The following is a 72,089-nucleotide window of genomic DNA, read 5'->3' on the forward strand; positions in this document are numbered from 1 at the left end:
ATCAGCACACCAGGCTTCCCTGTCCATCACCAACTCCTGGAGTTCACTTAAACTCATGTCCACTGAGTTGGTGATGCCATCCAACCATCTCATCCTCTGTCATCCCCTTCTCCTCTTGCCTTCAATCTTTCCCAGCATCTGGGTATTTTCAGATGAGTCAGTTATTCTAATAAGGTGGCCAAAGCATTGGAGTTTCAGCATCAACATCAGTCCTTCCAATGAATATTCAGGACTGATTTCCCTGAAGATGGACTGGTTGGATCTTCTTGCAGGCCAAGGGACTCTCTAGAGTCTTCTCCAACACCATAGTTCAAAAGCATCAATTCTTCGGTGCTCAGCTTTCTTTATAGTCCAGCTCTCACATCCATACAAGACTACTGGAAAAACCATAGCTTTGACTAGACAGACCTTTGTTGGCAAAGTAATGTCTCTGCTTTTTAATATGCTGTCTAGGTTGGTCATAACTTTTCTTCTAAGGAGCAAGCGTCTTTTAATTTAATGCCTGCTGTCACCATCTGCAGTGATTTTGGAGCCCCCAAAAGTAAAGTCTCTCACTGTTTTCACTTTTTCCCCATCTGTTTGCTATCAAGTGATGGGACCAGATCCATGATTTTAGTTTTCTGAATGTTGAGTTTTAAGCCAGGTTTTTCACTCTCCTTTTTGACTACATCAACAGGCTCTTTAATTCTTCACTTTCTGCCATAAGGGTGGTGTCATCTGCATATCTGAGGTTATTGGTATTTCTCCTGGCAATCTTGATTCCAGCTTGTGCTTCCTCCAGCCCAGCTTTTCTCATGATGTACTCTGCATAGAAGTTAAATAAGCAGGGTGACAATATACAGCCTTGATGTACTCCTTTCCCTATTTGGAACCAGTCTGTTCTTCCGTGTCCAGTTCTAACTGTTCCTTCCTGACCTGCATACAGGTTTCTGAAGAGGCAGGTCAGGTGGTCTGGTATTCCCATCTCTTTCAGAATTTTCCACACTTTATTGTGATCCAAGAGTCAAAGGCTTTGGTGTAGTCAATAAAGCAGAAATAGATGTTTTTCTGGAACTCTCTTGCTTTTTCCATGATCCAGCGGATGCTGGCAATTTGATCTCTGGTTCCTCTGCCTTTTCTAAAACCAGCTTGAACATCTGGAAGTTCATGGTTCATGTATTGTTGAAGTTAGCTATGGTGTTGTTTAAAACTTGCCCAGAAATGTGACCAAAAAAACGCTTATTTTGCTTTCTACCTAATATCCATCTGTATAACAGACAGGAAGATATGGGAATTGTGTTAGTAGTAGTGACTTATTGTACAGAGTACACATTAAATATATTTTTACTTTCTAGAATGTTCCTGTGACCGTTGTTCAACTCACTGGATTGGATTTGGAAGTAGTTATTATCATCTTTCGAGTAAAACCAAAACCTGGATGGAGAGCCATGCTGCCTGTGAAGAGCTAGATACCCACCTTCTAAAGATTGATATCAAGGGAGAGCTGGTAGGGGAAACACTTCTGCTTTTGTTTATTTGTTTGTTTTTGTTGTTGTTGCTGTTATACTGTAACTGTATTTCATTTGAAAACATTAGTGATTGATGCTATAATTTGGGAAAGCTGAAGTTCTCCAAAGTCTATGATATTTTGTTTCTTTGACTCAGTTTTATTAGGGAGAAATTAGGAAAACTCCATTTTTTGAACATTTAATTCTAGGCAAAAAGCACATTAATAAATGAGATATCTTGAGAAAAACTCTTATTAATACTAAGTGGATGTGTGCAAGCCCTTGGGAGAAATTTAATCAATAATCTTTGAGTCAGAAAGGAGTGAATTATAATATGTACACATTTATGGTTTATGATTTTTTCCAAATAGGAAATTTTATCAATGCTTGAAGTAAAAGGATGGATAGGTCTCAAAATCAATGAAACAAGTGAATCCTTGTTATGGGAAGATGGCACCACAGTAATTGAAAACCTGTATGTACAGTGGTTTGATAATTGAACTTTCCTGAGATTATATCTGGGTTTTTCTTTGTGTGTGTGTATTATGTGTGTAGGGAACAGAAAGAGCAACCAAGATAAAGGAAATCATTATGCTTTTTGAGGATCAATCTGTGGGATTTAATTGGGGAAAAAGTGCCAGTTCTTTCTAAATAATCTGAGCTTTAGACCTTTACATTATTAACTTTACTGGACTCTTAGGAGAAATTTGGGCATAGTTTTAGGCAAGCTTATAAATCTATACATTTCTATCATAGTTTTATCATTTGTAAGCGTCTGTCTACAATGTGAGAGACCTGGGTTTGATCCCTGGGTTGGGAATATTCCCTGGAGAAGGAAATGGCAACCCACTCCAGTACTCTTGCCTTGAAAATCCCATGGACGGAGGAGCTTGGTGCAGGCTACTATCCATGGGGTCGCAAAAAGTCGGGCACGACTGAGTGACTTCACTTCACTTCACTTTTTATCATTTGTGGTTTGCTTTTGTTGTTGTCCAGTCACTAAGTCATTTCCGATTCTGTGACTCCATGGACTGTCTTCCCTATCCTTTACTAACTCTCTGGGTTTGCTCAAAGTCATGTCCATTGGGTCAGGGCTGCCATCCAACCATCTCATCCTCTATCGCCCTCTTCTCCTCTTGCCCTTAATCTCTCCTCATGTCAGGGTCTTTTCCAATGGGTCAGCTCTTCACATCAGGTGGCCAAAGTATTGGAGCGTCAGCTTCAGCATCAGTTCTTCCAGTGAATATTCAGGATTGATTTCCTTTGGCTTTTAAATTGTCATTTGGCTTATAATTCTATTTAAACAAACAGGATTAGATACTGTTTAGTATCAACTGCTAAACTTAGTTTAAAGACTGTCAATCTTCAGGGGTTTGTTCTTATTTTATTTGTTTAATTTGTTCTTTTATTCTTTCTCATTTTGTTTGCTTTGTTAATTTTAAGCTTAAAATAAAACTGGCATTTGAAGATTTTATTGCTTTACTTTTTTTACAGGCTTGAATTCCTGAAAATGGAGAAAGATGGTTGTGCATATATTGATGGAAAGTATGTTTATGCTGCTAACTGTTCATCTGGGAAAAGTTACGTGTGTGAGTTTAGTGTATAGCAGCTCAATTTTGCTAATACAAGTTGTTCTGTTCAGTTCAGTCACTCAATGGAGTCCGACTCTTTGCAACCCCATGAATCTCAGCACGCCAGGCCTCCCTGTCCATCACCAACTCCCAGAGTTCACTCAGATTAACGTCCATCAAGTCAGTGATGCCATCCAGCCATCTCATCCTCTGTCATCCTCTTCTCCTCCTGTCCCCAATCCCTCCCAGCATTAGTCTTTTCCAATGAGTCAACTATTCGCATGAGGTGGCCAAAGTACTGGAGTTTCAGCTTTAGCATCATTCCTTCCAAAGAAATCCCAGGGTTGATCTCCTTCAGAATGGACTGGTTGGATCTCTTTGCAGTCCAAGGGACTCTACAGAGTCTTCTCCAACACCACAGTTCAAAAGCATCAATTCTTCGGTGCTCAGCCTTCTTCACAGTCCAGCTCTCACATCCATACATGACCACAGGAAAAACCATAGCCTTGACTAGATGGACCTTTGTTGGCAAAGTAATGTCTCTGCTTTTGAATATGCTATCTAAGTTGGTCATAACTTTCCTTCCAAGGAGCAAGCATCTTTTAATTTCATGGCTGCTGTCACAATCTGCAGTGATTTTGAAGCCTAAAAAAATACAGTCTGACACTGTTTCCACTGTTTCCCCATCTATTTCCCATGAAGTGATGGGACCGGATGCCATGATCCTAGTTTTCTGAATGTTGAGTTTTAAGCCAACTTTTTCACTCTCCTCTTTCACTTTCACCAAGAGTCTTGTTAGTGAATCCTAATTAATTAAAGAGCATAAAATATGTTGCTGCTTTTATAAAATTGTATTAGTTATTACTTAAACTTTTTTTTAATGCATGCACAATAAATACTTCAGTTACACTTCCAAATTTTAAATGTACTCAAAGTGAGGAAACTTTACCACCCATAAATTCCTTGGGAGTGAGTAATCTCTTTATGAGAGCTCATATTAGTAATTATTTATGTAAGAAAGTTAGCAAACATCCTTTATGAACTAAAAAAATTGTAAAAATTAAGGATATAAAACTAAAAAGGGCTTCTACTTATATCAGTTAGGGTTCTTGCATGAAATAGACATTTAAGATTGTTCAAGAGGTTTACAGTGGTAAACCACATTGGTGAGGTTTAATGGAAAAACAAGAAGTAGCAAGATTTATAAACCTTTGTCTGTCCAGTCTTGGAGTCAAACCAGAATGCCTATGTTCATGCATACTCCTTAAGAATAAAGCCCAGGCTTCCCACAGCCCTTCCATCTGGTTTAGTAGCCTTACAATCAGTCCCAGGTACTTGTCTCCCCCACATAGGACTCCAGACTGTGACACCCAATCCATGGCTTGACCCATTCAATCCCAAGAGTGGGTCTCCATCCGTATAATCTCCCTTTTCCTCTGAGTCCACTCCAGTCTTGACCCAAGCACTTCTCTTCCCTTCCTACTTGATTATTTGTGCATCTTTCTTACAGTCTTGGTTAAACAAGAGTCCTTTTGCCAGTTTCCAGTTAAGTTTCAGTGAGAATTGTTCCACATGTGGATGTGTTTTTGACATGTTGTGAAGGAGTAGGTGAGCTTTATGTTCTTTTACTCCATCATGTTGATCTGAACTTCCCTTATTCAATTTGCATCTAGCATTCCTATCTTTTGACCTGCAAAGTTTCTGTTGAAAAGCCAAATGATAGTCTTGTGGGAGTTCCCTTGTACATTGTACTTTGCTGTGCTGTCACTCAGTCTTGCCTAACTCTTTGCGATCCCATGGACCATAGCTTGCCAGGCTCCTCTGTCCATGGGGATTCTCCAGACCAAGAATACTGGAGTGGGTAGCCTTTCCCTTCTCCAGGGGATCTTCCCAACCCAGGGACCGAACCCAGGTCTCCTGTATGCGGGCAGGTTCTTTACCAACTGAGCTACCAGGGAAGCCTCTCCTTTGTACAATACCAGTTGCTTTTCCCTTGATGATTTTATTAATAATATTCTTTTTGTTTTTAATTTTTGCCACTATCTTATAATGTGTTTCTTTGAGGACCCCTTCAGGTTCATATGTTTTTGTACCATCTGTCCTCCCAGACAGGGATATTTGTTTCTCGGGTTAGGGAAGTTTTCTGCTCCTATTCCTTCATGTGAGTTTTGTGCTCCATCTCTTACTGGGGATCTGTATGATGCAATTGTTCATGCACTTGACATTGCATAATGTGTGTCTTAAACTGTCCTCGATTTTTAAAAGTCTTTTCTCCTTTTTTCCTTTTCTGTTCAACTTAAGTGCTTTTCTCTACTCTCTCTTCCAGACAACTGAACTGTTCATCTGTGGCATCTAATTTGTTGTTGATTCCTTGAATTCTACAGCTTTGTGTGTTTATTCTGTTATTTTCTAACTCTTTTTTAAAAATACTGTGCTCATCCTTTCTTCTCCTGAGATCACTGAGTGTCTCTATAATCATTTTCCTGAACTCTGTTGGATAGATTGATCATATCCACTTTCCTTCTTTTTCTCTGATTTTACCTTGCTCTTTCATTTAGGACATTTTGTCTCTACAATTGTCTGTAATTCTCTGATTACTTCCCTGTATTAGGTAGCTTGGTCATGTGTCTTACTCTTGGAGAGGTGGTCTTATGTCAGAGACATCCTGTGGGGCCAGCAGCAGACTCTTCTGGTCAGCGGAGCCATATGTTCCAGGGGTGACTCTGTGGACAGCATAGGATGACTACTAGGGGACACTGATAGGTAGGTCTGTCCCCATATTGTTGGTTACATTTGCAGCAAACATTTTTCCATGTTGTCACTTTTCCCCACTTTTTAAGTAGTATCTCTTTGATGGACACAAAGACTTTATTCCACAGTTTTACTGAGATGCAATCAACATGCAACACTGAGTAAGTCAAGCATGTTGATCTGACTCTTTTCTATTATCATCGGTGCATCACCTAGCACGTCTGTCCTGTCACAGACACACATTTCTTTTTTGTGATAAAAACTTTCAAGATCTAGTTTATTAGCAACTTCCATGTATATACTGCAATATTATTATCTTATTCATCATACTGTACATTAGATCCCAAGAACCTGTTAATCTTATAACTGGAAATTTATGTCCTTTGAATAGTATTTCCACAGTCCACTCCCAGTTGCTGGTGACAATCACTTCTCTCTCTGTTCTCTGAATTTGATTTTTCAGATTCCATATGTATGTGATATCATGTAATATTTATTCGTCTTTGTCTGACTTATTTCATTAAATTCCATATGTATGTGATATCATGTAGTATTTATTTGTCTCTGTCTGACTTATTTCATTATCAAGTATCTAAATTAAGGTTGCTTTTGTAATATGTAGCTTTGTATTTACCATGCCGAATTCTCTCTTACCATTCTTCATTTTTAGGAATAATATATCTATTCTAGGCTCTTTGCCCTACTATAAATTTTTAGAAATAATCGATTAAGGTCTAGAATAAATGATGATAGAGTGTTTGTTTTAGTTACACTAAGTGTTTAGATTACTTTGGGCAGAATTTGCATATTTATAATGTAAGTAAATATTTCAATAAATTGGCAAGAGATATCACTAGTAATTTACATCTTCTTTAATAATTTTCAGTAAACTTCATAATTTTCTACATAGAAATAGTGAATATATTCTTGTATTTACTCCAGATACTCCTAGGTATTTAAATTTTTTCCTAACGTAAATAGAATCATCTATTATATTAAACAAATTCATAGTGTAAATAAAACACGCAGAAAGCTGCACAGACTATTAATGTAGAGCTTGTTTAATTTTCACAAAATAAATATACTTATTGCATATTTATATGTTGAGATCCTAACATGTGTATGTATGTGTTAAGGTCCTAATGCCCCAGGACCTGAGAATATGAACTTATTTGAAATAGGTCTTGGTGGATATGATCAAGTTAAAGCCACTTCTCTCTTTAGAGAGAAGCCTAATCGAATATGCTCATATGTAAGACCTGCTGACACCTTTATTTTGAACTATCTTTATAGAGCTGTGGAAAAAAAATATTCTGTTCTTTTAGGAAGCTCAAGTTGTGATACTTTGTTACAGAAGCCCTAGGAAACAAATACAACACCCAAGTAACTAGGACCAGATAATTAACAAGGTTTTGACCAGAAACATATTGCTATATCTTTTGTTACTGAAACTTTAGTGACTGAAGATGTTTCAATATTCACTGATGTAACAAATCACCATCCACAAGCATTGCTGCTGCTGCTGCTGCTAAGTCGCTTCAGTCGTGTCCGACTCTGTGCTACCCCATAGATGGCAGCCCACCAGGCTCCTCTATCCATGGAATTCTTCAGGCAAGAGTACTGGAGTGGGTTGCCATAGTGTCTGCAAAAATCCCCTGGTCAATAAATGTGTTAAACAATATTACAAGCACTTGAGAAATGCCTCTTGGACATTGTCTCTAAGAATGACTTCTCACCATGGTAACTATTGTTCATTCCCATTATTATAACTTCTAGGTATAATCCTAGGTATAATCCTCTCTAAAATAAATTCTGCCCTAATTTATAACAGCAGAGATTAGAGGTACTGTATAAATTTATAGAATTTTATAGAATAAACTATTTTGTATCTTATTTTCTGCTCAAAATTATGTTCATGTTATTAACCCACAATGACATGAACAGATAGTTTAAATAAAAGAAATACCAAAAAGAGATACATGGTGTCACAAATAATAGGAAACTGTAAATTTAAATGACTCAAGACAACTCTTTCCATTGGTAAAGGCTTTATTGGCAAAATCAAACAGATTCATAAAACACTTTGTTGGTAAAGATGTAGGGAAGCAGGTACTTTTGAATGATGCTATTTGGGGATAGTAAGTGCACAAGTTCTATTAAACACTAAATATCTATCAGAACTTAATTTACATATTTTTGACACAGAAATAGCACTGCAGGAGATTTATATTATAGATATGCTCTATGGCAAATGATACAGTATATCATACTATTTATTGGAGAATTTTTCTATAATTACCAAATTCTGGGACAAAACTGAATATCCATTGAAATAAGCAGTTAAAGTTTTAAAAAGTTATTTATTTTAAATGAAACAAAGGTAAATATTTTTAATAATAAAAGGTACAATTCACAAAGGAGATAGACATCATAAACCATTAGCTACCTTAACAGCAAAGAAATGAAGATGCATAAAGCAAAAATCAGAAAGAATAAAAGGGAAAAGAAAAAAATATAATCCCAATGAGACAGGTTAACATTTCTCTGAGAATATTTTATCAAGTAAGCAGTTAAATTTTATTGGAATACTTGCAATTGTTTACAAAAAGTGAGATAGCTCTTCATATGCTGACATGGAACAATCTGCAAGAAGGTTATTTAAATAAAAAAATAAAGAAGCAAAACTTTGTTTATAATTCAGTTCAGTTTAGTCACTCAGTCATGTCTGACTCTGCGACCCCATGAACTGCAGCCCACCAGGCCTCCCTGTCCATCACCAACTCCCGGAGTCCACCCAAACCCCTGTCCATCGAGTCTGTGATGCCATCCAACCATCTCATCCTCCGTCATCCCCATCTCCTCCTGCCCTCAATCTTTCCCAGCATCAGAGTCTTTTCCAATGAGTCAGCTCTTTGCATCAGGTGGTCAAAGTACTGGAGTTTCAACTTCAACATCAGTCCTTCCAATGAACACCCAGGACTGATCCCCTTTACGATGGACTGGTTGGATCTCCTTGCAGCCCAAGGGACTCTCAAGAGTCTTTTCCAACACCGCAGTTCAAAAGCATCAATTCTTTGGTGATCAGCTTTCTTTATAGTCCAACTCTCACATCCATACAAGATCACTGGAAAAACCGTAGCCTTAACTAGACAGACCTTTGTTGACAAAGTAATGTGTCTGCTTTTTAATATGCTGTCTAGGTTGGTCATAACTTTCCTTCCAAGGAGTAAGCGTCTTTTAATTTCCTGGCTGCAGTCACCATCTGCAGTGATTTTGGAGCCCCCCAAAATAAAGTCTGACACTGTTTCCCCATCTATTTCCCATGAAATGATGGGACCAGATGCCATCATCTTAGTTTTCTGAATGTTGAGCTTTAAGCCAACTTTTTCACTCTCCTCTTTCACTTTCATCAAGAGGCTTTTTAGTTCCTCTCCACTTTCTGCCATGAGGGTGGTGTCATCTGCATATGCGAGGTTATTGATATTTCTCCCAGCAATCTTGATTCCAGCTTGTGCTTCTTCCAGCCCAGCATTTCTCATGATGTATTCTACATATAAGTTAAATTAGCAGAGTGACAATATACAGCCTGCACATGAAATAGGTTTAAACAGTTAAATACCTCACTGGGAATATAACATAAGTTAGTCACTCATTTGTGTCTGACTCTTGTGACCTCATGGACTGTAGCCCGCCAGGCTCCTCTGTCCAAAGATTTTCCCAGCAAATATATTGGAATACATAGCCATTCCCTTCTCCAGAGTATCTTTCTGACCCAGGGATCAAACCTGGATCTCCCCATTGCAGGCAGATTCTTTACCATCTGAGTCACCAGGGACATGACATACAAGGTAACATATTCACAGGTTCAGAAATGAGGATGTGAACATCTTTGAGGGCTGTTTATACACTATCTCCCACAGTCTTCCATTCCTGGGAGGAGGAATTTGGAATTCTGCATTATGGCCTGTCACTCTTCCTGGGCAAATTCTCTGACCACAGCTCTGATGCTGGCAGTGAATGCATGACATGTTCCTCTTATGTGACAGTCTCGCTCTAGGAGCTGACTGTTTGGCAGATGGGAATAAGTTTAAGTCGCTCAGTCACGTCTGACTCTTTGCAATCCTGTGAACTATACAGTCCATGGAATTCTCTAGGTCAGAATATTGGAGCAGGTAGCCTTTCCCTTTTCCAGGGGATCTTCCCAACCCAGGGATTGAACCCAGGTCTCCAGCATTGCAGGTGGATCCTTTATCAGCTGAGCCATAAGGGAAGCCCAAGAATACTGGAGTGGGTAGCTTGCCCCTTTTCCAGGGCATCTACCCCACTCAGGAATCGAACTGGAGTCTCCTGTATTGCAGGCAGATTCTGTACCAACTCAGCTATCAGGGTAACCCAGATGGAAGAAGGCAGCATTGGCTGTGGGTGTTAGTAACTGTTGTTTAGCTGCTAAGTCATGCCCAACTCTCTATGGCCCCATAGACTGTAGCTTACCAGGCTCCTCTATCCATGAGATTTTCCAAGCAAGAGCACAGGAGTTGATCACCATTTCCTTTTCCTGGGGATCTTCCCAACCTAAGGATCAAACCCACATCTCCTGCATTGTCAAGTGGATTCTTTACCACTGAACCATCAGGGAAGCCTTGTATTAGGAACTATTTCTCTACATTTTCCTAATTTCTCTACAGCCATTTTAATGAAGTATTAATAGGAGCTGTACTAGAGATACTACACAGGTGCAAATGTCCAAACAGACGGCACTTAGTGTACTCTTTCTTGCAGTCTTAACCAAATTTAAGATATAGCTAAGCCTGAAGATTATAGGTTTTATTCATTGATTTACAACAGTCTGTGGGGTTGCGAAGAGTCGGACATGACTGAAGCAACTTAGCACAGCACAGCAACAAATATTTATTGAGCGTCTCCTTTATGTCCATCACTCTTCGAGGGTCTGAGGCTACATAAATGGACAAAACAAAGAAAAGTCACTGTCCACATGGACTGACATTAAAATGGAAAAATGACAAAGACAGTGAAGAAGTAAATTCTGTATAATAAGTGATCATAAATGCTAATAAGCAAAATAAAGCAGTGAGGGGTATTTTGTAGTGTCAAAGAATTGGATATTTAAATAAAGAAGTCAAGAAAGGCCTTGGGTCATCCAGATATCATTATATTTTTGCTTTGAGAATCAACTTAACGATCTAAATGTTCTCTTTCTCTTGGTTAAAGGTGTTTCTCCAATCTTACTATTATAAAATGCCTTTTCCACAGTATAATTACTCTTTATCAATAAAATGCATAGCAGATTGACAGGACTGTAATTTCTGTATAAAAATTGCTTACAGATGTTATCAAGGGATAGAAAAAAAAACATTACAAGACAGGGTAGAAAGAAGGGTAAGGGGTACCTGGGGCACGTTAAGAGTATATAAAATAGCCCTGACAAAAATGTAGTATGTGTGGAAATTTTGTGTGTGTGTGTGTGTGTGTGTGTAATACTTAATATTAAACAAATGGAAGATGATTAAGTATATTTCAGATAAGACAGGACAATTTCAAAGATACACTATTTTCTATATGCTCTATCAAGTAACACCACACCAAAAAAAGATATTGGTTGGCTCTATGATGCTATAAAAAATTGAAATGAAAGGTGGTGTAACTCCTACACTCAGGAAGCAAGTACAAGTGAGATATGACCAATAGAATTAAATGCACATAAAAACTGGTAACAGAACACAGAAAGATGACTGCGTGTGAGTGGGTGAAGTGTGCAGCTGGCGACTCTGCTCACACCTGTAGCTGCGCAGGAAGCTCTAGCTCAGCCGAGGCTGTGGTGGACACTGTGGCTTCCAGGGGAGATGGCACTCAGCCTGTGAGGTCAACATGGGTGGAGGTGCTGTTCTTTATGTGGCTGAAACAATGGCTTTTTCCTTGTAAACATATTAATGTATCTTAACAAAGGAAATACTACAAAGTGGGTGAAATGAGGACATTTTCAGGGGAATAAAGTGAAGAAGACATTAGTAAAGAAAGTGAGACTAGTCTTAAGATATTCACAGATACTCTAGAAAAGGGTAAGACTTTGCTTTCATACTTAAAAGTAAACACAACCTGTCCATTCATACACATGTAAAGGCAAGTCTAAGGCATAGGAATTATATTAATATGGATTGTATAAAAATTCAGTTACCTTTTTATTAATACTAGAAATTATATTAATACCCCTGAATTAATGGATCACATTCACATGTACAAATGTAAAATTTGGTATTATGAGTTATCAAATGTAAACTTTGGTATTACAATTAAATATGCCAGTGAGAATTTTGAAACGAATTGCAAGTTAATGACTAAAAGTGACTTTACGAATCTTGCAAATATTGAAAATCTTATTCCACCAAGGGATGGCTTCTTTAAGAGTGTAATTGTTTTACTAAACATTGTAAACAGTGTGTGTATATTAAGGTCTGTTAGTCCATACAGAGCGGATTACCTCTCTCCTTTTTTTCTGGTTGAAAATGATGTATTTTAAAAGTATTTGGGTTTTTAAATAGTATAGACCAAAGAATTATATTTTATAAACTTGAAATTTATGCGCAAGGATAAGATTTCTAGAATATTAGTATATAAAAAAGCTGCTTACTTACTTTACTGAATATTTAAATTTTTTTCTGAGTCTAATGTTTAGATCTTTGTTTTGATTCCAGTTTTTTGAAAACAGATTTGTCAAAATTCCTGTTGCCTTAGGTAAGTGAAGGTCTTTGAAGCACAAAATCAACTACAGATTCACTGAGAAAGAAATAGGAAATACAAGACGACATTCCTGAAAGCTTGGGCTAGCAAAGTTTTAAAAATATGTGGCTTAAAATCTAGCTATATTCTAGAAAAAAACCTCTGACCCACTATTGTAGACGCTGGCATTTCAGTTCGTAGGAGTGTGTGAACTTGGGAAGTTTGGGAAAAGTTTAGAATTTTCAAAGATTAATAATAAAGTCCAAAAATGTAAAAGAATAGTATATGCCAGTATAAGTTCAGAATAAAATTGCAAAGTGTTCTATTCTCTCATAAATGTAGAGCAAATTTTTGCATGCCTTTTATTTACTATGTTCAGTTCAGTTTCAGTTCAGTTCAGTCGCTCAGTCGTGTCCGACTCTTTGCGACCCCATGAATCGCAGCACGCCAGGCCTGCCTGTCCATCACCAACTCCCGGAGTTCACTCAGACTCACGTCCATCGAGTCAGTGATGCCATCCAGCCATCTCATCCTCTATCGTCCCCTTCTTCTCCTGCCCCCAATCCCTCCCAGCATCAAAGTCTTTTCCAATGAGTCAACTCTTCGCATGAGGTGGCCAAAGTACTGGAGTTTCAGCTTTAGCATCATTCCTTCCTTAGAACCCAGTAAAATTGGAGATTTTATTAACAAAAATCAGCTGTATTGATATACCAGTTGGAGAAAATCTTATTACTGGAAATTTATTTACTTAGAGATGCTTATTAAAAAAGAAAATATTCATTATTAAGATACATTTTGTTACAGGGCTAAGAATTTTTAGACCTGAAAATAAATATTGTGTTGCTGTTTAGTCACTAAGTTGTGTCCGACTGTTTTTGGGACCCCATGGACTGTGGCCTGCCAGGCTCCTCTATCCATGAGATTCTCCAGACAAGAATAATGGAGTGGGTTGCCGTTTCCTTTTCCAGAGAATATACCCAACCCAGGGATGGAACCCTAGAATCCTACATTGGCAGGAAGATTATTTACCACTGAGTCACTAGTGAAGCCCATTAAAAATAAATATTACATTAATCTAAATGCTCAGATTGTGAGCAGCTTTTGTTAGGAATTTTCTGTTTGCTATTTTTCCTCAAGAAATATTCCAGTGATTTTAGCAGGTTTAAATTGGGGCATACAATTGTCTCTCAGCATCCCTGGGGGATTGGTTCCAGGAACCCTATGGATACCAAATTCTGCAGATGCCCAAGCCCTTTATGTCAAATTGTGCAGCATTTGCATATAATCTCAGCACATCCTACATATACTTTAAATCATTTCTGTATTACTTATGATATCTGATTCAATGCACATGCTGTGTGAATAGTTTAAGTACAAGGTGGAAAGTAAAAGCGTTAGTCACTCAGTCATGTCCCACTCTTTGCAACTCCATGGACTGAAGCTTACCAGGCTTCTCTGTCCATGGGATTCTTCAGGCAAGAGTACTGGAATGGGTAGCTATTACTTTCTCCAGGGAATCTTCCCAACCCAGGGATTGAACCTGGGTCTCTTGCATTGCAGGCAGATTCTTTACCATCTGAGCCACAAGGGAAGTTCAAGTACAATGTACTCACTTTATAAATAGTTGCCAGTTTTCTGTACATTCAAGTTTTGCTTTTTCGAAACTTTCTGAAATTTTGTTTTTCAAATATTTTCCATCAGTGGTTGGTTGAAATTATGAATGTGGAACTCATAGATACAGAGAGCCACTTATATATGCAAAGAATGTGAAAATTGATCTATTTAATTAATTTGGTTTATACTGATGTATTTCACAAAGATTCTAACATACTCTGTTTTGAGGTAGACATAAGAAATAAGAAACACAGGTGTATCTTTTATGCTTAACAGCAGATCTTCTGAACAAAAAAGATGCCAGGCTGCAGTCAAAAAGATTTTCACATCTTTATCTGAAGACTGTCCCTAGGTTGGGAAGATCCCCTGGAGGAGGGCACAGCAACCCTCTCCAGTATTTTTGCCTGGAAAATCCAATGGATAGAGGAGCCTGGCAGGCTACAGTCCATGGGGTCACAAAAAGTCAGACATGACCAAAGCAACTGAGCACGTGTGCATGCATAAGAACTAAATCAAAGTTTTCATCAGAAAATAGCAAATATTGTTTCAAAACGGAATTGATGCTGTCTGTGGTATTGTCTGTGGTAGGAGAAACTTCTGATTAGCCATTTTAAGAAGATATTGTATTTTTATCAAACTTCATCATGTTATATTTAAATATATGTATATATATATGTTATATAATATGGATTTCCCAGGTAACTCAGAGGTAAAGAATAGGCCTGCAATGTAGGAAACATGAGTTTGACCCCTGAGTTGGGAAAATCCCATGTGGAAGGAAATGGCAGCCCACTCTGGAATGCTTCCCTGGGAAATCCCATGGACAGAGGAGCCATTAGGCTAAAGTCCATGGGGTGGCAAAGAGTCAGACATGACTTAGTAACACAACAACATTATGTAATATATATAGGTTATATATTTTTCATATTTAATAAAGAGTTTTATATGTTAAAATATTTCTTTTTTTCCTTTTTTCTGGACAAGCATGTCATTTAAAAAATTTTATCTTTATTTTATTTCTTTTTACCTTTCTCAAAGATTAAAAATACATTTTCTGTATTTCATTCCCTTATGTGTGTACATGCTAAGTCACTTCAGTTGTGTCTAACTCTTTGAGACCCTATGGACTGTAGAAAAATCCATGGGATTTTCCAGGCAAGAATACTGGACTGGGTTGCCATTCCCTCCTCCAGGGGATCTGCCTGACCCAGAGATCAAACCTACATCTCTTAGGTCTCCTGCCTAGGCAGGCAGGTTCTTTACTGCTAGCGCAATCTGGGAAGCCCTTTATCCCCTTATATATATACTTATGTTTAGCATTTCATTTGCCTGATATAGGGAGCTAAGTTTAATATTCCAAGATGTATATCTAGTTGTTTAAGCACAATTTATGGAGTGTTGTATTATTTATTTTCTGATTCACCCATTTAAGTAACTTGTCTGGTTGTCTACTATGTCAGAACCTAAAATAATACATAGTAATGGACATATCCTTGTGGAAATTAAAATTGTTCGAGAAAATATATATCAGTAAAATAACTAAAGAAATTATTTTTAGCTTTTGGTATTTATTATTGCCTCAAAAAAGGTAAATTATCAACCTGGTACTATGAGAAATAATATACATGTAACTGACCTAATGTCAGAGTTCTCCAAAGAGCTCTAAGGGAGTATAGATTGGAACAGGTATTTTACAAACTGAATTATTTCAGTTAGGTAAAGAAAAGGACAAAGAACAATTTAGGCAAGAATATTAGGATGTGTGAAGACCCAGTGATGTTAGGAAAAATTGTTCATTTAATGAGGAATGATGCGGCAAGAGCAAAAAGATAGAAGAAAGGGTATAATGCTTTCAAAGACAAGGCCAGAGCAGAGGCAGGCAATTGAGAATAATTTCTAATTTAAAACAGGTCAAATCTTGTAATTGACATAGATATACAAACAATAAATTGGGAGAATTCCAGATTCCTTACTCTTTCAACAAGTTGAAAAATGGTGACCTTCACTAACATAAGAACATATGTGGGATGATGATATTGTTTACTTTGTTTCATTTTTGAGGTGTGGAGTTTTAGTTGTTAATATTTGGGACATTTGAGGAGATGCTAACTGACAAAGAATAAGTGAGCTGAAACCTAAAGAAGAAATCTTCTCAGCATGTGCACATGTGTAAACACGTGATAAGTAGTAATTGAGACAAGGATGGTGGATGAAAAAGACCAAGAAAATATAAAGAAGAAATGGTTAAGAAAAAAGAAGTGGTGAATGGTATTGAATTCTATTAGATATGGGATGCTTGGGGCTGGTGAAAAAAAAAAGTTCAACTAAAAGAGAAATAAAGGATCCATTTAGCGAAGGAGAGATCACTTATGATCTAACAGTGTGCTGATGCCAAGGAGTCATTAGGTAGGACTTAGGATGCAATGGCTTGAGTAGTGAGAATAAAATATAGTAAATAGTGATGAAATTCAATGGCACTTTGAGAATTTTTCTAAGAGTGATAGAGAGCAAAGACAGTATTTTTTATTGGGATTGAGGTCTAATGATGATGAAAATTGTATAATTTAAAATATTGTAATTTAAAACTGATGTGAAGGATAGCACTAAGATATTGAATATTCAAAAAGAAAGCAGAGTGATAAATAGTGTGTGATTCTTGGGCAGTGGAGTGAATAGATTCAAATATAGTTGAAACTGGCTTTATTGAAGAGGAAGGAAGTCATCTCTGTTGAACAGGAGAGAAGATAAGATGCATGCATATACACGGAGAAAGATGAGGTAATCTGTTAGTTTTTCTTTTTCTGTGATATAGGTCATCTTCTGAGAACAAAGAGAGGGTGTGGAAGAGAGATTTGTTAAGAATGGAGAATGGGTGATAAAATTAGTTTCAGAGAATGTGAAAGAATGAGGACTTGAAGGAAGCAACAGGATTCCTAGCAGCATTAAAGCGATTTCATGTTGGTGATTGTGAATTAATACTGCAGTATATCTGATCTGTTCTAAAAAGCACTTGGCGTCTCAGGTGTTGGCAGAGAGGAACAGATAATTTACCTCATACATAGGGTGGTTTTACTGAACAAGTGGGACCAGAATATGTTCCAGGAAGCTAATGATTGGCAGAAGAGAATCAAGGTTGCTAAGAAAGAGGTGAAGAAAGAAGTATACTGATGGAGCGGAATGAGGTCAAATGGGCGGCAGACATCAACGAGATCAGAGAATTTTCATGTCGGAGAGAGATAAATGAGCAATCTTGAAAGGTAAGAGTGTTTGTGAAGGTTGCTAAGTTTATATAAGACACATTTTAAGATGAAATACTTAAAGATATTCAAAGACCAAGGTGTTCCCAAAGGGGGCTTGGCTGTGGCAGAATGAGGAAGTTACTATAGACGAGGAGACAGAGAAATTGTGTAATCAGGATATAAGAGGATGGTTCATATGGACATTAATGGATCAGAATACTGTGATTCAACAGCCTGGTCAATAATGAGGATGCCTGGGAGCACATAAGCCATGATGAGAGGAGGGAAAATGAATGTTAGAGTCATAAATAAGTGGAAGAGACTTGAAAAAGATGGTGTCTGTACTGTGGTTCTCAGTCATCAGGTACAAACTAAGAGACACATTTGGAAATTCATATTAAAATGGTTCTTTTTTTATCTGTAAGCTGCCGATCATGGAAGTCTTTCAAATTATATGTATTTATTATAACACACCAAGCTTTCCAAGTGGCTCAGACATTAAAGAATCTGCCTGCAATTCGGGAGACCCAGGTTTGATTCCTGGGTTTAGAAGATCCCCTGTAGAAGGGAATGGCTAACCGTTCCAGTATTCTTGCCTGGATAATCCCATGGACTGAGGAGTCTGACAGGCTACAATCCATGGGGTCGCAAAGAGTCAGGCATGACAGAGCAACTAACACCCGCAAACACACACACACACATGACTATATTAAACTATATTATGAAAGTGAAAGTCGCTCAGTCATGCCCAACTCTAGGATTTCATGGACTATAGAGTCCATGGAATTCTCCAGGCCAGAATACTGGAGTCGGTTGCCATGCCCTTCTCCAGGGTATCTTCCCAACCCAGGGATTGAATCCAGGTCTCCCGCTTTGCAGGTAGATTCTTTACCAGCTGAACCACAAGAGAAGCCCAAGAGCACTGGAGTGGGTAGCCTATCCCTTCTCCAGTGGATCTTCCCCACTGAGAAATCCAACTGGGATCTCCTGCATTGAAGGCTGATTCTTTATCAACTGAGCCATCAGGGAAGCTGATATTAAGCTGATAAACTATATTGTATGCTATAATGAACACAATGTAAAAATAAACTTCATTCTCTGGGTGGTGATATCAACTATCACTAAGTAATAACCAAGAATTAAGAATTATCTATTATAATTTAACCAGTAAAGCCTAAAAATAATTTCTATTGTCATAACTACATTCTTTTCCATATATCCCATGGTACTCTTATTTCATGTAATCTCTAAAACAATATGCAATTGTCCAACTTTCTTTTCCTTTAAGGCCTCAGGCTTGATATTAAAATACTCTTATTAAGCAGTCATTAAATGTAATATTTTTCTTATGCATTTTAAATTCGAAATTTGTAATTTATGAAATGGTTTTTGAAATATCAAAGGTATTTTTTATTTCCTGATTGGTATTTTGTGGGGGAGGTAAATTACAAATGAGTAGTTTCATGAAAACTTCCTTTGTAGTTTTTCACACATGCTTTGAATAACAAATGATTATAAGTCATTATTAGATTATTTTCAACCAAGAATCTTCCCTGAAGGTTCTTACACCACATTATCCTCTGTATAACTTCATTTTCAGCATACAGCAATTTTATATTATTTAATATCTTTATATTGTTTAGTATCTTTGACTTTCCTGCAAAGTTTCTTTTTAAATTTATTCTTCAAGTTGGTGAGTATGATTGTTTCTGTTTATTTCCTTCTCTCAAGAAGTTAAAATTGTATGTAATTTTTGACATTAATATCAACAATCAACTCGTATTGCAGTTTAGGAAAATATCATTTATGTAAAATTACTTTACATGCTCATTTTGTAAACAATGGTGTGGAGTATGAATGAAGCTATCTTTTGTATTTTTTGATTCTTTGTCTTGGAATTTTCCTGTTGTTCTTTTCTCCCATTGTTTAGCCTCTTTCATTAAATAACCCACATTTTTCTCATTATTTTAAAATGTTGGATCAGTTGATGTTTTCATGATTTGGTTTCCATACATACTAGCTAATTATTTTCCAAAAGGGAAAGATTTAAATTAACCATAAGTCTGTGAAAATGAATGTCTGTTTTCCTGCACATTGTCCAACTCTGTGTGGTTGAATTTGATTTATTGATTCTGTAGGTTAACATCTATATCATTAATATGTTAGTCTGTATTCCTTTGTTTAGTGATGAAGAAAAAGTCTTTTCATGGGGTTATTATTGACAAAAATCTTTACATTAGCAATAAAATGATGTTTTTATAATTTAACCTAATTCTCTTTCTTGTCTATGTGTGATTAGAAACTTATAACTATTTACTTATACTTTCTTTGAATGTTTATTAATTTTATCATCTCATGGTTTGCATTTAACGTTTTGATTTATCTGAAATTTGTTCAAGTATATGTTGTGAAATTAGCAATCTAAGTCTATGTATTGCTTCAATTTGAACTAATATTCCATCTGATTCTATCACTTTTAGCATTTCCTAGATCATGTTTATTTAATTATCAATTCTCAAAAACAATAGTCATCTTTCTTTCTTTTTTGGGACAAAGAAAAAGGCAATTTAATTATGCTAAACATTTAAACAGCAACATTCTTACAATGCCAATATACTCTTAAATACCAAATTTTTGCTGGTGCTAAATGAATTCATCAAAACTTTCAGAAAACAATTTGAGGAGGTGAGAAAAATTCTTAATTTGAAAATAAGTTTATCCCAGTTTTTTCAAAATTTACTCTTAGTAAATTTATAGAAGGATAAATATAGGATATGGAAAAGGTTTTATGAATAATATTGTATAGTAATTAGCTTCCAATTAAAATAAATAAAATTATATTTAAAAAAATGTCTGTTATTCAATACTTCTAAATATTGAAAATTTTTTTAAAGTGTAAAATAAGTAAACAAACAAACAAAAATAAATAGCTTGTATCATGCATTCTTTTATTTTCAAAAAAATAGAGAGCAATGCATGCAAAAACTCTACCTACAAGTAACCACTGAAAATACAGCCTATTTATTCAGTTCAGTTCAGTCACTCAGTCATGTCTGACTCTGCAACCCCATGAATCGCAGCACGTCAGGCCTCCCTGTCCATCACCATCTCCTGGAGTTTACCCAAACTCATGTCCATCGAGTCGGTGATGCCATCCAGCCATCTCATCCTCTGTCATCCCCTTCTCCTCCTGCCCCCAATCCCTACCAGCATCAGAGTCTTTTCCAGTGAGTCAACTCTTCCCATGAGGTGGCCAAAGTACTGGAGTTTCAGCTTTAGCATCAGTCTTTCCAATGAGCACCCAGGACTGATCTCCTTTAGGATGGACGGGTTGGATCTCCTTGCAGTCCAAGGGACTCTCAAGAGTCTTCTCCAACACCACAGTTCAAAAGCATCAATTCTTCAGCACTCAGAGTTCTTCACAGTCCAACTCTCACATCCATACATGAACACTGGAAAAACCATAGCCTTGACTAGACGGACTTTTGTTGGCAAAGTAATGTCTCTGCTTTTCAATATGCTATCTAAGTTGGTCATATCTTTCCTTCCAAAGAGTAAGGGTCTTTTAATTTCCTGGCTGCAATCACCATCTGCAGTGATTTTGGAGCCCCCCAAAATAAAGTCTGACACTGTTTCCACTGTTTCCCCATCTATTTCCCATGAAGTGATGGGACCAGATGCCATGATCTTCGTTTTCTGAATGTTGAGCTTTAAGCCAACTTTTTCACTCTCCTCTTTCACTTTCATCAAGAGGCTTTTTAGTTCCTCTTCACTTTCTGCGTAAGGGTGGTGTCATCTGCATATCTGAGGTTATTGATATTTCTCCTGGCAATTTTGATTCCAGCTTGTGCTTCTTCCAGCCCAGCGTTTCTCATGATGTACTCTACATTTAAGTTAAATAAGCAGGGTGATACAGCCTATTAGAAATCTATTATTTTGCTTTAATAATATATATTCCATTATACAATATATAATATATAAAAATAATATTTGTTACATTAAACAATAGTATACTATGGTATAAATGTACCATAGCTTTAACACTTCCTTAATTGTGAATTCTGTTGATAACTTTTTGTTCTTTGTTTTTACAATTTAGCTCTTAGTAAATAAAAACAAGAGATAGGTTCTGCCTAACTTTAAATATTTAAAAAATATTTTGTAAGATAAATTGCTTAAGATAGAATTGCTGGTTAAGATTTTACTTATTTTATGCTTTCATAAGTATTGATAATTTTGTACTCACAATCATTGGCAGTTCAACAAGTATTAATTATTTAGTGTTCTCACAGGTGAAATGTGCTCTATTATTTTCATTTGTGTTTCTTTATTAATGAGGCAATAAACTTTTTAAATTTTATTCATGACCTTTAAATTTCTCTTGTCCCTTTTTGGCAAATCATTGGTATTATTTCTTAATTTTAGATGGCTTATTTGTTTGCCTCTGTGTGTGTATGTGCTTGCAAATATGATCTAGTTAAGTAGAAAAACGACGTTAAGCTGGCAGATGGAGAGATACATGGTTATTATGCAAATGTAGAATTTATCCAGTTCATGAAAGACATAGGTTTTCTCCCCCTCTATTAGTCAAGAATCTACTGCCTAATGAATTATTTCAGTGATACAGTGAACTATATGTCAATGTGGCTTGAAATAAAAATTTTAATATTAAATTTAAATAATTATACCTTTGTTAATATAGCTGTGTTTTAACCATAGTTGACACATTGTTGAAATTATTGGTTATATAGAGAATGTTGAGACGGAAAACATATCTGCTTTAAACCTACTCCTTTGAAAACCTGATTCAGAGAGGAAATGAAATGCATCTTATTAATCTTATTAAAGGAGAATAAAACTATTTTTCTCAATAAGGACTGCAGAGTGAGATGGAGATTTAGTCTCCCATTTTCTCCCTTTTTTTCCCTTAATGTTATACCTAAAAGCTTACTTGTACTTCAGAATGAATGCATTTTTCACTGTCTGATTTGATATAATCACCACTTACCCTTTTCCCTCACTTTTCTCTACTGCATAGATATTAAAGAGAGACACAGAAAGATACCCAGAGTGAGCTGAAGCAGTCTAAGTTTAAAAAAAGAAAAAAATGCTCAAGAGTAAGCAAAACAAAGGTATTGTAAACAAGCAAGAGGTAATCTACACAGAACCAAAATTTTCCAAGTCTCAACAGCAAAAAATATCTAAGACAAATCAGAGAAATGTCCAGTCAAGAGAACAGCAAGTAGACTACATGGAACTGAAATTTCCCAGATCTCACCTTCAGCACAGAAAACAGAAAAAAGGAAAAGGTACATTATTATAGTGTTATATTTTGCTATTTGCTAGATCTTGATTCTTGGGTTTTGAAAATTACTTCTTTCAAAGCCATTGTATAATAAAATTGCCTCAATACACTGATTACCTATCTTCAGAACTCTCCTTAGTCATTTTAGATATTACCATGAAATTTTTTTGTCTCTTAAATAATCTTTCACTATGTTCATTTCCTCTGAAATATTCCTACATAACTGTATTACTTGTAAGAATTATTGTGTAAAATCTACTGCTTATTTTTCAAGTAATTTTAAAAATAATTCTTGTTATTAGTCTTCAGTTCAATGTAACTCAGTCCCACAACTGTTTTTGAATTTTTACTGTTGCTCTGATCCAAAACTATGATACCTATAAAGATGAAGCTGCAATAACCACTTAGCTTCAAAAAAACTAACAGAATTTGTTAAAGATAGATTACAGAAAAATATAATAATAATTAATTTGATATTGGAGTTAAAGCTGAAAAATGAGTAGAATGTGATAATAATGTTCTAACCTAAGCAACTGAGTAGTTAATCATCTTACCTTCCATTAAGAAAAATAAGGTTTACTCACCATTAAGAAAAATGTGTTTAATCTAGTAAAGGCAGATCATATATGAAATTTGAATTGTCTCTTGATCAGTTCAGAGGAAAATGCCCATAAAGAAATTGGATTTTAAAGACTAGATGTCCCAGAAGAGGATGGAAAAGGGTAGGAAAGACATGATCGTAGGTAAGATTGCAAACAGAGACAATATAGGTGAAAAGTCTATCACAGAGAAAAAGAACATATATGACTTAAGCAGAGGAAGATTCAAGAAGGATACCTATGAAATGCATGTCCAGAGAGGAGAAAATAAACTATGTCTAATAAATGACAAGTGGAAAATTACTTCTTTGGACTTAGCAAAGTCCAAAAATTTGGGGTTTGGTAAAGTCCAAAAAATTGGAATTTCTGTTTGAGTGCCAAGAAAAGCATATAAGCTACAACTAAGGGTTAAGAAGTTGAAGGAAATTTATTATGGGAATAAAATTAGTCCAGAAAACATTTTTACAATTCTCACTGAGAAAAAAACAACTTAAGAGAAATGATGATAATAAATGAAAGACCTATATGAATAACAAGGAATTATACTAGATTTTCAGATGTCTGAGCCCAAACCTGGATGAATGTGACAAAATTTATAGAAAGAGATGAGGAAGAAGATGGCAAAAAAGAAAAACTTTCTCTTAGAAAATAAATGTTCTAAAGGAGACTGGGTGGCATGGAGTAATTAGGGCATACAGTAGGTTTTAACTTGGGCTATAAAGAAATTGCTTTTCCTCTGAACTGAAAAGAAGATAATAAGGTATGACTATATGAATATCCATATAGTAAGGTAGAATATATGAACATTCATATTTTCAGGAAGGTGGTCAAGGTAAGGAAATTCATGGTTTCAATTTCCTTGTAAAACAAGAAATTTCTTCGTGCTTGAGTTAGAGTCTTACTGAGGCTTGATAATTTTTTTTTTTTTTTTGTAGTCAAAGAGGGACTTTGGGCAGAAATTGACCAAAACTAAGAAGATTAGACATGCTAATATTTATCCACAACACTGTTTAATTTCTAAACTTGGAAATTTGACTCCTCACACTCTTTCATCTATGACACATTCAAGCAATCTTGAAAAGGACCACATGTTCAAATAACCTGCTTCTCTCTTGGATTGATGTCTACCTGCTTTCACGAAGAATACTGACACAGACTCTCTTAAAGTCTCTCATCTTTCACTCTAAACATTTTTCAATCCTTTCTTATGTTTCAAGAAAAATGGTCATATCTTTTTAAAATAGGTGTCTGCAAAGATTTCAAATTGTTCTTAAAGTTAAAAATGATAATAATCCTATAGTCTTACAGGCTATCTCTCCGTTTCCATTCCCTCCTTTGCTCCCTGAATTCCAGTCAGACTATAATTTCAGTTCCATGAATACATCAAACTTCCTGTCATCTGAAATCATTTATTGATAACTCTCCTCGAGTTTGATCCCTGGGTCAGGAAGATCCTCTGGAGCAAGAAATGGGAGCCCACTCCAGTATTGTTTCTTAGAGAATCCCATGGACAGAGGAGCCTGTTGGATTATAGTCCGCAGGGTCACAGAAGAGTCAGACAAGACTTAGTGCCTAAACAACAACCCCACGTGGTGACTTCCTCCATGTCTTTTGTACTTCAAGAAATAATTAGCTCTTACTTTCCTCCAGCTTTCAGTAAAATATCTTTTTTTTTTTTTTATAAATGCATTTCCTGTTCTCATGTGTTTGGATTAAAACTTGGTGAACATACTTGCATGTCTTTGTAAAATTTATGATAATTATTTCTTATCTCAACAAAGAGCAAAAATGTGCTTTGCTATTTCCCCCTTGACTGATTGATTGGCTAATGGGTGAATATTAATATTCACATAGAATTTTGAAAAAAAAATTTTTGCATGACAACATTGTTTTCTCTAGGTGTATTTCAAGTCTCCTAGCTGAGAGTATATTTTCAAATTGTTCAGAGGCGATAATTTATAGATGACTAGGCGAGGAATACTCAAAGATGCTGGTGAGTGAGGTGACATACCTGGGGCATCAAACAGGATCAGAAAGAACTGAAGTCAAGAAAAAGCTAAAAAGGAGGAAATCTGGGTATCAAAGAACTCATACAAGGATTGGAAAATGAATGACTGCCCTCTGAGAGTGAAACAAAATGGATTTAAATTTCATATTTGATGATTTGTGGGAAATGATGAAACTTCATCATTGTTTCTGTTTCCTTTAGTGTCACACCACCGATCTATAGTCTGGCAAGTGATAACTGGCAGCCTGGGGACCTTGTGCGTGGTTTTGTTGACAACAGTGTGTGTCTTGCTTGCAAACTGTAAGTAATTAAGAAAATAATCTGTCCTTGGTACAGTCAATATATCAACCACGTAATAACGTTTCAATGATTTGTGATCAAGACTGAATTTTTATTGTCCTAATTATTTTATCCTAAACAGAACTAATTCTTACCATGATTTTTGCCATAGTATATTCCAACAAAGAAGACCCAAATCAAAAACTGTCACCTGTTCCCACTCTATCTTCTAAAAATGGTGGTGAGTACTCTCTCTGTTTGGTCCACTTCTAATATTGATTATTAGGGTTAAAAGGTTTGTTTTCCTAACATCCACAAAACTTCAGTGAATCAGATAGAAAAAAAATCCTCTTATGGTATGCTTAATCTTTTATCACAGAACTATTAATATTGGGAAAGATGAGAAAGATGACACAGGAGAATGCAAGAAGACCCAAAGTATTATGTATAATAGGTAACTGTTGTTTGTGATTTGATTATTTTTAGGAGGAAAATGGCATAAATTATGTTAAGGTGGGAGCAAGAGAAATGGGTGAAGAGGGCAAAAAGGAAAAGAACACAAATGAAAAACAAAGGAGTTATGTCTCAATAACATTTTTTTTTTGTTTCTAGCTTTCCCTGATGGAGATGATTCCTCTAGCATTTATGAAGTTGGAAGAATTTTGATTTTATTAAAATACATTAATTTTATTTATACATTGATATTTAGGCTATAATATAGAAAGCTGTTATTGTTTTGAATTTTTTTTTCACTTATTGCAAGTTTACTCAGTCCTAACAGTAAATTCAGCACTTAAAAGAAAGAGAAAGAATGCGAGAGATAGGGAGAGAATATTTCTGAGCCTATTTTTTCAGGAAGTCGGGATGGTTCCCCTCTGACTTTCTTTCAAGAAAATCTTTCCTTTTTCAAGAACAGTGTTAGATTCTCAGCACAGATGCATTTGCCAAGAAAGGTTTTCCATACACTAAAACCAAAAGGGTAGGGTCCCTTTGTCGCTGAGGCCAAAGACATTCCTCATGAGTATTCCTGAAGAACATTTCCTATAAGCGGGGGGGGGGGGGATAAACAAAGAAATAAAAAGGAAGTAATAAAAATAATGCAGTAGTTTGAGCATGACATAAAAATATTTTGGTTTAACACTCCCTAAATAGGAGAAGGAGTACGTCAAGGCTGTATATTGTCACCCTGCTTCTTTAACTCATATGCAGAGTACATCATGAGAAACGCTGGGCTGGAAGAAGCACAAGCTGGAATCAAGACTGCCAGGAGAAATCTCAATAACCTCAGATATGCAGATGACACCACCCTTATGGCAGAGAGTGAAGAGGAACTAAAAAGCCTCTTGATGAAAGTGAAAAAGGAGAGTGAAAAAGTTGGCTTAAAACTCAACATTCAGAAAACGAAGATCATGGCATCTGGTCCCATCACTTCATGGGAAATAGATGGGGAAACAGTGGAAACAGTGTCAGACTTTATTTTTTTGAGCTCCAAAATCACTGCAGATGGTGACTGCAGCCATGGAATTAAAAGACCCTTACTGCTTGGAAAAAAAGTTATGAACAACCTAGATAGCATATTGAAAAGCAGAGACATTACATTGCCTACAAATGTCCGTCTAGTCAAGGCCATGGTTTTTCCAGTGTTCATGTATGGATGTGAGAGTTGGACTGTGAAGAAAGCTGAGTGCCGAAGAACTGATGCTTTTGAACTGTGGTGTTGGAGAAGACTCTTGAGAGTCTGTTGGACTGCAAGGAGATCCAATCAGTCCATTCTGAAGGAGATTAGCCCTGGGTGTTCTCTGGGAGGAATGATGCTAAAGCTGAAACTCCAGTACTTTGGCCACCTCATGGGAAGAGTTGACTCATTGGAGAAGACTCTGATACTGGGAGGGATTGGGGACAGGTGGAGAAGGGGATGACAGAGGATGAGATGGCTGGATGGCATCACCAACTTGATGGACCTGAGTTTGAGTGAACTCCGGGAGATGGTGATGAGGCCTGGCGTGTTGCAATTCATGGGGTCGCAGAGTCCTACACGACTGAGTGACTGAACTGAACTGAACTAAAGAAATTTAAAAGGACCCAACAGTTATGAAAGTGGAAGTCTAAGTAAAGATTAAAAAAGATGAAAAGAACTAATTTAAAGTCTAATTAAAAATAAATTCTCTGAGTAAAAAGAGAAAATCTCAACAGATGCAATAAACAGAGACTAGATACATCAATAGTTAATTTTTTATTTAAATTAGTGATTGACTTGAGAAACTGCTTATTGTCTCTCAGAAAAAATAAACAACCTATAAATGTCAAATATTAGCCATTCACATTGCTTGTGTTTTTGTTTTCCTTTCATTTACCTAATTTGAAAATAAAAAGAAATCAAACAGGAAATTAAGGAAATGCGAATTATAACCCCAATGAGTTAGCATTACATAACCACCAATATGATTAAAATTTGAAAAGACTGACAGTAACAAGCTTTAGTAAGGATGTGGAGTTAATTGTACTGGCACAAACCCTTAACAAGCCTACTCTTAGACACTTAAAAAAGAGACATGAAGGCCTATTCCACATAAGACATGTACAAGAATATCTAGAGACACTTTATTTATAATAACTAAAAATTATAAGCAATCCAAATATAAACCTCCAGATGAATGAATTACAAATTGTGGGTTAGTAAATACTGGACTACTCAGTAATGAAAAGGAATGAAATCTCTACACACACATAAGTAGAGTCTATCTAGGCTTCTCCAGTACTTCTATCTGTCCCAGCAGTTGTCTCAGTAGATGAGGGGGCTTGTCTCCCATGCACAGGACCTAGGACTGGAGTGCCCAGATTGTGGCTCACCCTGCTTGTTCTTTAGGGTGAATGTCCTTCTCCTTGTAGCAGATCCCTCCCAGTGGTGCAGGTCCTGAAATGAAGCCTTTTTCCCCATTCTACCAGGTTACACATTTCCTGCTGTTTTGATTTTATAGGAGTCCTTCTACCAGTTTCCAGTTAGTTTTTCCTGAGCATTGTTACACATGTAGATATTTTTTTGATGTGCCTGTGGGAAAATGAGTTCCATGTCTTCCTACTCTACCATATTGTTCCCCCTCCCTAAGTCTACATTTTTTATGATTATAAAAATTATTAAAATACACAAATTACATGGTTATTAAATTGTTGAAGTATAAGTTTTAAAAAATTACTTACTGAATTTCATTCTGTGTGTTTAAATTGCTTCCCTGGTAGCTAAGTTGGTAAAGAAATTGCCTGCAATGCCGGAGACTGAGGTTCAAACCCTTGGTAGGGTAGATCTCCTGGAGAAGGAAATGGCAAGGAATATTTAAATTAACAGCAAAAATTTTGACAAAAGTGAAATAGCTCATTAGTTGCTTTTTGTGTTCATATGGTTATATGTTGATTAGCTTTTTATTTATGACATTTATTTATTCACTTATTTATTTGACTGTGCTGGGTCTTAGTTGCAGTACATGTGATTTTCCATCATCTTTGTGGCATGTGGAATATTTCTAGTTGCCACATGCAAACTCTTAGCTGCAACATGTGGGAGCCAGTTCCCTGACCACGGATCAAGGCTGGGTCTCCTGCACAGGGGCTCGGAGTCTTAGCCACTAGACTACGATACGCATGTATAATTTTGATCAGATCAAAAAACTTATATTTTAATGCATTTTCCCTATAGATAAAATTTTATTACAAAATTTAAGTAGAAAAATTAAAAACATGAGCTAAATGTTGTTCAGTTCAGTTGCTCAGTCATGTCCAACTCTGTGATCCCATGAATCGCAGCACGCCAGGCCTCCCTGTCCATCACCAACTCCCAGAGTCCTCCCAAACCCATGTCCATCAAGTCAATGATGCCATCCAACCATCTTATCCTCTGTCATCCCCTTCTCCTGCCTTCAATCTTTCCCAGCATCAGGGTCTTTTCCAATGAGTCAGCTCTTGGCATCAGGTGGCCAAAATATCGGAGTTTCAGCTTTAGCATCAGTCCTTCCAATGAATACCCAGGACTGATTTCCTTTAGGATGGACTGACTGTATCTCCTTGCAGTCCAAGGGACTCGCAAGAGTCTTCTCCAACACCACAGTTCAAAAGCATTAATTCTTTGATGCTCACCTTTCTTCACAGTCTAACTCTCACATCCATACATGACCACTGGAAAAACCATAGCCTTGACTAGATGGACCTTTGTAGGCAATGTAATGTTTCTGCTTTTCAATATGCTATATAAGTTGGTCATAAATTTTCTTCCAAGGAATAAGTGTCTTTTAATTTCATGGCTGCAATCACCATCTGCAGTGATTTTGGAGTCCCCCAGAATAAAGTCTGACACTGTTTCCCCATCTATTTCCCATGAAGTGATGGGACCAGATGCCATGATCTTTGTTTTCTGAATGTTGAGCTTTAAGCCAGATTTTTCACTCTCCTCTTTCACTTTCATCAAAGGCTCTTTAGTTCTTCTTCACTTTCTGCCATAAGAGTGGTAGCATCACATATCTCAGGTTATTGATATTTCTCCTGGTAGCCTTGATTCCAGCTTGTGCTTCTTCCAGCCCAGCGTTTCTCATGATGTACTCTGCAGAAGTTAAATAAGCAGTGTGACAATATACAGCCTTGATGTACTCCTTTCCCTATTTGGAACCAGTCTGTTGTTCCATGTCCAGTTCTAACTGTTCCTTCCTGACCTAAATATAGGTTTCTCAAGAGACAGGTCAGGTGGTCTGGTATTCCCATCTCTTTCAGACTTTTCCGCAGTTTATTGTGATCCACACAGTCAAAGACTTTGGCATAGTCAATAAAGCAGAAATAGACGCTTTTCTGGAACTCTCTTGCTTTTTCCATGATCCAGCGGATGTTGGCAATTTGATCTCTGGTTCCTCTGCCTTTTCTAAAACCAGCTTGAACATCTGGAAGTTCATGGTTCATGTATTGCTGAAGTTAGCTATGGTTTTGTTTAAAACTTGTCCAGATATGTTACCAAAAAAATGCTTATTTTGCTTTCTACCTAATATCCATCTGTATAACAGATAGGAAGATATGGACATTGTGTTAGTAGTAGTGACTTATTGTACAGAGTACACATTAAACATATTTCTACTTTTTAGAATGTTCCTGTGACCATTGTTCAACTCACTGGATTGGATTTGGAAGTAGTTATTATCATCTTTCGAGTAAAACCAAAACCTGGATGGAGAGCCATGCTGCCTGTGAAGAGCTAGATACCCACCTTCTAAAGATCGATATCAAGGGAGAGCTGGTAGGGGAAACACTTCGGCTTTTGTTTATTTGTTTGTTTTTGTTGTTGTTGTTGTTATACTGTAACTTTATTTGGTTTGAAAACATTAGTGATTGATGCTATAATTTGGGAAAACTGAAGTTCTCAAAAGTCTATGATATTTTGTTTCTTTGACTCAGTTTTATTAGGGAAAAATTAGAGAAACTCCACTTTTTGAACATTTAATGCTAGGAAAAAAGTACATTAATTAATGAGATATCTTGAGAAAAACTCTTATTAATACTAAGTGGATGTGTGCAAGCCCTTGGGAGAAATTTAACCAATAATCTTTGAGTCAGAAAGGAGTGTATTATAATATGTACACATTTATGGTTTATGATTTTTTCCAAATAGGAAATTTTATCAATGCTTGAAGTAAAAGGATGGATAGGTCTCAAAATCAATGAAACAAGTGAATCCTGGTTATGGGAAGATGGCACCACAGTAACTGAAAACCTGTATGTACAGTGTTTTGATAATTGAACTTTCCTGAGATTATATCTGGGGTTTGTGTGTGTGTGTGTGTGTTTTATGTGTGTAGGGAACAGAAAGAGGAACCAAGATAAAGGAAATCATTATGTTTTTTGAGGATCAGTCTGTGGGATTTAATTGGGGGAAAAATGTCAGTTCTTTCTACATAATCTCAGCTTTAGAACCTTTACATTGTTAACTTTACTGGACTCAGGAGAAATTTGGGCATAGTTTCAGGCAAGTTTATAAATCTATACATTTCTATCATAGTTTTATCATTTGTGATTTGCTTTTGTTGTTGTCCAGTCACTAAGTCATTTCTGATTCTGTGACCCCATGGACTGTCTTCCCTATCCTTTACTAACTCTCTGGGTTTGCTCAAAGTCATGTCCATTGGGTCAGGGTTGCCATCCAACCATCTCATTCTCTATCGCCCTCTTCTCCTCTTGCCCTTAATCTCTCCCCATGTCAGGGTCTTTTCCAATGTGTCAGCTCTTCACATCAGGTGGCCAAAGTATTGGAGCTACAGCTTCAGGATCAGTTCTTCCTTTGGCTTATAAATTGTCATTTGGCTTATAATTCTATTTAAACAAACAGGATTAGATACTGTTTAGCATTAACTGCTAAACTTAGTTTAAATTCTGTCAGTCTTCAGGGGTTTGTTCTTATTTTATTTGTTTAATTTGTTCTTTTATTCCTTCTCATTTTGTTTGTTTTGTTAATTTTAAACTTGAGATAAAATTGGCATTTGAAGATTTTATTGCTTCAATTTTTTTACAGGTTTGAATTCCTGAAAATGGAGAAAGATGGTTGTGCATATATTGATGGAAAGTATGTTTATGCTGCTAACTGTTCATCTGGGAAAAGTTACGTGTGTGAGTTTAGTGTATAGCAGCTCAATTTTGCTAATACAAGTTGTTAATGAATCCTAATTAATTAAAGAGCATAAAATATGTTGCTGCTTTTATAAAATTTTATTAGTTATTACTTAAACTTTTTTTTTACTGCATGCACAATACTTCAGTTACATTTCCAAATTTTAAATGTACTCAAAGTGAGGAAACTTTACCACCCATAAATTCCTTGGGAGTAAGTAATCTCCTTATGAGAGCTCATATTAGTAATTATTTATGTAAGAAAGTTAGCAAACATCCTTTATGAACTAAAAAAATTGTAAAAATTAGGGATATAAAACTAAAAAGGAATTCTACCTATATCAGTTAGGGTTCTGGCATGAAATAGACATTTAAGATTGTTCAAGAGATTTACAGTTGTAAACCACATTTGCCGGGAGCCACCACGGGAGACCTCACCCACGACAAGGTCATGTGGAAGAAAACTGTTAAGCAAGGCTTCAAAACTCAAGGGGCTCCCTAGGCTTTCTCGAGCATCTACCCCAAAACCAGAATCTGTCTGTTTTACTATTTCATGACTTTCACCACTCCTCTGACATTAACAGGGGGCTAACCCTGACCACCTTTCTCTGGAGAAAATTAACTTAGGGCTATAGCTAATAAGTCTCCTGGACATGAGAGGAATATTTCAAATCAAACCCCCTCTGTTAGCATTCTAGCTTGCTTGACGGGTCTATCCAGACTCTTGCAGCTACCCATGTGATTATTCACAGCCTCCCAACTGTGAAAGGCATGGAAAGCCTAAAACATAGAGCCTTTTAAAGAGTTAAAAGTTATTAGAGTAATGCTAATGTAGGATTTAATTTTTGGGCCAACGCTTGTTGCTAAGTTCCCATATCTCTTATTCACTGTGCACCTGGAAGCGCGTTAGTTAACATAGTTGAAAAGTATGAAAAACAAGTGTAGCCTTGAAATTAACCACATCAGACTTTTGAGCTAATTGGTTCCTTCTTGTAACTCACTGCACATTTGCTCCGTGAGAAATGGAACTTGTTTAATACTTTCTGAGGCTGACATAGATTAAAAATATAAAGAAAAAACACTTTGAGGGAAAATAAGCTTTTTGGTTGAGGAGGCTTTATCAAAAGAGGGTCATAAAATGTTCACAGGCCTCCAAGGCCAGAAGATAATGTACACAATATTGTTTTTGGGAAAGGTTTGCAAAAAAAATCCTGGTTTCGATAAAGACAAAACAGATGTAATGTTTGGGCTGACTCTGTATGACTTTGCATCTTTCATTTCCCTCTATGTATAAGACAAGGTATAAAAGTACCTTTTAAAATAAAGCTATTGGGCCTCGCTCAATAAAGCTTAGTCATCCTGTGTTTTTCTTTTTTTCTCTTTTTTTCTCTCACTTTCTTTTTCAGGCTGATCCCTTGGAGCATAGAGGCTTCCTGCGTTCACTTTCCTGCCTGAGCTTCTAAGACTTTATTAGCTTTCTGTGTAAACCAAGGAATATCAGCCTCTTTCTCTCCTCTATTTTCTTATCTACAATATTCTTTCCTTATCTCTCTCTAAATCATCCGCCGACGCCGTTTTTCCTTCAGGTTCCCCTGGACCCTGCGGGGGCTGGACCCCGGCACTCATTGGTGAGGTTTAATGGAAAAACAAGAAGTAGCAAGATTTATAAACCTTTGTCTGTCCAGTCTTGGAGGCAAACCAGAATGCATATGTTCATGCATACTCCTTAAGAACAAAGCCCAGGCTTCCCACAGCCCTTCCATCTGGTTTAGTAGCCTTACAATCAGTCCCAGGTACTTGTCTGCCCCACACAGGACTCAAGACTGTGTCACCCAATCCATGGCTTGACCCATTCAATCCCAAGAGTGGGTCTCCATCCGTATAATCTCCCTTTTCCTCTGAGTCCACTCCAGTCCTGACCCAATCACTTCTCTTCCCTTCCTACTTGATTATTTGTGTATCTTTCTTACAGTCTTGGTTAAACAGGAGTCCTTTTGCCAGTTTCCAGCTAGGTTTCATTGAGAATTGTTCCACATGTGGATGTGTTTTTGACATGTTGTGAAGGAGTAGGTGAGCTTTATGTCCTTTTACTCCATCATGTTGATCTGAACTTCCCTTATTCAATTTGCATCTAGCATTCCTATCTTTTGACCTGCAAAGTTTCTGTTGAAAAGCCAAATGATAGTCTTGTGGGAGTTCCCTTGTACATTGTACTTTGCTGTGCTGTCACTCAGTCTTGTCTGACTCTTTGCGATCCCATGGACTATAGCCTGCCAGGCTCCTCTGTCCATGGGGATTCTCCAGGCCAAGAATACTGGAGTGGGTAGCCTTTCCCTTCTCCAGGGGGTCTTCCCAACCCAGGGACCGAACCCAGGTCTCCTGCATGCGGGCAGGTTCTTTACCAGCTGAGCTACCAGGGAAGCCTCTCCCTTGTACAATACCAGTTGCTTTTCCCTTGATGATTTTATTAATAATATTCTCTTTTTGTTTTTAAGTTTTGCCACTATCTTTATAATGTGTTTTTGCGGGGACCCCTTTGTTTTTGTACCGTCTGTCCTCCCAGACAGGGATATTTGTTTCTTGGGTTAGGGAAGTTTTCTGCTCCTGTTTCTTCATATGAGTTTTCTGCTCCATCTGTTACTGGGGATCTGTATGATGCAATTGTTCGTGCACTTGACATTGCATAATGTGTGTCTTAAACTGTCCTCGATTTTGAAAAGTCTTTTCTCCTTTTTTCCTTTTCTGTTCAACTTAAGTGCTTTACTCTACTCTCTCTTCCAGACAACTGAACTGTTCGTATGGCATCTAATCTGTTGTTGATTCCTTGGATTCTACAGCTTTGTGTGTTTCTTCCATTATTTTCTAACTCTCGTTAGAAATACTGTGCTCATCCTTTCTTCTCCTGGGCTCACTGAGTGTCTCTATAATCATTTTCCTGAACTCTGCCGGGTAGATTGGTCATATCCACTTTCCTTCTTTTTCTCTGATTTTACTTTGCTCTTTCATTTAGGACATTTTGTCTCTATCATTTTCTGTTATTCTCTGTGTTTACTTCCCTGTATTAGGCAGCTTGGTCCTATGTCTTGTTCTTGGAGAGGTGGTCTTATGTAAGAGACGTCCTGTGGGGCCAGCAGCAGACTCTTCTGGTCACCGGAGCCATATGCTCCAGGGGTGACTCTGTGGACAGCATAGGATGACTACTATGGGGACACTGATAGGTGGGGCTGTCCCCATATTGTTGGTTACACTTGCAGCAAACATTTTTCCATGTTTTCACTTTTCCCCCCACTTTTTAAGTAGTATCTCTTTGATGGACACAAAGACTTTATTCCACAGTTTTACTGAGATGCAATCAACATGCAACACTGAGTAAGTCAAGCATGTTGATCTGACTCTTTTCTATTATCATCGGTGCATCACCTAGCACGTCTGTCCTGTCACAGACACACATTTCTTTTTTGTGATGAAAACTTTCAAGATCTAGTTTATTAGCAACTTCCATGTATATACTACAATATTATTATCTTATTCATCATACTGTACATTAGATCCCTAGAACCTGTTAATCTTATAACTGGAAATTTATGTCCTTTGATTAGTATTTCCACAGTCCACTCCCAGTTCCTGGTGACAATCATTTCTCTCTCTGTTCTCTGAATTTGGCTTTTTCAGATTCCATATGTATGTGATATCATGTAGTATTTATTTGTCTCTGTCTGACTTATTTCATTATCAAGTATCTAAATTAAGGTCACTTTTATAATATGTAAATTGTATTTACCACGCTGAATTCTCTCTTACCATTCTTCATTTTTAGGAATAATATATCTATTCTAGGCTCTTTGCCCTACTATAAATTTTTAGAAATAATCAACTAAGGTCTAGAATAAACAATGATAGGGTGTTTGTTTTAGTTACACTAAGTGTTTAGATTACTTTGGGCAGAATTTGCATATTTATAATGTAAGTAAATATTTCAATGAATTGGCAAGAGATATCACTAGTAATTTACATCTTCTTTAATAATTTTCAGTAAACTTCATAATTTTCTACATAGAAATAGTGAATATCTTTTTGTATTTACTCCAGATACTCCTAGGTATTTAAATTTTTTCCTAATGTAATGGAATCATCTATTATATTAAGCAAATTCATAGTGTAAATAAAACATGCAGAAAGCTGCACAGACTATTAATGTAGAGCTTGTCTAATTTTCACAAAATAAATATACTTGTTGTATATTTATATGTTGAGATCCTAACATATAAATATATGTTAAGGTCCTAATCCCCCAGGACCTGAGAATACGAACTTATTTGAAATGGGTCTTGGTGGATATGATCAAGTTAAAGCTACTTCTCTCTTTAGAGAGAAGCCTAATCAAATATGTTCATATGTAGGATCTGCTGACACCTTTATTTTGAACTTCTGTCTTCATATAGCTGTGGAAAAAAAATTCTGCTCTTTTAAGACCCTCAAGTTGTGCTACTTTGTTACAGAAGCCCTAGGAAACAAATACAACACCCAAGTAACTAGGACCAGATAATTAACAAGGTTTTGACCAGAAACATTGCTATATCTTTTGTTACTGAAACTTTAGTGACTGAAGATGCTTCAATATTTACTTATGTAACAAAGCACCAACCACAAGCTTTCAGTTCAGTCGCTCAGTCATGTCCTACTCTTTGCGATCCCATGAATTGCAGCACGCCAGGCCTCCTTGTCCATCACCAACTCCCAGAGTTCACTCAGACTCACGTCCAAGTCAGTGATGCCATCCAGCCATCTCATCTTCAGTCATCCCCTTCTCCTCCTGCCCCCAATCCCTCCCAGCATCAAAGTCTTTTCCAATGAGTCAACTCTTTGCATGAGGTGGCCAAAGTACTGGAGTTTCAGCTTTAGTATCATTCCTTCCAAAGAAATCCCAGGGTTGATCTCCTTCAGAATGGACTGGTTAGATCTCCTTGCAGTCCAAGGGACTCTCAAGAGTCTTCTCCAACACCACAGTTCAAAAGCATCAATTCTTCAGCACTCAGCCTTCTTCACAGTCCAACTCTCACATCTATACATGACTACTAGAAAAACCATAGCCTTGATTAGGGAACATAGATTTTACATTTTAGGGGAAGGAGGCTGCAATATGTAGGAGAAAAAGTTGCTTAATTTTAATTTTCTCTAAATGGTCCTGAATCTAACCAATAGTGAGTAATACTTTTAAATAACAAAATTATCTGTGTGAAGTCACCAAACTTTCAAATTCTGCTGATGCTCTCAGTAACACTTCTATTAAAGGTATCCCATGGTCCTACCTGCCTCACTGTTTTCCTTATGTCTCTTTCACCACTCTTCTTAGTAGTCTCTCCTCATCATCCTCTTCTCCCCATTATTTTAAACGTTTGTGTCTGCAAAAGTTCAGGCTTAGATTTCCTGAAGGTCACTCCCAGCTTCATAGTATTGACAATGTCTCTGCAATGATTCATGCTACACTTGCATCCCCAGCACAGACCTCTCATTTGAACTTGATAACCATGTACAAAAACTGTCATGTGGTATCTTGTGGATAGATAAATGTTTAATACTTTTATCTAACATATCTAAAATTGAATTCCAAATATGCCCCATCAGAGTTAATTCCAAATATTCTTACAATTACTAACCCTAACCCTAACCTGAACCAGAACCAAAAAATATCTTGGAGGCATCCCTGACATCTCTGACTCACACATCTTTAAATATGTTTGGAATCTGTCAGCAGACCAACTCAACCAATGTTTATCAGTTCAGTTCAGTTCAGTTCAGTCCCTCAGTTGTGTCTGACTCTTCACAACCCCATGGACTGCAGCACACCAGGCCTCCCTGTCCATCACCAACTCCTGAAGTTTACGCTAACTCATGTCCAACAAACTATCTCATCCTCTGTCATCCCCTTCTCCTTAATGTTCATCTTTGTTCATCAGGCCACTATCATCTCTCACCTAGATGACCGTACTAAGTACTTCATGTCCAAATTCTTACTTCCTATACCCCTAAACATAGCCCAGACAGCCTGGAAGGCAAAGTCAAGTGGGCCTTAGGAAGCATCATTACAAACAAAGCTAGTGGAGGTGGTGGAATTCTAGTTGAGCTATTTCAAATCCTGAAAGATGGTGCTGTGAAAGTGCTCAACTCAATATGCCAACAGATTTGGAAAACTCAGCAGTGACCACAGGACTGGAAAAGTCAGTTTTCATTTCAATTCCAAAGAAAGGCAATGCCAAAGAATGTTCAAACTACCACACAATTGTGCACTAGGAAAGTAATGCTCAAAATTCTCCAGGCTTGTCGTCAACAGTATGTGAACTATGAACTTCCAGATATTCAAGCTGGATTTAGAAAAGGCAGAGGAACCAGAGATCAAATTGCCAACATCCGCTGGATCATCGAAAAAAACAAGAGAGTTCAAGAAAAACATCTATTTCTGCTTTATCAACTATGCCAAAGCCTTTGACTGTGTGGATCACAATAAACTGTGGAAAATTTTGAAAGAGATGGGAATACCAGACCACCTGACCTATCTCCTGAAAAATCTCTATGTAGGTTAGGAAGAAACAGTTAGAACTGGACATGGAACAACAGACTGGTTCCAAATAGGGAAAGGAGTACGTCAAGGCTGTATATTGTCCCCCTGCTTATTTAACTTATATAGAGTACATCAAGCAAAATGCCAGGCTGGATGAAGCACAAGCTGGAATCAAGATTGCCAAGAGAAATATCAATAACCTCAGATATGCAGATGACACCACCCTTATGGCAGAAAGTGAAGAACTAAAGAGCCTCTTGATGAGACTGAAAGAGGAGAGTGAAAAATTTGGCTTAAAACTCAACATTCAGAAAACTAAGATCATGGCACCTTGTCCCATCACTTCATGGGAAATACATGGGGAAACAGTGGAAACCATGACAGATTTTATTTTCTTGGGCTCCAAAATCACTGTGGATGGTGACTGCAGCCATGAAATTAAAAGATGCTTGCTCCTTAGAGGAAAAGCTATGACCAACCTAGACAGCATATTAAAAATAAGAGACATCACTTTGCCAACAAATGTCCATCTAGTCAGAGCTATGGTTTTCCAGTAGTCATGTATGTGAGAGTTGGACTATAAAGAGAGCTGAGCACTGAAGAATTTGTGCTTTTCAACTGTGGTGTTGGAAAATACTCTTGAGTGTCCCTTGGACTGCAAGGAGATCCACCCAGTCCATCCTAAAGGAAATCAGAGATCCAATCAGAGATCCAACCAGTCTATCCTAAAGGAAACCAGTCCTGAATATTCATTGAAAGGATTGATGCTGAAGCTGAAACTCCAACTCTTCGGCCACCTTATGCGAAGAACTGACTCACTGGAAAATTCCTTGATGCTGGGAAAGACTGAAGGCAGGAGGAGAAATGGACAGCAGGGAATGAGATGTTGGATGGATCACTGACTGGATGGGCATGAGTTTCAGCAGGCTCCAGGAGTTGGTGAAGGACAGGAAAGCCCGGTGGGCTGCAGTGCATGGGGTTGCAAAGAGTCTGATATGACTGAGCAACTGAACTGAATTAATACCCCTAAACACACACATCCACAGTGTAATCTCAAAGTGTCCAGAGTGAGTCTCTAAAACTAGAAATCTGCTTTCGTCACTCCTCTGCTCAAAACCCTCCAGTAGTTATCCTCCTGAAAACAAATACAAGTTCTTGCAATGACATCTGATCTCCTACATGTTGCTGTTGTTGTTCAGTTAAGCTGTGTCCGACTCATTGCAACGCCATGGACCATAGCCTGCCAGCTCCTCTGTCCATGGAATTTTCCAGGTAAGAATACTGGAGTGAATTGCCATTCCCTTCTCCAGAGGATATTCCCCATCCAGGGATTGAACCCTCTTCTCCTGCATTGGCAGGCAGATTTTTTACTGCTGAGGGAAGCCCATGCTCTCTCTCATCCTTATTACTTCTCTGCTCTATGACCTACTTTTCTTCCTCTTTCCCCACTTTGCTCCAGTCTTATAGGTCTCTTGCTTTTTCCTGATGCATGTGATATACATTCCAACCTCTGAGTTTTTACACCGACTTTTTTTTTCTGGATAATATCTTTCAATTATTTTTTTACATTAATTGATTTATTTTAATTGGAGGCTAATTACTCTACACTATTTTAGTGGGTTTTGCCATACATTGACATGAATCAACCATGGGTATACATGTGTCCCCCATCCTGAACCCCCCTCCCACCTCCTTCCCCATCCCACCCCTCAGGGTTGTCCCAGTGCACCGGTTTTGAGTGCCCTGTTTCATGCATTGAACTTGGACTGGTGATCTATTTCGCATATGGAAATATACATGTTTCATTGCTCTTCTCTCAAATCATCCCACCCTCGCCTTCTCCCACAAAGCCTAAAAGTCAGTTCTTTATATCTGTGTCTCTTTTGCTGTCATGCATATAGAATTGTCATTACCATCTTTCTAAATTCCTTATATATGCGTTAATATACTGTATTGGTGTTTTTCTTTCTCACTTACTTTACTCTGTATAATAGGCTCCAGTTTCATCCACCTCATTAAAACTGTTTCAAATGCATTCTTTTTAATAGCTGAGTAATATTCCATTGTAGGTATGTACCACAGCTTTCTTATCCATTTGTCTGCTGATGGACTTCTAGGTTGCTTCCGTGTCCTAGCTATTGTAAACAGTGCTGCAATGAACATTTCAGTGTACAAGTGTCTTTTCAATTCTGGTTTCCTCGGTGTGTATGCCCAGCAGTGGGATTGCTGGGTTGTACACTGACTTTTTTACTATGAGGAAGCTATCCCACTAGGCAACCCATATAGCTTGCTCATTCAAGATATTGTATGGACATAATTTATCTAGAAGGCTGTCCCTGGCAACTCTATTTAACATAATGAAGTATCTTTCTTTTGCATCCTTATATGAGAAAGTACTTTGTGATATAGTGGAAGGTATCGACTCCATGTCACATCATAGCATTTATCATTCTCTGATATGTTGTGCAATTTACTTGGCACATTTTGTTTGTTGTCAATCATTCTCATTATCCCTATCTCACCTGCATTAAAATGTAATCTTCTACAAGAGTAAGATATTTTTGTATGTTTATTTATTGCTATAGCTTCAATAGCTAGAATAGCTACATGGGACTGTGGGTGATAAATCAATAAACAGCTTGTTAAGAGCCTGTGTTTCTCATATTGTTCCCCATGCTACTTAACTGGTGACTTTTCTTCATTTTCTAAACTACCTTCCTAGATATGGTTTGACAAATCTATACCGACTAACTAATGAGAGAGGGTTAACTGGAATTAATGTGAACTTACGTGAAATAATGGCTTGAAAGACAGTACCACATAAACAATTTGAGATTACTAAATGATTTATTAGGAAATGGATTTGTTTCAGTTCTTCAGTGACATTCCAGTAAATAGCTACAAATTTCACATACAGAGAGTGCTAGGTTCAGGTACAATTGTTCTTTCCTCATTACATTCTTACTCTTTCTTCCAGCCACATTTGCAAATACAACTAGCATCATCAAATACACAAGGGAAAAAAAAACAAAAGTAAAATATTACTTTATTCTGTTTGGAAGACCCCTCCATTAAAGAACATGAGAAGAAATAATATTCTTTGTGTTCGATGCTTTGGGGCCTGAGATTTACATTTGGTTCCTTGAGAAGTGATATTCAATGCAATTAAATATGGTCCCTAAATTCCCAACGACTATTTCTGCTCTTGACCTGTAATCTCTGAGTCAGTTACTGAGAATGAAATGAAAACTTACATGTTCTGAGAAAGAGATGAACCATCCAGCCACATCCAGGGATGATTAGTTCCTTTTTTATATAATCCAACCCAACAGTTGTATTTTATTTTTGATTGAATGATTTGTGGGAAAATTAGAATCACTAGCATTATTCATAATATTGATAATAATACTTTACTAGTGGGGACTCTCATAAAACACTGGACACGTTTGTCTTCAAATGCCCCTATAATAAATCAAAAAGGCACTAATTTCTCCATTGTGCAGAGAAGAAATGAAAGTGGAAAAGCCTCATGAATGACTCATCCAATTCTTTGTGTCTGGATGAAAGGTATCAAGGAAGAGACATGATAGACTAAAAGAAATTCCATGTATAACAGAATAGATAGGTTAATCAGTTCAGTTCAGTTCAGTGGCTCAGTCATGTCCGACTCTTTGTGGACCCAAGAATCACAGCACGCCAAACCTCCCTGTCCATCACCAACTCCCGGAGTTCACTCAGACTCATGTCCATCGAGTCCGTGATGCCATCCAGCCATCACATCCTCGGTTGTCCCTTACTTCTACTGCCCCCAATCCCTCCCAGCATCAAAGTCTTTTCCAATGAGTCAACTCTTTGCATGAGGTGGCCAAAGTACTGGAGTTTTAGCATCATTCCTTGCAAAGAAATCCCAAGGTTGATCTCCTTCAGAATGGACTGGTTGGATCTCCTTGCAGTCCAAGGGACTCGCAAGAGTCTTCTCCAACACCACAGTTCAAAAGCATCAATTCTTCGGCGCTCAGCTTTCTTTATAGTCCAATTCTCACATCCATACATGACTACTGGAAAAACCATAGTCTTGACTAGATGGACCTTAGTCGGCAAAGTAATGTCTCTGCTTTTGAATATGCTGTCTAGGTTGGTCATAACTTTTGTTCCAAGGAGTAAGCGTCTTTTAATTTAATGGCTGCAGTCACCATCTGCAGTGATTTTGGAGCCCCAAAAAATCAAGTCTGACACTGTTTTCACTGTTTCTCCACCTATTTCCCATGGAGGGATGGGACTGGATGCCTTGATCTTCATTTTCTGAATGTTGAGCTTTAAGCCAACTTTTTCAGTCTCTTCTTTTACTTTCATTAAGAGGCTTTTTAGTTCCTCTTCACTTTCTGCCATAAGGGTGATATCATCTGCATATCTGAGGTGATTGATATTTCTCCCGGCAATCTTGATTCCAGCTTGTGTTTCTTCCAGTCCAGCGTTTCTCATGATGTACTCTGCATAGAAGTTCCATAAGCAGGGTGACAATATACAGCCTTGACATACTCCTTTTCCTATTTGGAACCTGTCTGTTGTTCCATGTCCAGTTCTAACTGTTGCTTCCTGGCCTGCATACAGATTTCTCAAGAGGCAGGTTAGGTGGTCTGGTATTCCCATCTCTTTCAGAATTTTCACAGTTTATTGTGATCCACACAGTCAAAGGCTTTGGCATAGTCAATAAAGCAGAAATAGATGTTCTTCTGGAACTCTCTTGCTTTTTCCATGATCCAGCAGATGTTGGCAATTTGACCTCTGGTTCCCCTGCCTTTTCTAAAACCAGCTTGAACATCAGGAATTTCATGGTTCACGTATTGCTGAAGCCTAGCTTGGAGAATTTTGAGCATAACTTTACTAGTGTGTGAGATGAGTGCAACTGTGTGGTAATTTGGGCATTCTTTGCATTGCCTTTCATTGGGATTGGAATGAAAACTTACCTTTTCCAGTCCTATGGCCACTGCTGAGTTTTCCAAATTTTCTGGTACATTGAGTGCAGCACTTTCACAGACAGGTTAATATGGGTGCTCTAAACCTAAAACTTCTCTTCAATGAAAGACATCTTAAAAATGTGAAAAGACAGGCTCCAAATCTGGAGATGTCTGCAATATTTAGATAAAAGAAAAAATAAAATATTCTTATAAATCAATAAGAAAACATAATAATATATAGTCAATAAATATGGAAATATTTCAAGCTCACTAGAAATCAGGGAAATGTAAATCAAAACTACAAAGTTATTGACAGCTATTCAACTGTCAAAAATTAAGAATAACAACTCCAAAGAGTTGGACATGACTGAATGACTGAACTGGAGAATAACTACTCCAAGTTTGTGGGACGCCAGAGAGCAAAGATATTTTTTAAACCTTTGCTAAAAATATTGAAAAATAATTTGGAATTATCATATAAAATTAAACTTTTACATGCCCAATTATCCTATGATTCCACTCCTAAGGATATTGTGAGAAAGAAAAGATAAGACACGGGGTGGGGGGGGAAACTTATGAAGTGATATACCTATGAATGTTTAATGAAGGACAATTCATAAAAAGAAAAACTGGAAAAAAATTAAATTCCCATCATTTAGACTATGGATAAACTATATCTGTATTATGGAATATTACATAGCAGTGAAGATGGAGAAACTATATCTACAAGTTTTAAAACAGGTCATCCCATTTACTTGCATGTTAATGTAAGGAAACAAATTTTCTTAAGCATTTTTTATGTATCAAATGGGAATCATACTGTCTATTCTGAAGACTTTGTGTACTGAAATAATGGATGCATGCAGTTTCTGAAACATCTTTACCATAAAAATACTATCAATTACTTGCAATCATTATTTATGGTGCATTTTATTCACTTGAAATATTTTCTTATGGATGCAAATGTGGAGCTATAAAGTCATATTTTTTCCTAAGAGCAACTTATTTCTCTTTTTCTCTGTCTTTCTGTATCTCCCTCTGTCTCTCTCTCTCACTTACACGCACACACTGCAATATTTTTCTACTATAGTTAAATTGCATAGAGGAAAATTTTAATTATAACTTTTAATGTCTAGGAGAAAATATAGGTATTCTAGAGGCACATCAAAAATATACTCTATCATTTCTAGGTCTCTGAAAAAGCACTAAAATTAAATGTTCATTAATTCTTTCATTTATATATCTTTGTTACATACTAGGGGTCTATGTCATTTATAAAAGACTGTTTTCATGTATCACTGGATTTAAGTCACTGTTTTACCTATACTCTTAGGCTCTATAAAGCAAGGAAACACTAAAAATCCTAAAACATTAGCATGAAAGTAATGCTGTTCTACAAGAAAGTCTGTCATAAGGTTTGCACAACATAAAGTTTTCACTCTAACCAACATCAAAAGGTTTCAGAAATTTCAGAGGAGATGGAATAGTTCGTGGAAGTACACAGATGAAAGGTACAAAATGTTTCACTGAAATGTCAAAGTCCAGAAACTTCAGTGGCAGAAGTAAAACTGTAGACAACAAAATGGGAAGAGATGAGAGAAATACAGATTAAATAAAGCTAATTTCCTGAGGGTAAAATAAAACATATCATTCAGGGATTGATTGTTCACAATTGAGGTTTAAATTAATCAAGGTACCTATGATCTGTGTCTGAATGTTTGTATTTCTCTGACTTTGTTGTCCATCACTTAATTCATTTTTTTTATAGTGAAGAGTTATTCACTGACACTGTTAATTTGAGAACATAAACATTTCACAATCAAGAAAACATAGAGCTCTTAACCCATACTTTATAAGACTAATAGAAATAGCATTCTTGGGACTAAATATTACAAATTAAATTCAGTGCCTGACCTGAATTATTGGAAAGAAATCTACAAAATCTGCTAGGTAGGCTTTATAGTTCTACATTTTATAAGTCATGGCAAATGTGACCTAGATTTTCTCTTCCAGAAAAGAGAAGCTTCCTCTGTCATTCAGGATTAAGAGTAAGACAAAAACTCATTTTCAAAGAATCATTCCAGCTAAATTCTTTCTCTTTATTTTTCATTTTATATTTCCTATGGTCATGAAAGTGAAAAACTCATCCTTCCTTAGAAATATGATCCCTCCCAAATACCTATGTGTGTTAGTCACTCAGTTGTATCCAACTCTTTGCAACCCCGTGGACTGTAGCCTTCCAGGCTCCTCTGTCCATGGAATTCTCCAGGAAAGAACACCAGAGTGGGTTGCCATTCCCTTCCCCAGAGGAACTTCCCAACCCAGGGATCAAACCCATGAAATACTGGTGGTGGAAGAATAGAACTCAATACAATAAGATATTGGCTCTTTTAGACTGTTTAAATCATTGAAAGCAGTTTCTGTTTTGTTCCAGAAGTATTCTTTGGAAGGACTGATGCAGCAGCTGAAGCTTGAATCCCTTGGCCACCTAATGGGTGGCCACCTAATGAGAGCTAACTCACTGGAAAAGATCTTGTTGCTGGGAAAGATTGAGGACAAAAGGAGAAGGGGGCAACAAAGGATGAGATGGTTGGATGGCATCACTGACTCAATGGATATGAGTTTGAGCACCCTCTGAGAGATAGTGAAGGACAGGGAAGCCTGGCATGCTGCAGTCCATGGGATCACAGAGTTTGACACGACTGAGTGACTGAACAAAGACAAATTGCTTTGAGGCTAAATACTGAAACAGCCTTAGGTATATTAAAACGTGAAGATGCCACACATAAAATGAAAAAAACTGAAAATCATTCCATGGCACCCACACTCACAGAAAAACTATCTCTCTTGGTTTAGAAATAGATTTTACAGGCCTTTGTTACACCTGTGTCCCCTTTTCTGCAGGTAAGTCTGCACCTATATGTATCAGGGCTCAAACCAAATTGGCCAAATATCATTGGAGGAAAAGTCTACGCACTTATCCTAACTTAAGACATACAAACTTCTCCTAAAGCACTTACTCAGGTTTAGTAGAGTAAACATACCTTTTCCTGTTGGTCATCAATCTTAATGAGTCTAGGGCCGAGGTCTTGGCATGATTTCTTGTACTCACTCCAAGTTTTTTCTTCTTTTGAAAAATAATAACACTTCTTTTCACTGCAGGACCATTTTACTTGACACGTGCCATAGTCTATCTTGAAAACAAAACTACCATCATCCACAGCCTTAAGACCTTTAGTGACCTGTATATTTTCTTTACTTCACTGCTTACTTCAGACTGAATGATCAGTAAATAGATTATTTTCTGTGTCCCAAAAGCCTATATTTAAAAAATAGCTCTTCTACCAAATTCTGTAGGTAAGAATGCTGTTGAGCCAGAGACTGTCTCTGACAGACTCAAGGCCTTTGATAAGATTACACTGAGAAATTTGTCTCAAATGTAGATAAATTATAACAGAATGAAATATTTCTCCCTAAAGGGCAAAATCCATCAAAGTGAATACATGACAATGATATTAATTCTAGAAACTCTTTCCTTTGGGAAATATTTATAGATAGCATCTGTGTGTGCTCAGTCGTGTTCAACTCTTTGCAACCCCATGGACTATAGCCCACCTGGCTCTTCTGCCCATGGGATTCTCTAGGCAGGAATACCGGAGTAGGTTGCCATTTCCTAATCCAGGGGATCTTCCTGACCCAGGAATCAAACCCAAGTGTCTTGAGTCTCCTGAACTGGTAGGAGGATTGTTTACCACTGAGCCACCTGGAAATCTTATGACTAGCATAGAACATCCAAATAATCAAGTAACTATGATGCTATCATAGGATTTTTGTGAAAGGATCCAATTAACTATAGTAAAACATGGATTCAAGAAGAAAGATGAGTACAATTAAAATTTCTGCCAAAGTTTCAATATAAAGTTTTAAAATTACATTTTGAAATGGTACAGAAGGGGATATTTCCATGAAAAAATACCTTAGATATCAGCCTAAGTATTTAATACTTGCCTGTATTAGGTGGTAAAACTACATGATTCTCAACTTCTGGTGCAGAAATTTTCCTTTCTGTTGTATTCTGTATTTTGCATTCACAATAGCCCTGTAACACTTCAACCCGTATTGAAAAAATAAGATCATAAATGGCTTTAAGAGAAGATGACATTATTATAATTTATTGTATGAATGATGTTGGCTAAATTGAAACAATCAGTGAATATGTTAAGTTAAAATATTTTGAAGTGTTGAAGCATAAAAAAAGCTCTTTAAATGATAGCTGCATATATTTGACTCTGTTATTTTTAAAGTGAGTAAAACAATAATAACATTTATACAACAGAAAACATAAAAGTGGAAATAAAGAAGCAATTAACTGTTTTTTTGCCATATATTCTTCTCAAATAACAATTTCAAACTTGTGATTCTACCCAGTATACATTAACCTGGAAAGACACCCAAAATGGTTTGAAGTGAACCAAATAATTAATAATTACCAGGAAAAACACATTGAAATGCAAGAATAATGTACAAAATGATATATATCAGTACTCATGATTTATATTTTAATAACATAAAAAGGGATCTAATTTACTCTTTTCTAATGAAGTAGTATTGCAGTAAGGTAAGGAATGTAATAATCAAATAAAATGCTCTAAGTCTTGGTCCATATGGCAAATTCAACTTACATGAAAAATAATTTCAAATAGATATAATTTCAAACAGAAAGTTTCAAATAATTTCAAATTCAAATTCCTTACTAAAGTTTTTGTATGACTTCAGCTATTTTGTGTGGCATAAGAACTTTATGATAACAAGATAATGATATTATCATCAATATTATAGTCATTATCCTCTGGAATCTAACATTTCTATAGAACTTTATAGTTTATGAAGCTCAACAGCAGTTCAGCAGTTATAGTATCTCATTTTTTAAAATTCTGGTTCATTGCTCTCATGATCAATATGTGTATCTGATACTCATATGTATATCCTAAGCCTATGGTTACCAGCAGGAATAAAAAGCACACTAATCCCAGGATTGCTGCAACAATATGCTGCAGAAACTCTGCACAAAATCAGAAGGCAAATATGTGGTAAGCAAAACCCCCAGAATCAGAGCAAAAGTGAACTTATTGTGGAGTTTCAGATTAATATCACTATTTAATTGATCACAAATGTCATTGAATATTGCATTTAAATACACCTCTTAATGTATTAAGAACTAGATATATAATAAATACATGGACACAACTGTTATCATTTAATTTTTTCTTACTTGACATTTTTTCCAGTGAACAACCAAATATATAGGAAAAGAGTTTCCTTGGGGACTCAATGGTAAAGAAACAGCCTGCAGTGCAGGAGACGTGGGTTCAATCCCTGGGTCGGGAAGATCCCCTGGAGAAGGAAATGGTAACCTACTCCAATATTCTTGCCTGAGAAATCCCATGGACAGAGGAGCTTGGCAGAATACATTCTATGGGGTGGCAAAAGAGTCAGATACAACTTAGGAACTAAATAACCACAGCATATAGAAAAAAGTGTTTACCTTTTTATCAGCTGGATGCCTTTTATCCTTCTTTGAATAGGAGAATTTCCGGTTTATGAGTCACCCTCTCTTCTCACTCATTTTTGAAGACTATAGGCAAAAAACATACTAAGAATCCTTCATAAAGTTTCATAAGGTATAATTAATTCAACGGAAAAATGGCAACATATTCATCATTAAGTAATGGGGTGCTAAGTGAATAATAACCAAGATGATCTTAAAAAGTGAAATAAAATATCCATTTCTCTGGGAATATCAGAAAATATGATTTTTAAAATTTTTCTTTCTGGAGCTTTTAGAACTTATTTTCTGTGTGGTTAAGTAATGATCCATGACAGCTTATGGACATGTTGCATTAAATTTTCAAACTTAAGAAACAATGTAATTGGTTGCAAAGTCGCAGAAATGATATATTTTGCACTCATCAAAAACCCAGATTAATATCTTCTTTTGAGAAATATTATATCTTATCACTTAGGATCTGTATTAGACTCAAATGGCACACATATTGGTACACCAAATACAGTAACCCCTTTGAAGAATATACACACACAGTCTAATTTGGAAAATTCCCTTAACTGACCAATTGTATTATACCAGATCCTATCATTCACTTTTCTTGTTCCTTCAACATTATGGTCACTGGAGTTCATAACTTGAATCTTAGATTTTGAGGAAAACACTGTAACCAAGAGATTCAAAGAAAGAGCCTTTGAAAAATGACATTGAAGGTACAAAAGATGTCTTGTGGTACTAATAACAACCCTATATGGTGTCATTATTTTTCAATCTATAAGTGAGAAAAATTGAGCCTAAATAATATAAATATTTCTAAGATCAATCCTATATTGATCTTAGAAATATTTATAATTGATCTTAGAAATATTTATAAGATCAATCAGCTAATAAGTGGTAACCTTTAATCAAAATCCATATATATATGTGTGTGTGTGTACATACTTATATATAACTCCAAAATATAATTTCTCATCTATACTTCCACAAAAATATAACCTCTGTCTACTCCAGAAAAATAGATAAATTTAAGGAGGAAAAAATTCTGAAGATGTGCAAGGTTTACTTTTTTTCTATTTTAGCCCAATAAGGCTTAGAATGGAGACAAATATGTTCTCTTCAGCAAGATATAGATGGATTTTTAAAGAATGCGGTACTAAATCTGCTCTGAAGCTTAAGAGGAACAATAAAGTTTCAAGCTATTTTAGGAAGGTGTGAATAATCTAAGACTTATAATCTTTTGATATTTAGCAGGCTATAAAACAAGGCAATTCAAGTTTCTCTGAAATAACTTTGTAATTGAATCTAGGAGACAGAGTTACAATCTTTGTTATGATACAAATTAATTTTATGACTTTAAGAAAATAACTATTCTAACTTTCTCATACACATAAACAGAGGTTAGAAGAGACGATTTCAAGTTTCACTTTTGAGTCTAAAATTCCGTCTTAAGTGTAATTCTAAAGCAAACCCATTATGGATAGAATTGGTAATTAGTATAGCTGGAATGGGTGAATTTAACTCAGATGACCATAATATCTACTACTGCAGGCAGGAATCCTTCAGAAGAAATGGAGTGGCCATCATGGTCAACAAAAGAGTCCAAAATGCAGTAGTTGGTTGCAATCTCAAAAACGACAGAATGGTCTCTGTTCGTTTCCAAGGCAAACCATTCAATATCACAGTAATCCAAGTCTATGCCCCAACCAGTAACGCTGAAGAAGCTGAAGTTGAACGGTTCTATGAAGACCTACAAGACCTTTTAGAACTAACACCCAAAAAAGATGTCCTTTTCATTATAGGGGACTGGGATGCAAAAGTAGGAAGTCAAGAAACACCTGGAGTCACAGGCAAATGTGGCCTTGGAATGCGGAATGAAGCAGGGCAAAGACTAATAGAGTTTTGCCAAGAAAATGCACTGGTCATAGCACACACCCTCTTCCAACAACACAAGAGAAGACTCTACACATGGACATTACCAGATGGTCAACACCGAAATCAGGCTGATTATATTCTTTGCAGCCAAAGATGGAGAAGCTTCACTTTTTTAGTAGTATCTTTGTCTGATTTGACATCAGGATGCTGGTGGCTTCTTAGAATGTCTTTAGGAGTGTTCCCTCCTTTTCAGTCTTTTAAAATAGTGCAAAAACTAATATGAATTTTTTCTTTGTATATTTGGTAAAATTCCCCAGTGAAGCCATCCAGACCTGGATAATTTTTTTTTCCTTTTTTAAAAATTTTATTTTATTTTACTTTATTTTATTTATTTTTTTAACTTTTTTTTTTAATTTTAAAATCTTTAATTCTTTACTTTACAATATTGCATTGGTTTTGCCATACATCAACATGAATCCACCACGGGTGTACCTGATAACAGATTCTATTTTACTTCCAGTGATCATTCTGTTCAAAATATCTTTTTTTCTTAACTCGCTTTGGAAGGTTGTACATTTCTAGAAAGTTGTTCATTTCTTCTAGGTTGTCCAGTTTGTTGACATAAGGATTCATAGTATTTTCTTATTTTTAAAAAGTTCTGACTGTTGCTTCCTGACCTGCATACAGATTTCTCAAGAGGCAGGTTATGTGGTCTGGTATTCCCATCTCTTTCAGAATTTTACACAGTTTATTGTGATCCACACAGTCAAAGGCTTTGGCATAGTCAATAAAGCAGAAATAGATGTTTTTCTGGAACTCTCTTGCTTTTTCCATGATCCAGCGGATGTTGGCAATTTGATCTCTGGTTCCTCTGCCTTTTCTAAAACCAGCTTGAACATCAGGGAGTTCACAGTTCACGTATTGCTAAAGCCTGGCTTGGAGAATTTTGAGCATTACTTTACCAGTGTGTGAGATGAGTGCAATTGTGGGGTAGTTTAAGCATTCTTTGGCATTGTCTTTCTTTGGGATTGGAATGAAAACTGACCTTTTCCAGTCCTGTGACCACTGCTGAGTTTTCCAAATTTGTTGGCATAGTGAGTACAGCACTTTCACAGCATCATCTTTCAGGATTTGAAACAGCTCCACTGGAATTCCATCACCTCCACTAGCTTTGTTCATAGTGATGCTTTCTAAGGCCCACTTGACTTCACATTCCAAGATGCCTGGCTCTAGATTAGTGATCACATCATCATGATTATCTGTGTCGTGAAGATCTTTTTTGTACAGTTCTTCCATGTATTCTTGCCACCTCTTCTTAATATCTTCTGCTTCTGTTAGGTCCATATCATTTCTGTCCTTTATCGAGCCCATCTTTGCATGAAATATTCCATTGGGTGGATATATGCTAACAAGTATAATATCCTTTTCTTATATTGATCCCTTTATCATTACATAGTGTCCTTTGTCTTTCATTATGAAATTTGTTTTAAAGACTATTTTATCTGATATGAGTATTGTTATACCTGCTTTCTTGTCATTTTCATTTGCATGTACCATTTATCTTGTCGCTTATGTCTTCTTTTCCTCCTCTTCCCACTGTTTTGTTAGATATGTTTAAAAATTACCTTTTCTTTAACTGCAAAGTTTGACTTGGGTTTATATTGTGATATAAATATTCCCAGTAAAATATAGACAGCTAGGCATGATTGAGGATTGGAGGATGAATTCATGATTGATTTGATGTGTGTGTTGTCACTCAGTTGTGTTCAACTCTTTGTGACCCTATGGACTGTAGCCCACAAGGCTCCTTTGTCCATGGAATTCTCCAGGCAAGAATACTGGAGTGAGTTTCCATTTCCTACTCTGACAGAATATCGGACATCTCTTGATATTGCCAATAGTTTTCTTCCAACCTTAGTCACATTACAAACCTCTGTGACCCTGCTTCAATTTCATCCTAGGTTTCTGGTTTGAGCACTCAGGAAAATGCTGGATTGCAAGTAGTCTGAAGATAGTTCAGTTTGGGGGTAAGAACTGACACTTTTCATGTTGTAAAGGACTAACAAAGTGAATCCTAAGGAGAAAACAGAAGTGGGAAGAAACTAGGAAAGTAAAACAAACTGTAGCGGACATGCTTGTGGTGACTCATTTAGTCTCTAAAGGTAGGAATGGGTGGATAGAAATTAAAAGTACTAATACTTCCTTCATTATAACAAAAAAGAGAAGGGAAGATGAGAGTGTAAAGTTTGAAGTTGGGTAGCTGGGAAGTGATAAGTTATCTGATATGATGAATAATCATTTAATATCTCAACCTATGTCATGATGATACATTTAATATTGTTTATATTTATCCTTTCAAGGGGAATTTATTTTTATCAGAGGCAATTTATACATTAAAATATTTATTTAATAAGATTAAAGCTGAATGTAAGAACTAAGGCAGAGAAAGAGAGATGGTATTTTGAAAATGATGGACCCTGTGCCAGGTACACTATGGTAGGCAATGCAGTAATTTCTCAGAATAATTAGGGACAAATATCTTTAAATATTTATTGAAAATAGGATTATGATTCATAGAACTTCTTTAGTGACAATGGAAATGAAGTAACAATGGATGTGAAGAAAAGGCATATGTACTGCCAAGATTTAGCAATCTGGTTTTAAAAGAAAAACTTGAAGTATTCTAAGTTTGCAATGTATATGATTGAGATGGAAGCAAGATAACTTGCTTCCATGGGTGGTTAAACCTCAGTTGCCTCAGATCTTGTAGAATATGGAAATAATTTCTCAGAGGCATTTGAAAATTGAAAATACAAATAGCACACTTAGAGGTCCATCTGTCCTTTCAACTGGAGTCCAGAGTTTCCTATTTTCTGGAGGTGTGTGATAAGCTAAACTCTTCAAATAGCCCAAACGTGAGAATTTCCTGTTCAAACCTGAAGTGACACATTGATGAGAAATCATCTTTTTCCACTCTCACTTCACTCTGAGCCTTCACAGGGCAGTAAGTGAAGGTCACAGACATTGTTTACTCTTGTCCTGGATTTGTGTTTTTAAATTTCTCCTTTTATTACACAGCTATAACAGGCCTCTTTTATGAGAGTAACCTGACCTCCCCACTAAAGGATGCACGACTTTCTGGCCAGCAGAAGGTATGTGTCCCTCCTCTCCTGTCTCTCTACTAGACTGTCTCACTTAGTGGGGACTAGCAAATGTTAGATGTAAAGCAGCTGAAGTATAGTTAATATACAACAAAATCAAAGTGCAACACTAATTAAAAAAAATAACTCAGGGTAAAACACAACCATAAAATATCAAATACGATGGAAGATTTCTCCAAGTATTCAAATTAGTGTCTGTAGAATGCTAGTCAAGTGCATATTTGGATTTGCATATAATCTTAAGTAAAAGCTGCAGGCATCTTGACAGAGAACAACTTGTTTGGGATTTTATAATCAGTAGAAGGTAGGTTTCTTGTATAATAATATGTTAATATATATTTCTCTCAACTTCTATAAATAGATTCTTGGGAAAGAATTCATTGCATAAAAAGGCCAAACATAATTCTTTATATATGCACTTAGATTGAATAAAATCAGTTTTATTTTTAATAAAAATCAAGATGAAGTAGCTTCCTAAATGCTAATATAAACGTAACTGTAACTAATGAAAGGATTTTTAAAAATACTGAACAAACATTTCAAAAAAGATGTACTATACTAATTAAAGACACTCTTGTTTAACAAATTGCTTTCCAGGCTCTAACTGATATGAATCAGAAATAGTAACACAGAAATTGTAACTTAAACAGTAGTTAAAAACTAATATTTATAGAACATATAGGTACCAGATTGAGTGCTCAGTGTAACATGCATTATATATTACATATTATTTCCATGTTAGATTAATAATATAGGTTACTAAACACTAAATAACTTTTAAAGAACACGCTTCTTTAAGTTTCAAATCCATAATCAATTTCCAGATCTTTCTGACTAATGCATCCATTGACTGAGTTATTAAGCTATGTTTTCTGGATTTTATAAGCAATTATCATCACTTATACAAATAAAATGACCTTTACTAACTTTAACATCTATAGGATCTTTCTGGAAGTTTGAACCAATAGTGTTCTTTCATGAATGGCCTATATTTGTTTATCATTTTGTGGATTCAGACCTTAGTGATTAAATCAATTATCAATTACATTTGTAAAATAAATATTTTTTAGTCTTTTTCTATTGTTTTATTTTTAATATTGTTTAGGTTATGTTTAGTTTGTCATGTAATATTTTTCAATATATGAAGTAGTACCTCAATTTTTAAAGTTTTCTCAGAATTCCTCAACCATTCAAAATAAAGAGCATTTGGTACCCTTTTCAATAAATAAATGTAAGTCACCATATACTGTAATTTAGTGCAGGAAATGCCAACTTTATCCTCATCTTTAAAGTACTTAGTCTATAACAATTGTTGGATTTCAAAATAATCAAAATTATAGTTAAATCTCTGTTGTAATACACAATATTTTCATTTTAATACAAGCACTGTAATGTTGTTAAAATATTTCTGTGGAATCTGACTTTAACTTAATGAGGATATTATTAGTCATGAACTTATTATTCCCTGATTTATTGCTTTTCATGTTTAACCAATAATATATTGTCAAATATAAAATATATATATTTTTAAAAAGTGTTCTATCATGAAATCCTTGTTTGAAGTTCCAAGGAATTTAGAACCAGGCTTTAAGTTTGTTCAGCTGCAAAGTGAACACTAAGGTCTTTGCCCCGCCCCGTGTTATTGCAGTAGGATTCTTGTCTCACAGACACCACTTATTCCTCAGTTCACTTAGAGCACAGCCCTTGACATCACTCAGCTTCAGAGATGAATAACCAAGGAGTAATCTATGCAGAAATGAAGGGAGTCGAGAACTCAAAGAGACAGCGAATGAAACCTAAGGGCTCTAAAGGTTCCATTTCAATAGCTCAGCAGGAATTAACATATGCTGAATTAAATCTTCAAAATGCTTCTCAGAATCTTCAAAAGACTTCTCAGAATCTTCAAGGGAATGAGGACAACTACCACTCCAAAGGTAAAACATTACCAGTCACTAGGTGGAACTGTTCCAGGATATGCACTTGGGGTGCCAAGGTATGGAGAAGGAGTAGGGGATAAGCTCACATATTTTTCATTTTGAAGAAGAGAGCTTAAAATTGGGTATGGTATCTAATGTGAAATCAGAGAACTACTTTCATTCTGGCATTGCTGAAATTTGTAGTCTTTAATCAACAACTAATGCAGCATTATGTTTGCTGAAAATGCAATGGTATATTCTGAGAGAAAGACTACAGTTGTAGAAATTGAGTTTGGGGTCGAAGATTATATACATAACTTTATATTTACACGGGTTCTAGTGTAGGCTACCGTCTATGGGGTTGCACAGAGTCGGACATGACTGAAGCGACTTAGCAGCCGCAGCAACAGCAGTGTTATGTCTACTCTCTAAATAATTGCCCCATCACTCCTTTCTCAGTAGTTCCTTTTCTCTCCCTGCAGGTTCACCATCACCTCTAGAGAAGCTCATTGCTGGGATCCTCGGAATCATCTGCCTTGTCCTGATGTCCACTGTGGTAACAATGATCGTTATTACTCCCTGTAAGTACATTTTTTAAAAACTGTAAGGGAACTTTTCACTTTAATGATGGTCAGTCCTCTAAACATTTCATAACATTATAGAATGTGCCTATCATTAAAATATATGCATTTAGAGTAAATGTGGAATGGTAATTCTGAATCTGTCAAAAATATACGACACAGAATATTTACAGAGGGTACGTATTTGTATATTCTGATTTCATAACTCAAAAACATGTATTAGGAGATTGAAAGAACTTACTGATAAACCCAAATTAAGTCTTAATTGGTTAAAACAAATACTGCAAGAGGTGGTGGCATCTGTTCCTTTTGGTTTCTGAAATATTTTTTTCCATTAAATCTTCATTGCTTAATTAATTTTTCTTGGTAAAATCAGTTTTATTTTAGATTACTCTAATCCTAAACAATAAACCAAATTTTAAACTCAGAAACTAAAATCATTATGATTTATTTAGAACAATATTAACTTCTGTAATGATTAATTTTGTAGCTACTCTAATACAGGACCAGAATAACTCCTCTCAGATAACAAGGCTCCAGAAAGGTACATAATGATTTTAAAGCTCTGGCACACATACAGTTGGTATTTTGTCTCTATCTTAGGCTAATGAAAATAAGAATAGATTATGGGGTAGAACATAAGTTGGAAAATAGAGCAACAAATATTTATAAGTAATGATTATAGGAGAATGCTTCTGCCTATACAACAATATGATCAATATGAACAATACAACAATTGTTGAAAACTAGTTCTACTTTCTTTCTGCTATAATATGATAAGAGACAAATAAGTTTATTATTCTAAAGCAGAGGTTTCAGTTCTTGATTTTCGGGATGTGTAAAGAGTGGATATTTCTGTGTGCTTGCTTTATGTGGAGACATAAACTGGGTTATGAGAGACTAACCCTTTCTGTGAATGTATGTGTTGGTTTGTTTAATATGTACCAGCCTTGAGGATGCATAGATATGTTGTCTAACCATGTATATCATGTATATGTTTATATCTATGCATATATGTTGGAGAAGGCAATGGCAACCCACTCCAGTACTCTTGCCTGGAAAATCGCATGGATAGAGGAGCCTGGTAGGCTGCAGTCCATGGGGTCACTAGGAGTCGGACACGACTGAAGCAACTTAGCAGCTGCAGCAGCATGCATATATGTAAACTGACTTTTATTTTCTAAAATTCAATATTTTTTGGCTAGTAATTCACACTCTTTCTTCAGAATGCCATTGTGGTCATTGTTCAAAAGACTGGTTTACATATTCCAACAACTGCTATTATATTACTTTTGAAGAAAAAACGTGGAATGGGAGTTTGACAGCCTGTGCTTCTAGGAACTCTACTCTGCTTTATATAGATGATGAAGAGGAACTGGTAAGATATCAGATGTTTCCAACATTTTGTTAAAGGCTTGATTCAGTCAGTGTTAAATTTGTTAGAATTCACTTAGGTTTTTGTATGTATTTGTAGTTTGTTTAAGGCCTGTTATTTTATTAAATAATGGAATACAACTTTATGATACTTTATTAATATTTTATCCTATGAATGCATGCTTGATTATTTCCATGTTTGCTTTTCACTGAAAACCACACTTCTACAAGTGCTATTATATTCTAAGATAAACTGTGCTATTTAATTTTAATATATATCAGGGAAAGTATACATATCATACATTTTCATATAGATCACAAAATAAATAAAACCATGTAATTACACATCAGATCATGGATTAGAAGTTTCAGCTTTCCAGGACCCCATCCCCTGTAACTTCTCATCACTTGTGTGTCCTCCTATTTACCCACTGTCGTGGCATTTGATGTTATAGAATCTCTTTGCATGTTTTTGCTCTTCATGAACATAGAATCAAACAGTATGCAATCTTCTTTCAGTCTCTGCACACTCCCATGTAATAGTTTTGCAATTTATCCATATTCTTGCATTTACATGGTATTTGTTAATGTTTATTACTCATTATGCAAATATAACATTTAAAATCCATTCTATCCAGTGTCTCTGAGTGGAGATGGAGTCTTATGCCTTCAGGGAAAAGAGGCTTCCTGGGTTCAGTACTTTTAGACATGAGACCCTCTTTGCTGGCCCCACCGCCATCTCAGCCTCCCAACTCTAGTTCTCTTTGTGGAAGCAGGAGAACTTCCTCTAACTGCTCCTTGTTAGCAGGTGTCCTGATGGACACTTTGTAAGGCTCACGTGGCATTGTCAACAGGATTCCCCTCAACACACTGGAACAATGGAGTGGCTTATCTGTGCCCTCTCTTACAGCTAGGCTGGGTAAGTCATTTAGCAGGTCTAGATCATTTTCTTCTTTGGGGGAAGATATAAGATGCCCCTAATTGTTGTTCCCTAACCTCACCTTGTTCTCTCATCCTGGAAAGTGATGAGAGATTTCATGAGAGTCAAGCTGCTGCTAAGTGCCCAACCACATCACCCTTCTCTTTCCACCTTTCAGAGTTCTCCATTATTGTGTCTTTCATAAGTGCCCATGTTTACAGTTGTACTTAACAGGGAGGAGCAGAGAAAAATGAATCTCTGACACTCTATCTTATCTGCTGGATTCTAGCAATACAGAAAAAGATTGCCTTGGGGTCTATCTAGGCAAAGAATGGTGTGGGTCCCAGAAAATCAAAACTTTGTCTTCATGTCACTTATTTTCTCAATTTCAATCCCTTAATTTTCTTCTAAAATTGAAACTCAGAAAAATAGTAGCAAAATTCAGTGATATAATCACAGTATCTGGAAAAACGAATGTCACAGAATCTGAAAACATTTAAAACCTTGCTATGTTTAATTTGACAACATGGGTCAAATTAACATGCGTGAATCAGACTTCTTATTAACATAAGAAAAGCAATGAAACTGATAAACATAAATGTTTGAGTTTATTTTTAATCAAAAGCGCAGACATTGGTTAATGCTTCAACAAATATTAAATCTTTCAATTTTGTATTTTTAATGTTAAATTAGATTCTAACACTCTCATCTTGTTCAGAAAACTCAGGATCCTATGAAAGAGCACACTATTTGCATTTTAAGAATAAATAAATTCTTTCATAGTGATTAAATGAAAATACTTTTGTGTAGAAATTTCTGAAGTCCCTATCAATTACGTCATGGATTCCAGTCTTTCGTGAAGGCCTTGGTCATCCGTGGATGTGGCAAAATGGCTCAACTTGCAAACTACAGTAAGTTTTTTAAAACTATACTATATAGAGAAGGAACATATTTTAACAATATACTTTAAGAATATTATTAAAACATTTGTTTTGGTTGAATTACACAAAGATGAAGGATGATGAAAGTTAATAAAATGTTGATAGAAATATTAGAAAATGGGATACTCAGTATTCCATTTTCCTAATAACAAACTCTGCCTAAACTTATGTTAAAAACACCATTACCCACTTTCAAAATATCTTTTTTATTACTGTTATACAGAAATGTTATAACTTCATGAGCTGTCCTCACATATCATAACAGAATTATGCAATGCTTTCCATTACAGGTTATCAGACTACTTACCTGAGAAAGGAAACTGTGCAGTGCTATCCGTGGGGGACATAAAATCAGATGACTGTGAATTCCCACACAAGTATACTTGCAAGCACAAGCTTGAGAATTAAAAAGTAAGTTTGGCTGCTGTTGGGTAACTTCATCTCTTAAATGGAAATAATAGTATGATTACATAAATTTCAAAATGTATTATATTCTTTTTCTGATAATGGAAGTTTTTTTAAAAAAACTATTGACATTTGATATGCACACCAGAAAGTATAGATATCATTCCTTTGGTGTCTGACTGTTTTGCTCAATCATATATTTATGGCAATCAAACTTTCTAAAGGATCGCATGGTGTATAGGACCATTTACATGAAATATCAAAAATAAGAAAAGAGAGACCAGAAGCAGATTAGTGGTGACCAAGAGCTGTGGGGAGGTGGGGATACAAATGACTGCTAGCTGAACAGTGATGAATACTTTCTAGATTTTGATAGTGGCTATGGTTGCAAATTGGAAATGTATATAAAATAACTGATTATACATTTTAAATGGATGAATTTTATGCTATGTAAATCACATCTCAATAAAGCTGTTTTTAAAAAGTGCTTGGGACTGCATTTAATCTTTAAAGTAAATTGTAAAGACAGTCATCTTTGCAATATTGATTCTTCCAATCAGTACCATGCTTTATCCTTCCAATAATTTAGGTTTTCTCTTAATTTCTTTATATTTTATTTATTTAATTATTTTTGGCCACTCCAGGTAGCAGGTGGGATCTTAGTTTCCCAGCCAGGAATCCAACCTGCACCCTCCACGCTGGGGAGCACAGAGTCCCATCCACTGACTGTCAAGGAAATCCACTTAGCTTGTTTTACATTTTTCAATATTGAAATCTTAGAGAAATATGGATATTTCATAGTCATGCTTTTGTAAATGTCATCGTTGCTTTTTAAATTTTTAGTAATTTTTGCTGCTGCAGCAGAAATAAACAAACAAACAAACAAAAAGAGGTTTACAGGCTGATCTTATGTCCAATGACCTCTCTGATTTTATGTATTAAGTCTATTGTTTCAAATTTACATTCCTCTGGATTTTTAAAATAAAAACATATTGCAACTATAAATAATCACATTTTATTTCTTCTCTCCAGGTGCAATTGCTTTGTTTTCTTCTTGACTTATTTTTACACTGCAAGCTTTTATCTTCAATGTCGAATAGAAAGTACTGTAAAGGTCCTATATGTATCATTCCTATGTTATGGGAATATATTCCAATACTTTATCTTCAAGTATGAGGCTTAAGGATTTTTTGATCACACATTTTTACTATGAAAGCAATTCCATATTATTTCTTTTTTCTTATGAATTTTGTAACCAATCAGTAGTGTTTCAGTTTTATTTTTTCTTCAATAGAATGAGAAATGATTTTTTTTAAATAATGCTTATGTATGGCAAAAACTATCACAATATTGTAATTAGCCTCCAATTAAAATAAATAAATTAATTTAAAAAATAAAGTTTATAGTTTTTCCTCTAAATATTCTTATTTACTTCAAATATTAACCAAACATTCCTGAAATGAAACCACAATGATCATTCTGTATTTTCTTTCTCTTAAAATCAGTGCATGTATCATACTTAGATTAAAATATTTTCTTCATCAATTTTCACAAAGAGACAGGACTGAGTTCCTTAATATTATGTAAGCTGGCAAGTTTTGTTCTCAAGGCTCTATTGGGAAGCATTCCTTTTTTTCTTTTTAATCTTACCTGGAGACTTTGTGAAAGACCTGGAATAATTTTAAGTGTTATTATTCACTACTGTTACCATTAGAGTTTCTAGAATTTTTTTTGTAGGAACTTTATACAATGAACGCCATATCTTTAACACATGTTAAGTTTATTCAGGATCTGAGTTGTACTGCATTTGGTAAATTGCAATTTTTAGGCATTCTCTTTTTCATTTAGATAGAATATATTTATAGTATGCTTTTCTTATCTATTTAACATCAGTATAAACAACAATGGCGTTGTTACATTTATTATAGATGTAAAAGATTTATGTCTTCTCATTTTTTCTTTTAATGTCTTTTATCAATTATACTACCTTTCAAGTGGAAATCACATTGACCATTTTATTCCTTTCTAATGTACTTGCTTTCTTTGTCATAATTTTGCATCATTTATTTTCCTTTTACTTCTTTATTTGAACTATACTTGAACTAAATTTCACCCAGATTGCTTTTTAAGTTTTAGCTTCTAGTGGCACCTCCTCCAATGTATTCCTTCTTTTTTTTTGTTTGCAATGTATGCATTTAAGGCAATCAGTATTTCACAAGGCAGATTTTACTATTGCATTTTCCTTTTAAATCATATAAAAATTGAAAACTTTGTAGATTTTCCTTTGGTTCATATGTTATTTATAAATGTGTAACTGAACTTAAAACTAGATAAAGGTTTTCGCATTTTTGGTTATTACCTTCTAGCTTAGATTGTAAAGAATTTGTATGAATCTGGAAGCAATCTATATCTCTATTATATACGGCTGGTGTGAATGAGGAGGAAATCTTAAATTTTTATTTTTTTATAATAAATTAAAAATTAAATTTGAATACTCACATTTCAAATGTCCATCTGCCAAACTTGACTTATGGCTGTTATAGTGACACTACAGTTCTATATACTTCATATTAATATAATCAGGATTATGAATATATAGTGAATTTTTGGAAAATTTTAATGTAATTAAAAATGTGAGTATTCTATACAAGTATATAAGTGTGTGTGTACACAAATATTTTGGTTAATTGTCTAGTTTAGATCTATCTGTAGCCTTACTAGTATAACTGCTTGCCAGATGAGCAGTGAGAAGTAATTGTTTTAAATCTCCATTTATGATTATTTAACCTACATACTTTTCTCAAATCTTTGTTGAACTTGTACTATTAAGTGCATGCAGGTTTTTTTTGTAATTGCTAATGGTTTGGATCCTCAGTATATTGTTATGAAAATGCTTCATCTTTTCTAACAAGGTTCTTCCCTTGTATTATGACAGTACATTAACTTTATTAGTTCTATCATCTTGTGTTGCATCATATCATTTTTCATCTTTTTAAATTTCCTCTTTATTTTTTAAAAATTCTAACTAGGACGGCAGTTATTAAAATAACTCTTCTATATATATAGCTGTATTAAACAAAATGTTTTAAATTATGAACATTCTTACAAGTGGAAGGCTATTTCATATATATTTAACCTAATTTTTAAATTATTGTAAACTTTATATATTTTATTTGTATGTAAATATATATAATTAATTTTAAGTATAACATATTGTTTCTTTGAATTCACTTTATTTTTTTCTTATTTTTCCAAATAAATATTTTTTATACTCATCTATAAGAATTTATTCATTTAATATGCCTTAGTTTAATTCGTGCCCTACATTTTGCAGCTTGTATTCTTTACTCAACAAAGTCCAAGTTAGTACTTTCACCCACTTCTCAAACAATGAAAGGATATATTTATTCTCTGCTTTTATTTACTGCTCATGCTGTATTCACTCCCTTGAATTCTAATACAAATATATATTTACAATTTGAAATTTTATCATTAATATTTTACCTCTCAATATCTATTTGGATGTAGTCACACAAGTTCTTTTCTTCAAATTGTCTTTTCTAACAAAATTTTATCTAGATTAAGAGTTCCTTTTTTAGAAGACCCTAAATATTTCCTTTATATAGAGTCATTTTAAAAACTTCCTTGAAAAAGAATTGATCTTGTCATGAGGTTAAAAGGACATTTTCACTTGTTATTGACTTCCAATTTATCTATCTCTCTTAGGTCACTAAGTATGGCCATTAATAGACATAGTTACAAATCGATATGTTCATATCATAAAAAGTAAATTCAAACTACTTTTAGTGTTTTGAGTAATTTTATCTTTGCTATATGTTGTCTGAACATAGATTTTATTAAAGTTAAATGCCAGAGAAAGTGAAAATGAAAATGTAGTCACTCAGTTGTATCCGACTCTGCAACTGTAGCTTGTCAAACTCCTCTGTCCACGGAATTCTCCAGGCAAGATTACTGGAGCAGGTAGTCATTCCCTTCTCTAGTGGATCTTCCCAACCCAAGGATCGAACCCATGTTTCCTGCATGGAGGGCAGTTTCTTCAGATTAAACTCATATTTTGACATATAACAAAGAGCCTGACATGTATAACATTATTTAATTGAAAACAGCAAAGTGTATGACAGCAGTAGATATAACTACTTCAAATTTTAAAAATAAACAGTATATTTTACATTGTGTGACATTTTACATTCATCTCTAATGAATGTTTCAATAGCTATAATTCTAGGATGTGAGTAATAGAGAAAATTATCAATTTAGTTTATGAAAATAAAATATAATGGATAGATACAACCATATAGGTAGCCATTAGTGACTGTTTTAGAAGTCTCAAATATTAGTCTTCATTACAAGGACATAACTAAGTTTACATTACATTTTTCTAGATTTCAGAAAGTTAAAAATAGTGTTTCCCTGAATTCAATGTTCTAGAAGTGATGCTGAAAGTGAATATTCTTAGGAATGGTAGATAAACATTTATCCTTTTCTTGATACAAGTGACAACTGATTAAAAAAATCCATTTGAGGCAAATTTGATAGTTTAATGTTTTATGTATTGTATGTTCATGTGTGTTTTTTGCAAAAAGGTCAACATTTTCTGCCTTCCCCATTTTCTTGTGAAGTGAAAATTTAAAAAATTATTTCTCCCCCTATGGAAACTTGGGCTTTTGTTATTTACAACAAATATTCCTATTAAAAAATATATAACAAGTTATGACTTGAGGATCATCAATGAATGATATGGTGAGTATTCAATATTTTGATCTCTGCCATGGTTATATAGCTTGATATTATTTAATATTTTATCCTTCCCAAAGACATTTATCTTTATCAGAGGAAACTTGAATAAGTTATTTAGGAATAATACAATTAGATGCAGCTATTTTAAGAACTAGGGCAGAAAAATAAAAAAAATAAGTTTAGGCATTCATCTCTTTGTAACAGTTATTTTGATGTAGACAAGGTAGTAAGTCTTCTGAATTAGTGACAAATGGTATGGAGTAGCCCTCATAGTCAGCAAAAGAGTCCGAAATGCAGTACTAGGGTGCAATCTCAGAAGAGACAGAATGATCTCTGTTCATTTCCAAGGCAAACCATTGAATATCACTGTAATCCAAGTGTATATCCCAACCAGTAATGCTGAAGAAGCTGAAGTTGAACAGTTCTGTGAAGACCTACAAGACCTTCTAGAGCTAACACCCCGAAAAGATGTCCTTTTCATTACAGGGAACTGGAATTCAAAAGGAGAAAGTCAAGAGATACCTGGAGTAACAGGCATGTTTGGCCTTGGAGAACAAATCGAAGCATGGCAAAAGCTAACAGAGTGTTGTCAAGAGAACTCACTGGTCATAGCAAAGACCCTCTTCAAACAACACAAGAGATGACTCTACACAGGGACATCACCAGATGCTCAATACCGAAATCAGATTGATTATATTCTTTGCAGTCAAAGATGGAGGAGCTCTATACAGTCAGCAAAAACCATCATACAGAGGAAGTGGCAAATAGATCCAAGGCATTAAATCTGATAGCCACAATGCTTGAAGAACTATGGACCATTCATGAAATGGTTTAGGAGGCAATGATCAAGAACATTCCCTAGAAAAAAATGCAAAATGGTTATCTGAGGAGGCTTTACAAATAGCTGAGAAAAGAAGAGAAGCTAAAGGCAAAAGAGAAAAAGATAGACCCATTTAAAAACAGAGTTCCAAAGAATAGCAGGGAGAGATAAGAAAGACTTCCTCAGCTATCAATGCAAAGAAATAGAGGATAACAATAGAATGGGAAAGACAAGAGATCTTTTCAAGAGAACTAGAGATACCAAGGGAGCATTTCATTCAAAGATGGGCACAATAAACGACAGAAATGGTATGGACTTAACAGACGCAGAAGATATCAAGAAGAGGTGACAGAATACACAAAACAACTATACAGAAAAGATTTTCACGACCCAGATAACCATGATGGTTGATCACTCACCTACAGCCAGACATCCTGGAATGCAAAGTCAAGTGGGCCTTAGTAAGCATCATTACAAACAAAGCTAGTGGAGGTGATGGAATTCCAGTTGAGCTGTTTCAAATCCTAAAAGATGATGCTGTGAAAGTGCTGCACTCAAAATGCCAACAAATTTAGAAAACTCAGCAGTGGCCACAGGACTGGAAGAGGTCAGGTTTCATTCCAATTCCAAAGAAAGGCAATGCCTTAGAAGGTTCAAACAACTGCACCGTTAGTTGTACTCATCTCACATGCTAGCAAAGTAATGGTCAGAATTCTGCAAGCCAGGCTTCAGCAGTACATAAACCGTGAACTCCCTGATGTTCAAGCTGGTTTTAGAAAAGGCAGAGGAACCAGAGATCAAATTGCCAACATCTGCTAGATCATCAAAAAGCAAGAGAGTTCCATAAAACCATCTACTTCTGCTTTATTGACTATGCCAAAGCCTTTTACTATGTTGATCACAACAAACTGGAAACATACAGAGCATGAGATGGCTGGATGGTACCATTGACTCAATAGGCATGAGTCTGAGCAAAGGTTGATAATTAAGGACAGGGAAGCCTGGAATGCTACAGTTCATGGGGGATTGGGGATGTGAATCATCCAACACGACTGAGCAACTGAAAACAACAATCCTTAAATAACTACTGTTAATGGATTATGATTGTTTTCGTTATAACCAAAAGACATAATGCTAATATAACGAAAAGAAATATGTAAGGCCATGTAGTAAATCTTCTGAATTAGTGACGTGTTGTATGTGCTAAGTCGGTTTAGTCATGTCTGACTCTTTGCGACACTACGGACTGTAGCCACCAGATTCCTCTCTCCATAGGGATTCTCAGGCAAGAATAGTGAAGTGGATTTCCATGACCTGCTCCAGGGGATCTTTCCCAGGGACTGAAGCCACGTCTCCTTGTCTTCTGCATTGGCAGGAGGGTTCTTTACCACTAGCTATAACTGGGAAGCCCTAGTGACAAATATTGTTAATAGACTTATGACTTATTCCACAACAGGAATGAAAACATGAGAGTATAAGGAAATGAAAAATGTAATGACAAGATTGAGCAACTGTATATAAAAGTAGAACTTAAAACATTGAAGGCACCCTTAGCAAAGTCTAAGTTTGCAGTATGTGTGATTGAGATAAAAACAAGTTAACAATACTGTAGTCATCTTTTTCTCAGTATCTTTTAGAAAATGAAAAAAAACTTCTCAGAAGCACTTGCCAAAGGGCAAACTAAATGACACACTACATACCCAAAGTCTCCTATATTCTGGAGTTGTGTCATGAAATAAATTGTCTTCAAAATACTCAAGTGTAAGAATTTCCTGTTTGAACTTTGTGACGTGTTGATAAGAAATCTACCTTTCCCACTATTGCTTCACTGTGGGCCTTCACAGGGCAGTCTGTGAAGACCACAAATACTGTTTACTACAGTAACTTGGTCACCCACAGAGGAGGCAGGACTCTGGCTCACAGAAGGTATGTGTCTCTCTCCTTCGTAATTCCTCATCTCATTTGGTAGGAGGTTACCCATGTCTAGATATGGTTCAATTTAGGGACAATTTATATGTAGCCAAATCAAGGATATATTTGAATAATTCTGAGAATTATATAAGTGTAAAATATGAAATATTATGGAGGATTTTGCAAAATATTCAAATCCTTGCCTGTTTATTATTCAAGTGCATATACACATGTGTAAATGAGCTTCTAAATCAATGCAATTTAAAGTGAAATCTTATAAGCACCATGACAAGGAATGGTTACTGAGATAGAGATATATTTATATCAATAGAGATATATTTATATATGTCATTAAACATTTCACTCAGCTTTTAACAATAGATTCTTAAAGGGGATTCATGAAATTGTGAAGGGCCAGTATAATTCCTCATAGCTCTAGATAAAATAAAAGCAGTTGAGTTTTAATAAAAATAAGATTGATGCAGCTTCAATAAATCCTAATTTAAATCCAATTATAAACAACCAAATCCTTTTTAAAACCTTGAACAAAACATTGAATAAAAAAGATAAATGACACAGACACAGAGATCCTGTCTAAGAAATTATGTTACATTTTTCTGACTGATATGAATGGCATTATGGCAATTATACTGAAATAATAAAATAAAATATAAAATTTAATGTAACTTTTATGTGATCTATATAATACATATTTTATTAAAATTTTGGATTTGCAAACTAGTTTCTATATACTAAATAATTTTTAAAGGTCACACCTTGTACACTTCAAAGCCAGAAATAATTCTAGTTCTCACTAACTACTGACTCCAGTGACAGAATTATTAATATGCATTATCTGACATTTAATTGCTGATACAACTAAAGCTACCCTCATTGATCTGACACCTATAGGATTTTTCTGGAAGTTTGTGTCAGTATCGCTCTTCCATAATTGACTGACACTTTTATTTATCATTTTATGATTTCATATCTCAGCCATTATCAATTGCTAATTACTTTTGTAAAGTAACTATTTTAAAATCTTTTTAATATTATTTTCTTTTTATTGTTTAGTAAGCCTTGAATAGTTTAATATGTCATGTAACATTTTTAACATGCAAAATATTTCTCTAAATTTCTAATGAGTTCAAAGAACTTGCAGTCAATCAAAATAAAATTTTAAAAAAACTATTTGATAGCTCTTCATTTTCTTTTAATAAATGACACCACTAATTAAAGTAGTTTAGTGCAGGAAATATTACATATGCCAATACTATTATTCTCTCTTCTTTAGAAGGCTCAATCCTTAACCATTACTGGGTTTTAAAGTTATCACAAAAAATTGGTATATTGGTGCATCTGTTTTTTTCCAGTATGGCATTTTAATTTCAACACAATTACTGTAAGAGTTTTAAAATGTTTCTTTGCAAATTAATTGTAAATTGACAAGGATATTATTCTTTATGAACTTTATTTTTCACCAATTTATTAGTTTCATTGTTCCAGCGATGAACAGCATTATTTCAAACATAGAATATTATCTTTAAAACTTAGTCTATCTTGAAACACTTACTAACACTCTGTGGAAATGAGAACCAAACATGCACCTCGCTTAACTGCAAAATGAGTGCTGTCACTCATCTCACACACCACCCACTCCAGGCTTCTTGTGATTGTATACACCATTTATTAACTAGCTAGGTACAGTTTTCATAGAGCGCCATCCTGGACATTACACAGCTGCGGAGATGAACAATCAAAGGGAAAACTACCCAGAACCAAGTCTGGCTAAGGACGCCAGGAAACAGCAAATGAGAGGTAAGAGCACGCGAAGTTCCCTCTTAGTCACTGAGCAGGAGAAAACCTACAGGGAATTAAAATTTCAAAATGCTTCTCACTATCCTCAATGGAATGACAGGAGCTACCAGTGCAAACGTGAGAATTTGATAGCTCACATCCTTTTTATTTATGAGGATCAGAGCTTGAATTTGAAATACAGTACTCTAGTATGAGCTTCCTGGTGACTTCATGATAAAGAATCCACCTAGAAATGCAGGAGACGTGGGTTGGATCCCTGGCAAGTCCCATGGACAGAGGAGCCTATCTATTCCAGCATTGTTGTAATTTGTAGTCTTTGATACACAACTTGTGAAGTGTTACATTTGCTGAAAATGTATATATTCTGAGAGGAGGATTACAATGTTTCATATGGATTTGGGGTCCAAGTTGATGTCTATGAATTCTCACTGATGTGGGATCTTTTGTTCTTCTAAAACAACTGTCTCCATTGCTCCTTTCTTAGTGTTTCCTTTTCTCTCCCTGCAGATTTACCGTCACCTTGAGAGAAGTTCGTTGCCGTGATCCTGAGAATCATCTGTTTTGTCTTGATGTATACTCTAGTGAGAGTGATAACTTTTATTCCAAGTAAGTATATTTTTGAAAATGTGATTGAACTTTTCACTTTAAAGATCATCAGTGCCTTCTCAAAAATCATATGATGAAATAAAACTCTTATTTTAATATGTGCATTCAGCCTAAATGTGGAATAGCTATTCTCAAATTGTCCAAAGTGTAAACAAGAGGATGATTCTAGGGAATATTATATATATATATATATATATGTATGTATGTTTATATTTGTACATATGTGTGCATGTATATATATATATATGTATTTTCTGATTTCATAACTCAAACACAAGCTTTAGGAAGCTGAAAGACCTTATTGAGAAATACAAATTAGTTCTTGAGATTGGTTAAACCAAATACTGTAATAGGTGGAGAAGTCTATTCCTTTAGGCTTTTGTTAATATTCCCCCCTCCCAATTTTCATTACTTTATTAATTTTTCTTGGTAAAAGCAACTTTACTCCAGATAATTCTAATTCTAAAACATGCCACATTTAAACTAAGAAACTAAAATTATTACGGTTTATTTAGATCAGTGTTAATTTTTTAAAAGATCATTTCATTTTTTCTAGGTACTAAAATACCAGAGCAGAACAATTCCTGTATGATAACAAAGCTCTGAAAAATTACATAATAATTTTCAAAGTTCTGATATTAAATACACTTAGTTTTATCTCTGTCTTAGGTTAGACAAAGATAATAATTGTCTTTGACAAGAAAGCATAAATTATAAAATCAAATGAACATTCATAAATGATCATAGAAGAGTGTTCCTTCTTAGACAACAATACATAGAAATATTCAGTTACAATCACCATACCTACTGCTGCCAGTTGGCTTAAATTTCCTCCTGTGATAATGCAATACAAATAATTTTACATTCTACAAAAGGAGTGTCATTGATTATCAGGTTGTGTAGAGAGTACATATTTTGTTTGTCTGTTTGCTTCCTGTGGGGACATTGAAGAATGAGAGGTTGACCTTTCTCTGTGAGTGTGTATATGAGTATGTACCAGCCTGTGAGAATGCATAACTATGTTATGTACATATATTTTATACTTAGCAAATATGTAAATGAATCTTAATTTCCTTAAGATTAATTTTTTTTGGATAATAATTCATAATCTTTCTTCAGAATGTCATTCTGGTCATTGTCCAAAAGACTGGTTACATATTCCAGCAACTGCTATTATATTACTTTTGGGAAAAAAAAACATGGAATAGGAGTTTGATAGCCTGTACTTCTAGGAACTCTATTCTGCTTCATATAGACAACGAAGAGGAAATGGTAAGATATTAAATGTTTCCAACACTTTGCTAAAGGCTTGATTCAGTATTATATTTGTTAGAATACACTTTATGTTTTTGTACATATTTGTAGTATGTTTAAGGCTTGTTATTTCATTAAACAATGGAATACAACTTAATGATATTTTATTTATATTTTTATCTTATTAATGCATGCTTTATAATTTCCAGTTCCTGCTTTTTTTGAAAACCATGGCTCTACAAATGCTAAATTCTAAAATAAATTGTGCTATTTAATTTTACCGTATATGAAGGAAAGTATACATATCATAATTTTGCATATTGATAAAAAATAGAACCATGTAATTGCACATCAGACCATGGATTAGAAATTTTCAGCTCCCAGCTACCCTGAAAAGTGAAAGCGCTAGTCGATCAGTCATGTGGGACTCTTTGCTATCCAATGGACCGTAG

The 72,089-nt window shown here is 35.6% G+C and overlaps 2 protein-coding genes and 1 pseudogene across 2 annotated transcripts; all 3 read left to right on the plus strand.

Annotated features, from left to right (window-relative positions):
• Positions 16,980-33,192, plus strand: LOC102183401 (natural killer cells antigen CD94). The gene is made up of 7 exons (XM_005680841.3): positions 16,980-17,415; positions 22,436-22,706; positions 25,511-25,609; positions 25,761-25,829; positions 30,706-30,857; positions 31,230-31,333; positions 32,127-33,192. Exons 2-7 carry the CDS (start codon positions 22,505-22,507, stop codon positions 32,236-32,238), a joined length of 738 nt encoding a protein of 245 aa, XP_005680898.2. The 5' UTR covers positions 16,980-17,415; positions 22,436-22,504; the 3' UTR covers positions 32,239-33,192.
• LOC102183669 (NKG2-A/NKG2-B type II integral membrane protein-like) lies at positions 56,061-60,473 on the plus strand. Its single transcript, XM_018049111.1, has 6 exons — positions 56,061-56,268; positions 56,733-56,831; positions 57,322-57,375; positions 58,058-58,209; positions 59,935-60,035; positions 60,356-60,473. The coding sequence occupies exons 1-6, from the start codon at positions 56,061-56,063 to the stop codon at positions 60,471-60,473; spliced, it is 732 nt and encodes a 243-aa protein (XP_017904600.1).
• LOC102172422 lies at positions 69,683-71,685 on the plus strand (annotated as a pseudogene).

The sequence above is a fragment of the Capra hircus genome, chromosome 5 (assembly GCF_001704415.2).
Source record: "Capra hircus breed San Clemente chromosome 5, ASM170441v1, whole genome shotgun sequence".
Taxonomy (NCBI): Eukaryota; Metazoa; Chordata; class Mammalia; order Artiodactyla; family Bovidae; genus Capra; species Capra hircus.

Coding starts and splice junctions, on each gene's coding strand:
- LOC102183401 (XM_005680841.3), top strand. CDS start 22,505: ATGCTCAAGAGTAAGCAAAACAAAGGTATTGTAAACAAGCAAGAGGTA. Junction 22,707..25,510: donor AAAACAGAAAAAAGGAAAAG/GTACATTATTAT, acceptor TGTTTCCTTTAG/TGTCACACCACCGATCTATA. Junction 25,830..30,705: donor TCTATCTTCTAAAAATGGTG/GTGAGTACTCTC, acceptor TCTACTTTTTAG/AATGTTCCTGTGACCATTGT.
- LOC102183669 (XM_018049111.1), top strand. CDS start 56,061: ATGAATAACCAAGGAGTAATCTATGCAGAAATGAAGGGAGTCGAGAAC. Junction 56,269..56,732: donor GGACAACTACCACTCCAAAG/GTAAAACATTAC, acceptor CTCTCCCTGCAG/GTTCACCATCACCTCTAGAG. Junction 56,832..57,321: donor AATGATCGTTATTACTCCCT/GTAAGTACATTT, acceptor TTAATTTTGTAG/CTACTCTAATACAGGACCAG.